The sequence below is a fragment of the Nelumbo lutea genome, chromosome 1 (genome assembly GCF_056320005.1).
Source record: "Nelumbo lutea isolate HS-2025 chromosome 1, American lotus-T2T, whole genome shotgun sequence".
NCBI lineage: Eukaryota > Viridiplantae > Streptophyta > Magnoliopsida > Proteales > Nelumbonaceae > Nelumbo > Nelumbo lutea.
This window is the reverse complement of record NC_142684.1, coordinates 167,247,664-167,303,817: the sequence shown is the minus strand read 5'-3', so window position 1 is coordinate 167,303,817 and position 56,154 is coordinate 167,247,664. Positions and strand designations below refer to the sequence as shown.

Sequence of the window (56,154 nt, the reverse complement as noted above, 5' to 3'; positions counted from 1 at the left end):
GAAAGTACTGTTTCTAATTGCAAATAAACAACAAAAAATTATGTTCTCTAAAAGTGACTTTCACAGAATATGAGGCATTTGGTATTGCTTGTATGTTGAAATGGCCTAAGAACGCTCAACCAAACAAGAAAATGTGTGTGAGAGGGAGTAAAATGACTACATGGTGTTGCTGACATGGCAGAAGCACATTGGCTAATTTTATTTTCATTATATGGCATTAACAATTGAGGAAATAATAAAGATGAAGGGTAGTTGAACTGTGCTAGGAAGCTTTTATGCATGCTTATGTCAAGACTCAGGAGAGGAGACGCCAAGTTGAGGCCAGCAAAACAAAGCTAGCCTAGCAAAGCTAAGGGGTTGTTTAGTTCCATTTTTTTTTTCCCAATAAATAGATTTTACACAACCTGAAAAAACATTTATTTAACAAACGGTTTAACTAAACAACATTTTTTAAATTCCACTGGGGAAACACCTATGTGGCACTGAGTTGGCGTTGTTTTTTAGAAAAACAAAATTGGAACCAAACACCACTTAAGACACAAACTCTTTTCTCTTTTGGTAATTATCTAGCTTGCCCCCTTCAGCTTGAGCTTGGCCCGCCACTGCCAAGTCTGCGATAAAGCTTAATATCCTTGTAGAAATTATATAGAAACTCTATTGACTTTAGTCAGCTGTTTGACAATGGCTGAAGTTGCTGAATTGAATATTTATTGCACTGTCTTTTATTAGAGTAAACAAAATATTTTTAAGGGTATAGTAATACACTCATGACTCAACTTCAGCTTCAGACATTAAGGAGCTAGGAATTTTCTTAAAACTTATTTATTAAAAGACAAAGAAATAAACTTTTTAGTTCAGTCACTTCAGCTTTTATCAAACAACCTAAACCTAACTAAAAAAGTGTTTCTTTATATAACAAAAGCCCATTACCAAATGCTGGTTTGAGGCTCCAGTTATATATCTAGAGTCTTGGGAGGGATAGAGTAGATGAGGTCCTTTGTAGGAATAGTAACGGGGTGGGGTGAGGCTGGTTTTTGCCTGCCCCGTATTTGATTCCGAATTCAAATTCTCTGCCCCATTCTCGCCCCAAACCCTAGTGGGGCTAAAAATCCTAACCCCACCCCGTTTCTACAGGAAATGGGGATCTCCAACTTTGCCCCAACCTACCTTAGTCATTCTTATTTGTATACTTATTATTATTATTATTATTATTTTTTTTTTGAAATCTACCTACAATTATTTTATATTATGTAATATAAATTATATAATATAGTATAATATAATATATATTAGCATATATTAATAATTATATATATTATGTTTTATAATATAATCAGAACGGGGCGGACAAATACTATCCCTGCCCTGTCTCCGATTCCAGAGTTTCACGTTTTCCCTGAACCACCAATCAGTAGTCACAAAACCGGCCTTGAACGGGGTGGGGTGGGGCAGGGCGGGGCCCACAGTGACTGGTGAAATTGCATGAAGTGGCCATTCTAAGATTCAAACATGCGTTCTCACCGTTCTCACACTTAGGTGCCACTTTAGATGATCAACCATAACAGATAAAATGTTACAGATTCACGACTCTGAAAATGGAGAAGATCTATGATATTATTTATAGAACCTTTTTTGTCATGTATCAGTCAGGGGTATTTCATCCCATTAAAAGTTAGATGATGCCACATCAAGTAGGTTAGGACCTTTTTCTTTTTTTTTTTTTTTTTCATTTACTAAATTACAAATGATTTATAATTGGTAATTCCATTTCTTTAGGCTGTGTTAATTTGGTTTGAAGGAAAAGGTAGCGGAAGGCCTTTTCCTTCAAACCAAACAGTCAATAGTAGAAGAAAACGTGACATCTTTACTATATAATGTGATACTTGCCTAGTGCTTCATAAAACCTTCTCCTAGGAGGTATCTAAGTCAACAAAGTATGAATAGGTCTTACCGTTTTTAGACATTTTCTCATCTTTGAAGAATCTATGTATTAAAAATGTATGGTAAGTAAGAAATTGGTAATCAACCAACCAATATCATCCTGTTGGTAATCAATCAACTGGTACTCATTCAAATTGATTGGTTAATGTTTTCAAGTGCCATACCTTCTAGAACCATATAACTATCCATAAATGAAGGTAAAATGTAAAACTAACAGTGAACTATGGGGTTACAATGAAGAGGCTGAGAATATGTGATTACTTTTGTATGACTCTGGGTCTCTGTTACCCACAAAACACAACAGCCGTACATCACGAATATCTCTTCATGAATGACATCATACAAATACAAGAGATGTTCCAGATGCAGTGTTTTTTATGTGTGGGTAACTTTTTTGTGGATGACAGATCCAAACACCATTTTTTGCCTCTTTTGCTTTCAACTGTACCACCAGGTAGACCATTTTCATAGGAATTGAATTCTACTTAATCACTTTTGTGTTGGTGACCCAATTGTTCAAGTGGTCACTTAACCACTTAGGGCATCCCTTGAAAAGAGGAGGTACGGGATCAAACTTGCACTCTCTATTGTAAGGTCAATGGACCCCAGGTGCTTGATTTTGAATTTTTTTTTTTTCAATAAAAGGATCCACTAAAAAACATTACGGATACATTTGAGTCCCCTTTTTAGAACCGTCCAAAAAGCATGCAAATAAGTACGTAGGAGAGTGAGTACTATTTACATAAGTGTTTTTAAGCCTAACTCACTTTGCAAGAGTTTGCTTAACTATTTTCCTGTTTACATTTTTGGGTACTGAATTTTGTTAAAATAACCAGAATTCCAACAATCCAAATCTGATGGGATTTTAAGGTTAGATTTTGGAACTGAGATTTTGAATTCCAACTATCCAAACAACTTTTTCATCTCCCATCTCATCCTCTTCTCAATTCTCATATTCTTATCTTCTCACGTCATCTTTTATCGTCAATGCTGTGGATTCTTCTCCTTTCATAATACTTCTCTCCTTGCATTCCTTCTTGCTTTTAGATGCTGAATTCATCGCGTCCAAAAACCTCTGCAAATACTGCACCTGCCATAGGAATTCTGTAGCAAAATCCCGAATGGTGGTTGTATCTAGAATCCATGTTGTTCTTACAATCACATACGATCCAAAATTTCTAACAATTTTGAAGAATTCAGTTAATTTGATGATGGATAATATAGAAGGGAATGGGAAAACAAGATTTATGTAGCTAACCCAATATAGTTGGGAACCTGGGATAAGGCTTAGATGATGATGATGGAGGACAACTTTAACTATATAATTGGTTTAGTAGGAATTAAAGGGCAACATAAAAGGTGTTAGGTCAATGTTCTTCCAGTATCATGCCTTTCCTAAAGCTTAAAATGTTTTCTAATAATTTCAAATTATTTAAGTGATTTATTGATATGGACACTTCTAAGTTTTCACTTACAATTAAAGAATGTTTGTTTTTTGCAAAAATTTGCCTTCCATGCATGCTCCTCTTTATAATCAACCTCTACTCATTTATTTCTAAGGCCCCGTTTGTTTTTCGGTAGGTTATTTATCCAAGTAAATGCAATTATCTGGGTAAGTTTTTCCTGATAAACACTCACCTGGGTAAATGCATTTACCCATGTTCTTTTATTTTCCAGGTAAATAAGGCAATGACCATTTTGTCCATAAAAATCCATTATTAAAAAGGGCATTTTTGTCCCATTAAAGTACTAGCAGCTTTCTCCATAGGTGGGAAAATTATTTATTCACCTAGGAAATGGGCATCACTTACCCGGATAAGTGATACACAGAACTGGTCCCCACATAAATATGAAAAAAGAACATGGGATTCTTGGTCAATGGCAACCAAAATCCCATTGACCAATTTCCCCCCTCTCAAATCCCAAAAAAGAATGCCCCCTAAAATGGCTCTCTAAACATCCGTTGGCCTTTCCATTTATTTGTATTATTATTTATGAGAACTTCACTAAATACAAAGCATTCCTTTGTTTTTGTACTTTTTACAAAACTAAAATATATTTCATTCTTCTTTTATTTTCATATTTTATCTTTTTTAATTTATTAATCATTTATCAATTTGGGTTTTGAAGAACATGACTCTACAAAGCTAAGTTTCATTTGTAATAACATGGAAAAAAGAATATAAGAATCTTCTTTTGTTTTTCGGTTTCTGTTCTTAATTGACGAAATATTGAAGCAAATCAAATGGGTTTTGTGCTAGATTTAGGACTAAATGGACATAACTTTAAAAAGAACAAAACTTAGTGAAATAATTCCTTGAACTATCCTTAATTGGCATAGGAAATTAAAACGAACACCCCTTTTAATGATTTTTCCCTAATCACCCATCTTTTATCACTTAAGAAAAAAAAAAAGAAAGAAAGAGAAAGAGAGAGATATTAATGACTAATGTGTTGGCAGTACTTTTTTGAAGCATTGAGAAAAGAAAAAAAAAAAGCTACATGTACTATGTCTCCTCTGGCATGCAATTGCCTTGAGAGTATATGCTAATCCCTAACCCAAACCATTGAATCCCAAAGACTGACTATCAAGATTTATTTATGTCAAGGATGTTCATGGAGAGGTGCATGAATGACATTCCTTGTTCTTCTATAGATTAATTGATCAGTTGTTGTTTTCTTTTCTTAGATTATTCTACTTCTGATTATTCATTTGATGCTTTTTTATTGTTTCTTTTTTACATCGGATCTACATTCCATGGATGGTATTGATATTTGATTTCATTTAATTAGATTAATCCACCCTCAATCTTATTGATCTGATTTTGTATTTTAATTGATTGGAATATTGCATCCAATACTTAATAGAACAAAATGGTGAAACAGGATTTATTATTCAGTTGTCTGAATTCAAATTCAAATCGGATCCCATTAAGGGTGATCCCAATTTGATCCATTTAAATAGAATCAAATATGGATCCACCCCTGTCGGATGCTTAAAATTTAAGATTTATATTGTATCTAGGAGTGAAATTGATTTGAATGTTGTGTTTTTATTAAATTGTGATAGGTTCAAGTTTCATACAAGTATTTATTAACCTTAATAAGAATAGGTTTGTTTTCTATCATCTATGATACTGAAAAAAAGCTTACATCCAAATAGGTGGTATTCATCACAATTTAAGGGGATGTTTTGATTGGTCAAATCTCTTCCGATATCATGTCTTTCTAGTGTTATAGATTTTTCCAGTAAACTAATATATAAAATATACATTCTAACGCTTAATTATATATAGAAAATTTCTTGAGAAAATTATTAGTTAATAGATATTAGGGAATATAAATCATAAATGAGGGAACCAATATAATTACTCAAAATTTTATTATTTATAAATCTCAATGACAAGGGAGGGTAGTAGATAACACCACCAACATGAACTTGTCTTACATTGTGAGTCCTAAGGTTAAACAGAGGAGGAGATTTGCATTAGGTAGGACAGTTAGCAATAATTTTTGCCACATTCTCATGGTATCCTGATTTGTCTTTTTTTGCTCATATTAGGACATCCCAAACCAAAAAAAAGGCAACGGCACATAATTTAATCACCAAATAGAATGGAATGACAAAATAGGATCCATGTAGTCAACCCCATATAATTGGGACAAGACTTGATGATGTAAGGGTACTGTATAATAAAAATACATTATTATCATTCTTAAGATCAAGGTCCTTTCTTAGCTATTTAGGCCCAATTGCCTCAAAACTTTTCAAAAGCCAAATTGAATCCGACAGCCAGATTGTCCAAACCTGGGATCCAAACCTTTATATTACTTCACTAATTGAATTGAAATGGTTTTAAACCGAAGGATTTGAATTTGAGCTGTGTGGCTCTTAAGGCTTGAATTTTGAACTGTATTTGCACTGTACATATTTGCATTTGTACTTTTCAAAATTGAGCCTAAAAGATTTATCAACTATTCCGATTTTAGCTGAACATCTTGGCGTGGTAAAAAATAAGATAAAATAATGGATTTTTGAGCTTTTATTGCTTTTGTTTATTCAAATGGAGCAACGAAAACGCCCCCCTTTTAGCTTTTGTTTTCCTCTTTCGTTTATTTGTGATTAAATAGAAAGGAAGCCACAAGTAGAGAAAAGGGAAGGTTCCACCCACCTAAATGGGGCAAAATGGGCTGTTTAGTGCATGCAATCCTGATCAGTTGCCGTCCACAATCCGACAGTCCGGTTCTGCCTTATTTCCTTTTCCTACTTTTTTCGAAACAACCATACCTTCATTCAATAAGGCTGGATCTCTTACAATCAAAATATCTGTTTATGGGCCGGGTGTCTCACTAGCTGCAAAGAATTCCATCACCCATTCAATCCATGACGGCTGTCTCACTAGCTGCACTTATTTTTTCTGCATTTCCATTCAATTTGTGATTGGTATTGCATCTAGACCTGTTCATGGGCCGGGCTGGCCCGGGCCGGGTGGCCTGACGGGCCAGCCCGGCCCCCAGACGGGCTTGAACATGCAAGTAAACTTGCAGACTTGACCTCAGGCCAAAAAGCCCGGCCTACAATAAATTCGAGCCGGGCTCGAGATTTGCCAAAATAGCCCAGCCCGACCTATAGACTAAACCCAAAAGCCCTAATATCATAAGTAACCATTCTCATTCATCTCTTTCCACTTTTCCAGTTAGCCAAATTGCCCAGTGCCAAACCTCTCATCTCTTCACATCCTCCTTACACTCTCATGCAACCGCAGAACCGACGAACATTCATCGGCGCAACAACTTCGGTAGACCGGTGGTGAGTCTTCTCTTCTCTCTCTCTCTCTCTCTCTCTCTCTCTCTCACACACACACACACACACACATGCAAATTGACTCCACTTTTCACTGTCAAAATCGCATCTCATCGCAAATTCAGCACCGACGGTGAATCCTCTCTCTCTTTCTCTCTCTCTCTCACAGATGCAAACTTAGAACCGGCGAACATAGTCACCGGCGGTGAGTTCTTTCTTCTGTTAGGTCGGGCTTCAGGCTTTTTATTAGGGCCGGGCTCGGGCCCATGTTGTAGGCCCGTTAGTCGGGCCAAGCTTAGGCTCGGACCTAACAAAATCATGTTTATGAAGAGTAAAAGCCCGGCCCAGCTAATTGCATCGCATGAGACCACACATATGATGGAATGGATATTTGTCACAAATTGAATGGAAGTACAAGAAAAGTGCAGCAAATGATCTCGTTTGGTTCATTTCTCATTCTTTCTCATTCTTACCCAAGATGAAATTCTAAAATGGACAAGAATGGATAAAAGTACGTAGAATGAGAAAATATTGCTATGAACCAAACACTTTTTTCCTAAAAATGATTTCTTTTCAGACCGACAAGTGTCTTATGTTGCTCATTTTCATTCTTCAAAAAAAACTGTGTTGGTATTCACAAACCGCCAACCTAGGTCTCCAATAACCAATGCTTACCAATTGACATAGATATTTTGTAAAAGTACTTTCGTAAAAGTGCTTTAATAAAAGTGCTTTCGCAAAAGTAAACATATATGCCAACAGTTTTGCAGGCAGAGTTTCCTCAATGAATAAAATGAGCAAGATGGGGCATGATTATTTTTCATGCTGCAGGGTAATCAATTTTTGTGCTATGGAGCTAATTTTTCATTTAAAAAGAATATAACCTTAAGAAGAATTTTGTAACCTAACACTCTAATGTTGTTCATTCTTGCCTAGAATGAGCAAGAATTAAGAGAATGAGACCCAGAACTATAAACCAAACATGACCTATGTTGACAAGCATGAAAATGCATTTTGAAGTCTAAGATTAGGCCCACATCTGGTCACCTCTCACAGCACCCAGTTAGGAGGGGGGTGGACCAGTGGACCAGGATTTAGTCGTGGCCTTTTACATATGCCAGGTTAAAGCTCATTAGATGTCTATTTCTCTCCATGCATATACATGGTCCCTAGGTCAAAAGGTCTTTACGTGCTCATTTCACTGTTCTCTTTTCATGGTAACTTTCAGAACACTACCCTACCATGTCGTCAAAGTGAGCTTTTTATTATAGCATTTTCAAATTGAAAGATGATTGAAGCTTTCACCAACTTAAATCAGTCCAAGACATGGTGGAATATAGAGCTGATATGGAGGGTGAGCTTAATTATGATTATCTGAAAATTTTCCCTCCTTTGATGTGGAGGGTGAGCTTCATTATGCATTCTCTCATGAAACAGGGTATATCATCTTTTCAGAACCTTCATAGTTAGTGGGGCAAAGTTTCAGGTCGATAATCCCTAATGATCTCTAAAAAATGAGGGCACTTGGACAGAGATGTGGGACTTGACATGGACGGTGTGACTCAATAAAGAGTCTTTACATCAGTTCAATTCATTGCAAACCAAGATAAGCCAACAAAAGCAAAAAAGATGGACTTTGGTTTCAATTCTTTCTTGTCTCTGTGAGAGAAAGAGAGAGAGGATGAATTAGATGTTTCATCTTCTTCTTCTTCTTGATAGAAACTAAAGATGGGACTACACAGATTGTTAATTTCCATGAAATGGCCAGTATTGGTTAGTCAGTCCACAGCTTGGTTAGCTTCTCTATACATATACCACTATTAAGGTGTTGCATTTGAACACTTTATATAGGGGATTTTGAGCATGAAACTTTTAGATTCTTTATATATTTTTTTTTCCTTTTTTGATAAGCTTAAGGGTTTTTAGAATTAGGGTGTAAAACCAGTACCCAATTTGAAAAAATTGCACTGCTACCCTCAGATTGGACCTGGGATCCCTTCAAATTTTAAGAATTGCTCAACTCGAGCCCACCCAAATTGCACCCCTATTTAAAATGGTTGACCTGAAACTGAGGCTCCGGTGTTTATACTGATGAGCTGATGAAAGGGTTAAATGGTGTAAACTGATGAATATTCTTCTTAATTAGTGATATCTATATTTTAAAGAAACTGTTTGGGCCCTTTGTTAATAAAATGGGCCTAAAACTTGTTGGCAATAAAAAGTCTGTCCGGACAAAGAGTTGGATGGGGAAAACAACAAACTTGACAACTATGTCAAACAGACTTGAAAACAAATGGATGCTAGAGAATAACTCACTACAGGTTTTGGAGTTATAGTATACTCAGATCATGAAAAGACCTAATGCATTATTTATTCAGATAGTTTGAACTTTGCACAAAATCCCTTGCTTTGTTCTTTCCTTTTCCTTCTATTGCACCTTTGCACACTCTTCTTTTAATCATACAAATACTTCAATGGAATACAGTCACTTAAACATGAAATCACCCAATTTGCTTTAGCATTTGGTGTGTTTTTGATATCCATTTCATGCTGGGAAGTGATTTGGGCAGACTCCTTTGTTATAAGATAACAAATGAAAAGAACCCAAATCTATATTTAATAACAAAAAGTACCATACAAGGATACTTTATCTTCTCAAGAGAAAATGTTTGTCAGGGGTGTGCTCATATCAATGTTCTTTGAGTTTACATAATCGGCTGAAGTGACTGAATTGAATGACTTGTTGATTTGTCTTTTAGTAGATAAAGTAGTTAAATTATAAAATAATTAAGTATGCATCAATTGCTTGATTAACTACCTCACTAAAATACAAATCAATAAGCCATTAATTCAGCCACTTCAGCTATTATCTACAGTGCTATTAGTTGTGCGTGTGTGTATGATTTGCTTGTGCACTCTCTTCTATAATAAAAGCCATTGTGGAACCTTTCACAAGAATTGTTCCTTCCATCTAGAATCCTTATCCATCTCATTAAATTAAAAATAGCTCTTTATCTAATAAAGTCATCTCTTTTAAGTACATTACAAGCAAAGAATCCAAATCTCTCTTCCTTCCTTGCATATTACCATATATGCTAAACGCAGTATATTATGTTGGCCTTTCATTTTTGTTTCTTGAAATGTTTTTCTAACTCGAGCTGATGATCCAACAATTGAGAACTTAGCCAACTGAGTAGTGGCTTGGTTGGTGCTTAATCTGGGTAGTCTTAGAAGGAATACGGTTTCGAGCCCCGCTATCGGCTCCCATCACCATACCTTTGAGAAGAGTTATCAGATTGTTGCTGAAAAAAGTGATGTACTATGCTAAGTAAAAATGAAATACAGTCCCTATACGGGCAAGAGGCGACAATTCAATACAAAAAAAAAAGAGAGATTTAAGATGGTCACTCAGCACCCCTCCAAATATGAATACCCAAGATTATACTTGCATAACTGCATGGTTTTTGTGGTAGCACCCATGGTTTTTCAAACTGGACCAGAAAAACTGAAAACTGGTTCCATTTTACCTCAAAATCGTTATTTTACCAAAAACTGTTGATTTGATCAATAAACCATTGACCCAGGAGGTTGAACCATCCGAACTGTCCAATGGTTTTGCCTTTTTTTACCCTTTTTTTTATTCTTTATCAGAATGAGCCATCCATTTGATTTAAACGACTAGACCATTCAACCTAGGAAACCAGGCCCTGACTGATTCATTATCCGGTTCAGTTTTAAAAAACCTTGGTAGCATCAGTGGGCCTCACGTGCAGTTCTGTAGCCAATCAGGCCAGTGATATAGCTCATTCTCTATTTCTAACCCGCTATATTATATTACAAAAAAAAAATGTTGATTTAATCAGCAACCCATTTTCTCGTATAGTTGAACTGTTGATTTATTTGATCCATTAAATGGGTTGCTAGGTTTTTGCATTATTTTAATTATTTTGGATTTGTATACGATGATGTCATGAGGCCGATCCATTGATCTGAATGGTTAAACCACACTGATCCATTTACCCGGAAGAAAAGTATTTTACCTGGGCGAGGTTCTAAAACATTGTTTTCTTACTTTTCACTTTCTTGTAATTTTGAAACTCTCGATGTGGGTTTTGTTGCAAAATGAAGTAGAAGGTGGGGAGAATTGCAAATACTTCAAATTGAAAAAAGGACAATCTAATGGGCCTCATACAAACAACATGGTTGTTAGTTGTAATAAATCCAACCTAACCCACAACTGCAAGAAGTAAGAACATCGTTTATTTGGAGAAATCAGTGGCATTTTAACATTTAGCCCTGATGTAACTCTCACCGTGTGATTGGAATCATCTAAAGGATCAGACGCTTGATTGGTACATCTCATGGACAGTACTGATTAACCAAAGCCACAAAAAGCGGGCCATCGTCAGTGCCTTCATGCTAATGCAAGCCCTGGACATCAAGTTTTAGATCCCTGTTGACACAAGAAATCCAATGTATCTGATGCCAATCTAGCGATTCTGAAGCATGGATTTAGTTGACACAAAGAAATCCAATGTCTGATCCCTGTGGGCTCCACCGATGCTGATTCCCTCCTGATCAAAGATAAGATCTACGATCACAACCGAACTGTGCACGCTAGCTTTTCATATTTACTCTACGTTTTGACTTTCCATTTCTAACATAAGCGCTTATGCGAAGTGATCGGAATAAGTACGCTCCTTGCTCGCTAATGTGCGCCGTGGACACGTTCGATTCCAATAGCTAGTCGACGTACCGTGCGCGCCGGAATCTCTGAAATCTTATACTTCGCCTCGATGAAATCCAGATAGGTAGATTGTCATAATTTGCTTAGAACCGTTGGATTAGAACATGCTGTTATCATAATTAATGGTTTGTTGAAATCGTTAGATTATTTTTTACCAAAATCCATTCTTAGTTAAAAGATTCTAATCTGACGGTGTTATGGAGAGGAGGACAACTAAGCGGTTCTTTTCAGGTGGACTTCATCACTGACCATGTTGTTGGCTTGTTGTCATCGGGCGGGACCGGAATTCAGAGTGAGAAAATGTGTAGTTTTACGAATCGGCGCATCGCGGCGTACTTTATCCATGAGCCTCTCCTAATAGTTCTCGAACTCGTTGTTTTTCATAAAAAACCTCTCTTGGTCCATGCTCTTTCGTCGAATCTGTTGATTCCGAGCCTCGAACAGATCATCCACCACCCCTTTGTCCAAATCCAACAAAAACCCACGTCGGTTCTTCACAAATAATCCAGACCCATTTGCGAATCACCGCCGAAAATCCGTTTTTTCGTTCACTTTGACGACGGATCGAGAGGTCTCATACATCTCATGAGAGCAAGAAATCAGTTCTTATTTTGCATTATTTTCGTGTCTTCCTCCCTCTTTCTTTCGTGATTTTCATTGTTTGTCGTGCTTAATGCAGTTATGCAGAGGAACATGAACGCAAATCTCATGCCTTGTTGTGTATTGCTACCATGCACCGTGTTGGTACGTCAATAGAGCTGCGCCGAGGGGTTGCGAGGCTTGGGGATGACGAGCCAGGTGGTGAAAGTTCGGAGGGAGACGCTCGCGGCGTGCATGACATGCCCCCTCTGTAATAAGCTGTTGAAGGAAGCTACGACCATATCCGAATGCCTTCATACGTGTAAGTCTTTCAGCTCTGTTTCATTACCTTCTAAATCTTTTTCCTTTCTGTTTATTTTGGCCTGGGCTCTTTGTATTCTGCATTTTCATGATCTCGGCTCATCATACTTTTCGTTTTTTTATGATATGGGTTTTTCATATTCTGCAATTTTGTGATCCGGGCGTTTCATATCTTGCGTTGCTATGATCTCATCTTCCTCTTCTACAAATTTGAGGCTTAACTAGAGAATGAGCATATATCATTAGAAACATTGTTGTTTTCATATTTTGGAATCTTATCTGTTCGGTCCGAGGACGATTATACCGTTAAATTTAAATGAAGTAATTAAGAAGTATTATGATTGCTATCTTTAATTATTGTGACAGATGTACCCGGTTAAAATAATGCGTTTTTAGTTCTCATTAGCTCTTGTCTTTCTAAATTTGCGAGTTGTAATGTAACAAGGAGATAAGACAATTGTGATAACATTTGACCAACCGACAATTGAGCATTAAGAGATTGATGGATTCTTATTTTTTCTTCGTCACTCTTTTCCTTTTCCCCCTTTCTTTCAATATTGTAGATCAACTACATACCTAGGTTCTGGATGGGATCATCACTTGTAAATTACCTGCATTTTTAAGTTCAGTCGTCTTCCCTCCAGTTGGTGTAGTCTAGTTTTCTCAGATAATATGGCTTAAGAACTAAAGAATTCCTCTGACTGGATTATTTCACTAGAGAGGCTTGGAATTGGATCTGATGGTAATGCTGGTGGTGGATAATCTAGTCTTTACTTTCGTATGGATGTATTGTGTGCCTAAGATGCAGCTACATGAGCAATCATGCATTCTTTTGGCTATTTGGATGGTCTTGACATGGCTACAGTTCACAGATATAACTAGAGAAAGGGAACGAGTTCCTCAACATGGTGACTGGTCTAAGTGAAATTTTCTCTTTTCTTTCTCACTAGAAGCTTATAATGGTTGCAGTTTTTCCAAGTTCCTTGTTAGGCTGCTATAGTTGTAGCTCTGTTTTTCCTTTTTATGATGGATTGATTCTAAAGAAAAGAGAGCTCTTATCATCATTTGGTACCAAGCTCTGATTGTTAAAAGGTGATAGTTCTTTTCAATTTCATATGCATTGTTATCCATGAAAAAACAAAAGAAAAACAAAAACAAAATCATATGCTTTTGTTTGTGAACTACTCATTGAAATGCAATTCATCTGAACTTCCATTAATGTCCCAAGTAATCTTATGAGATTTGTTGTGCTAAAGAATTAGTTTCAAGTTTGTTTATATTTCACCTATCTTGGGTTGCTAGTTTCCTTTTCCTTCTGGTCTTTCAGCCTTCAGTACAGGAATGAGGCACATTATGCAGTGTAGTCACTGACAAGAAAACATTAAGACATTAAGTGCTACACTTCTTATAGTGTTGATGTACATTGTACATAGAGTAAGCTTAACATTTAAGATCTACATTTTTGGTAACTCTTTTGTTTTTCATACTTAAAACTAGTTTGCAGAAAGTGCATATATGAGAAGCTTACAGATGAGGAGGTGGATTGCTGTCCAATATGCAACATCGATCTGGGTTGTGTTCCGGTGGAGAAACTCAGGTCAGATTCTTCTTTGGACTTATTCCTATAATTTGTTTCTCTCTTTTCTCACTCTCTTCATGGAATCTACATGCCAGTCAATTCTTCTATGCATATTATGAGTTTATATGCAATACATTGAAGAGGTCATTCTGCCTAAATTTAAAGTTGGAAAACGTGTATAAATTACTAGTTTCCTATGAATATGTGTGATTCTAAGTTTTCTCAAATTCCCTAATGATCATCATCTAAGCTTTATCCTAACTATATGGGGTTGGCCACATTAATCCTGTTTCACCATTTCGTTCAGTTTCATGCCATATCCATTCTTTTATCTTGAGCTCTTAAGTTGTTTCTTACTACTTCAAGTCTTTTTTTGGTAGATCTCACCACTTCAATTCATGTACTTTTTGGTCTGCCCCTAGCCCTTCTAGCCCCTTAAACTTACAGCAGACTGCTTCTTCTTATAGGTGCCATAGTTGGTTTTCTATGCATGTGAACAAACCATCTTAGCCTACTTCTCATTTTATCACCTATTGGAGCTACTCCTAGGTTCCTTTGGTTGACTTTCTCAAATTCCCTAATATGGCAAAATATTGTGTTGCTGATTTTGTTGGGCTTCCCTAATATTATTGGGACTCTCTCTCTCTCTCTCTCTCACTCTCTCTCTCTCTCTCTCTCTCTCTCTCTCTCTCTCTCTCACACACACACACACACACACACACATAAACATTTTCTCTTTTTGGAAAAAGCAACACATTTTCAAAGTCTATGGATCCATGTATTATAAAGACACTGGAACAATGGCCATGCTTCGGCAACCCAGACTCGGTGAAAAACAATCAGAAAATGGCTATCAGCTATCTGCTGATGAACAATAAAGAAAAACAAAAACAACTAGATTTCAGTTAGATCTTGATAAAAAAAAAAAACTTCCAAAATGCCAGTCAATATGCCTTGCTGCCAGCCTGTAAATACACTAGAGCAATGGCTTCCTGAAATGGTCAAGTACCCAGTGTCAGATGGCTGGAAACTTACTTTCTGCTGGTGAACTTATTTAAAAAACTCCCCTTTTCATTGTTATTTTCTTTATTACCAGTTTTTATCAATAACAGAATCAATTTCATTAATTATGAAGGGGAATAATGGGTACAAGAAAAAAAAATGGGAGAAAATAACTCTCTTAGCCCTTCCCAGAGGAAGAAACTATTACAACATAGCTCAAAACAAGCTATCCCTTCCCACCCCTTGTTTAGCAAGAGTGTCAGCAAATACATTGGCATCCCTTCTCACCCATTTGAAGTTCACCTCCATCCCCTGAAAAATCTCAATACTTTTCTCTTTTCAAAGATAATAGTACCACCATTCATCCTCCAACTCTGCTTGAAGCCACTCAATCACAAGCTTCAAGTCACCCTCAATGACAATCTTTCTAATATTCAACTTTTCTTTATTACTATCTTCTTACAAGAAACCATGTTTGCAGTCATATCAATATCCCTGACAAAAAGATTTATCAAAAAAAAATCCCTGACAAAAAGAACAATGTACAGACATCAACAGCAAGAAGATAATTAACAGATTTTAATTATAGTTATTATTTTGTTTATTTCACAATATTATATTTAAAAAACAAAATTACAGGAAAACTCAATTGATATTATAGATCAGACTATCATGATTAATAGATTTGAAACCATGCAAATCGCCTTCTGAACTCACAATTATGTTGCTAAGTTTGGAAACATTGTGGGAACCATAAAACATGTGTTGGTGTTTCATTGATGGGTATATATCAAGAGTCCACATGTTTCATTACATTGTCATCTGAGAAAACGATATGGGAAATTGTCATATTTTAATAGTATGTATAGAAAAAGATAACATACATAATAAAGCATCATGAATAGTTTTTGGATATGCAAATTTACAAATAACCTAGAATTATGATAAAAATAAGAAAGACTAATAAAAAAGAAAAAAAATGAAAGGTAGAAACTGATATGTTTGTGTCTGAGAGTGGCAAAACCTTGGCACCGACAATTGTAAGAATGATGTTTTGAGTCTGAGAATGGCCACTTTGTGCTAAAAGTGGAGGTTGGGTCCAAATTCAGTCCACCCTTCCCAAGACCTTGGATAGCCGGCAGTGACATTAGGTAATGGTTTCTTTAGAAACTGAAGGGAAAACTTGAAGAAAAATAAAATTAGGAACTGAATTATGAACAAGAAAAATAGACCAGGGACTAAAAGAGGAAAAGAGGTTGATGATCAATTATTCTCTTTTTTTTTTTTTTTTTTGTCTCAGGAGTCTTTCTGTGTCTTTTTGATTCTCTTGTTGTAGAGAGAAGTGAGCTTCATGGATCTGTTATGTTTTGGCTGCATTGTCCCATATCTCCTTGGATGTCTTCATCCACAAGAAACTTTGGCTGATATTTGGCTGCATAGGATGAATGAGCCAAGACACGACCATCATGTCTTCTTGAACCCACTTAGGATGCTTAGGGTCCTGAACATTTGGTTCCTTTTCTTTCAATGACCCCTAATGTATATCTTTAGATTCTTCACAGCCTGTGGCCACTGTAGATAATTATACCCATTCAATCTAACAATGGTGATTTGTGATGCAAAGGGGTCACTTGCCACCACCGGGTTTCCAAAAGTATCACCGTCCTGCTTCTGATCCTCTCTCTGTGTCTCCATTAATTACCATATGAATGTTCGACTATAGCCAATAGACAAAATCCCAAAAGAAACTTCTGATGCAGTTAGCAAGGCCTACAAGTTATTCTGAAACCCTTTTGGGTAAAGTAAAAAAAAAGGAAAAATATAATTGCAATCTCCTTAGAGGGACTGGAAATAGTCCTAAGCAGTAAGCACCTTTACCTTTAATCTCCAAAACAGATTCACAGGGACCATCCAAACATCAGAAAAACAAAACTGAGGTGGGCAGAAACGAATTTCCTGTCACGGGTTGATTCCCAGGTTTCACAGAAAACCTCACCTTTTCTCTGGTATTGCCAACTTCTGGAACCCTCTATAAGCTTCATTCTTGAGCAGCAACAACACTACAGTCGGCTGGACTAATACTGCATGAGGGAGAAAAAAATCTACTCTAAACTTGGCTCTAATACCAAGTTCTCAATCTGAGAATGTTTTAGTCTTGGTGACTTATGTGTTTGAAACAGAAAAGATGAGCTTTAATACAGAGAACATTTAAGTCTATAAATGTGTACATATATGTGTGTACTAGTTTAGTGGCAGTGCAAGAGAGAGTGTGATGAAAGATGGTGATAAAAAAATAAATGGAAAAATTTTGTGGTGGTCTATGCTTGTTTAGATGTGAATTTGTGTACATAAACACAAAATGCAACTATGGAAGGAAAAAGTCAGAATAAAAACATTTTGTTATCTTAGTATATAACATTAACTCATTAACATGGGATATACTTTCATTTTCTCTACCAATGAAATATATAGGTTATATGCCTTAATAGAAGTGTTTCATGGACTCTCCAAAATTGACAGAAGTGTCTGTGTTGGACATGTGTCCAGTTCCTGCACTCAAGGGAATCTAGAGGGACAGTTCTCCATATAAGTTTTCATTTTTTTCCTTTCTTCTTTGGTATGCATAAACATCTATTTTATGCTATGATTTCCATCTTTTCCTTAGGACATTCCTGTGTAGCAAAGATAAACATTGCCTTGTATTTATGCTCTTGAATTTTTGTAATCTGCAGGCCTGACCATAATCTGCAGGATGTGAGGGCCAAAATTTTCCCTTTCAAAAGAAGAAAGGTTAAGGCACCTGAAGCTGTGCCTTCTGTTTCATTGCCAGTTAGAAGAAAGGAGAGGTCGCTTTCATCTTTGGTGGTTAGCACCCCTCGAGTATCAACACAGACTGGCTTGACTGGAAGAAGAACAAAAGCTGTTGCAAGAAAGGCTGCTGCTTTACGAGGATCTAGCTTTTCCATTGATGAGCCCATCAAAAAGGAGGAAGACTCACTGGAAGATCGTCCAGGGAGCTCAAGCTCACCTGAGACTCTAAACAAGATAGCTCAAAATAAGAGACAGGTAAGAAGCCAAATAGAAAGTCGTACTTATATGCTCATACTCATCAACTTCTTTGTGTCTAACTACTATACTTTGTGTGTCTAACTACTATACTTCTGTAGAGTTTATCCACCAACGAAGCATCTAACCACAACTCAACTGGTAAAGATACGGAGAATGGTGCTGAGCCATGGGGTGGGAAAGCAGATCTTTGGAAGCCCTTAAATTGCCTTGTTGAAGCTGCAAATAGAACAAAGTCCTTCAAGTTCAATTCACAAAGCTCCGTTACCAAATCAGAGCCAGACTCTGTCACTGACAGTGACATAGCTGTGCCTAAGACAAAGATTAAACAACAGGGCCATAAGTCAAAAGTCCAGGATAACAAAAATGGCACTACCACTGCTCCTCCAGGATCTGGGAAGCCTAGAAAGTTGCATGGGATTGGCCGAAAAAGGGGATCTGCTTCCAGGGATCTAGGCATGTCAGCACAATCTGTGCTTGATGCTGCGAGCTTCAAACGTGATAGAAGAATTGGTCCAATTTGGTTCTCATTAGTGGCTTCTGAAGACCAGTAAGAAACCACCTCAAACTCTGAATTTGAAGGAACCTTTTTCTTTTGGTAATCATACCTTTTGCTTCTACGCTTGTCTTCTGATGACATGATAAATGATTTCAGGGAAGGAGATGCTCCCTTGCCACAGATATCCGCATCTTACTTGAGGATAAAGTGAGTTTCTTTTGTCCCACTATGTTTAATGCAATCACCGTCCGTTATAGCTTTTTAGCTTTCCCTATCTACATTTTGTTTGGCATGTTAAAAAGTTCTTTGCAAGATGCTATTACTTAAAAGTTGCCTTTACTTCAGTTGTTTGTTCAATATGCTCTTATGTGATTGTTAAGATAGTGTCCAATACATGATTCTATGATGCACATTTTCTGTTCTACCTACCTTTTCACTATTTAGTATGGATATAGTGAAATTTCTTCCCTCTTAATTTCTTATTTCTACTGATTTTTCTAATGCTGGTTGGTCTTGGAAATCAGGATTTCCTGACTGAAATTAAATTTAATTGGATTTAATTTAAGGTTTAGGGTTTGAAAGTCTGACATTTTGATATAGAGTAGGCAGTATAATGCAGAAACTGGGTAGATAGGTTTAGAGCTGGAAATAGGTCAAAGAACCTGAACAGAATGTAAGGTAAGGGCAAATACAAGAGGGGAAGACTGATGTGGAGATTTATTAGAGCGACGATACTATGGGCAATTTGGGAAGAAAGGAATTCAAGATTATTTTTGGACAAGGAAAAAAATAAGGAAGACTACTTGATTGAAGTAATAATGGTCAGGGTGGTTCACTGGCTCAGATCTCTTGAATCCTTTTCTTGTGTAACTACGGATGATATTCTGAGAAATTGGAAGGAAGTTGCAAAATCTGCTCCTTATACTCCTGCCACTACTCATTTTTGGTCTCCACCAGAAACAGGATTTATCAAACTTTGATGGTAGTAGCATGGGAAACCCAGGACCATCAGGAGTTGGAGGTGTGTTTAGATTGATAAAAAAAAAAAAAAATTGATGTGTTTAGGGATGACGAGGGGAGAATAATTGCCTTATTTTCAGGCCCGGTGGGAGAGGGAGATTCTCTTGGAGCAGAGGTTTTGGCAATGATGGAAGGAGTTCAAAGGGCAAGATCTTTGAATATGAGGAAATTAGTAGTGGAAGGGGACTCACAATTGGTTTGTAATTGGCTGCAGAGTGTTGAGATGAAGATGTGGGTTTACAACAATGAAAAGAAAAAATTCAGATGGCTAACAAGGAAGATGGAAGTTTCTTTCATCTTGTGCAAGCATAGTGCCAACTCCTTTGCTGATTCTCTAGCAAAACAAGGGGTGGGACAACAAGTTCTGATCTGGGCACAATTGTAAGGGAAGGGTGCATTTAAGGGGAGAGATAAGTTGTTTTATCTCTCACTGTCTTTTCTTTGGTTTTTACTCACTGTACTATATCATTTTTCTAATCTAATGAAATTTCACAGTTATTAATCAAAAAGAAAAAATGTAGGGTAAGGGCAAATAGAGGGGCAGCTGGGTTAGATGGAACTTATTATGAATTTCAAAAGGAATGTTTAAGTGGGTGATTAGGCCTTTATATGGTGGTTCATTTTGTCAAAATTATGGTACTGTTTCAATCATTACCTGCCATGTCATTTATGTCCCTTATTTATTTATTTATTTATTTTTTGATGAATGAAAGTAGTTTTATTAAATCAAATATCAATAATACAATCAGCCTAGGAGGAGGCATGAGATGTTACCCCCCCCCCCCCTAGGGCTGAACCGTATACACCAAAACTGCCCAGGCCTGAGACACAATTACAAAGTAGCCCAAAATAGATCTCCCCTTGACACCCCTTGCTTGGCCAAAGAATCAGCCATTGCATTTTCTGATCTTCTGACCCACTGAAACCTGACAGTCATATTCCTTGTCATCCATTTAACTTTCTTTAACAGATCCCTTATGAACAGGAAGATAATTGAAACAACTACCGGCGCCCACATGATATAGAATTGATGTGGTGTATCGTGGTTGGCCCATTATTATGAGTAGAACTATACATGATTTGGACTTAGCTTGGAAGTTCTATGGAACTGGCAATTCAAAGTGAGGACAAAAAATATGAAAGACAACACTTTCCTGTATGTAGTCATAAACAGTCCTTAAACCAAAACTTTCTTAATCAATAATATCTTTGATCAACACCAACAAATATGAAAGTCCACGCTTTCTGGGAATCAATTGGGGCTGGAGTTTGGCTCTTTGGCTATTTGCATATACTGTGCCTTAGAGATGAATCAATTTGGCTGGGCTTGCTCCAAATCTGGCAGAATTTACTTCAAAGGTTGAAACATATTATTCTTGACTTCATATATTCTGATAGAAAAGGCTTTCTGTGAATCAATCCTTAGGTTTGGAAAATCATCATCATCATCGCACATGCCTTATCCCAACTATATGGGGTTGGCTACAGGAATCCTGTTTTGCCAATCCATTCTATTTAAAGCCATATCCTCTGTTAAATCATTAGTGCTTAAATCATTTCTTATTACTACCCATGTCCTTTTTGGTCTACCCCTAGCCTTTCTAGCCCTTTCAACTTAACAAATCACTTATTCTAACTGATACTATTGACGGTCTTCCATGCACGTGACCAAACCATCTTAGTCTACTTTCTCTCATTTTATCACCTATTGGGGCTACTCCTAGGTTCCTATTAGATGACTTTGTTCATGATCCTATCCTTTCTAGTTTTTCCACTCATCCATCTTAGCTTTTGCATTTCTGCTACACAGATTTTCTGGACATATTTTTTCTTGATTGCCTAAACCTCTGCTCCATACTCTTGGGTTTGGAATCAAAAGCTTGTAGCAATTACCCCCCCCCCCCCAAAAAAAAAAAAAAAAAAAAAAAAAAAGCTATATGGATGTCCTCTCTTAAAATCATATACATGTCTTAGTTATAACATTAATTTGGGTGGTCAGGCCTGAATAAAGTGGAAAGGTTAAATTTTATTAGTAAAGACTCAGATAGAATGCAGAAAAAACGCCTTAAATCATGATAACTGGCACAAGACACTTAAATACTATATGGAAATATTCAATTGACTTGAACTCGCTACTGGAGCTCACATAAATATAAAATTATAAAAATTCCCATACTGCAAAAAAGTAAATAAAATATAGAAATTAACTCATAAGCCTTGTCCCAACTGTTTTTTGATGGCTATCCTATTTCATCATTCTACTCCATTGAAGTCCATTGCAGGAAAAGGTATAAAATTTATCTCAACTTTTGCACCTGCTCGTATTCCATATCACTATAATATTATCTGGACTTGCATAGGATCATTGTTTAGACCCTTTATGTGGTCTTCCTTAAAGTTCAAACCACCATGTATGCTAATTCCCAAGTTAAACACTTCAGCTCACTTGGTTGATCTGGACTTTGTAAAATGGAGGAAATTACTGTCATATGAAATCAAGGCCTTGGACATCTTCAGAGAGGAGAACCAAATGACTGGCCTTCTTGCAAATTTGTGTCAATTTTCTAATGTATATTGTTTGTCTATCCCTCATTCATACTGTACCCAGAAATAAGTTATGGATGTCCATTTTGTAAGGCTGGGGAAAGAGGTTATTGGAGGACCGAAAGAAACATATGGTTGACCATTTAAACTATTATGTAGACTTCAATTGTTTTACCTTTTCCCTATTACTTTTGTCTTCTTCTTTGTTAATATTTTTATATTCTTGCCTAGTCTTATCCTGCCCTGCTTGATTCATGGGGCAGGTAGATTCACGTTGGATTAAGTCATGTCAGGTTGGGTTCTGGTTAAAGCCCAGCCCATACCAAATGTAACCCATTGCCATCCCTAGACCCCAATACCACAAGGACCAAGAGCTAACTCTTCAGTCCACATTCTCCTCAATCGAATGCAATAAATTTGATTTTTACTCCTGTTTTTTTGATGAATGGCTGATAACTTCACTAGAGAAGAAAACTAGTTAATAACCACCACATACTGAGTACAGGGCAACCATACCTACATGTTTTGTTTAGAACCCACTATCCACATGGTAAATTTAGGTATTTTTTTATTTGATTTAGGAGACTTAGGTATGATTTGTAACTTGTAACCTGCTTCATCTGAAAGAATGTGGCACAGACTAATGTATTGAAATCCTCTTTAATATATTTATCTTAGATGAGGAGAAATACAAAGAAAGAAAGAAATAGCACAGCAACCAGTTACCCATCAAGAATAATGCTGCAGTATGGATATGACTTTACCGTCGCTTCTCTGGAGAATGAGTCAACCATATTGTTGATCATTCTTGGTAAACAAGACAATGAGATGTGCAAAAAAGTAGCCTAGGAATTTATTGAATTTCATAATTCTCTGGATGATTACAAATCACTTGGGCCTAACCTAACTAATACTATTCCATTTCTAGAGTCACTCCATCTATTTCCTGCCATTCATAGATCTCCTACAGCTAAACAACTTCCCTGTAATCCCATTTTCCCTCTTAAGATTGCTTGTTTGGCTTTCATCCATTTTACTCCTATTGGAGTATCTACCTTCTTGTTTTCGTCCATGGTTTCCCCACTACTGCCATCCACACCTGTTAGTATATGAAACATACTAATGTGATAGAAGGTAAATTAGGTGGATATATCATATAACTGAGTAAACATGGACTGTTTCACGAGCCACTTTCTTTCTTACAATAATTGAAGGAACTTTGTAAATGTAAAAACAAAGAATAAAAAAAATACCCCTACATTCCAAAGAGTTAGACCACAAGGTAGAAGTACTCCATTAGCTGACAACATGGTTCAAAGTATCGATACACCTGATATATACATTCATGCAGTGTTTTAAAGCAACAAAACTTTTTTTTTTTAGTTTTTTTCCTCAGATTTGGTCAGGGGGTCAGTCTTAGGCCTGCCTACCCCCCTGAAAATAGTCAAAACCCCAAAAGCCTAGTATGTCAGGGGGTCAGTCTTTCCTGCCTCTTCATAATCACATGTCAAAAGGTTCCTTAGGTTTGCTGTTGGAAAATGGTATGCAGAGGCAAGATCTCAGAAGCTATTTTGCAAGCATCCATCTAGCCACAGATTTCCCATTATTGTTTTCATTTTGTAATTTTCCCATGCTTTCTTTGGAGATAACACTTCCCATCATATACTTCTTTAATTTGGATCATCTATTTATTTTTTATTCTTTCCTTTTTTAGAAAGAGTAATTTTATTTTTTATTCATCTTCTTGATTTATATCAATCTGGAAATAGATCACGAGGTCCTCATCTTGTTCAGTTTGAGCCTTAGCTTTAATGTAACTACCAAATAGGGTGGGTAGAAAACAAAAGGAAGGTTCCTTAATAATGCTTATGGTGCGAAACTGCGAAAGAAGTGAGGATTCCCTAATTACCATTACAACATCTTTAATCACTGAGCTATTTCATTAAAACACAAGAATGGAAAATGCAGAGAAGTTTCCAAAGGATGTTCTTTCTTTTTGTCCTATAAGCTCTTTTTCTTCAAATCTCTGACTGAACATAAGGCTGTGTTTGGTAAGAGTTCAAATGCTGAACCAAACGAGCTTGCATTCCAGTTCAGTTTTGCAGGCATTTGGTAAGAATATGTTCTTGTACTGAAAATGACAGTAAAATTGCATTTTTTCCCTGACATGTTTGCATTCAAAATGAGAGCATAGTTTGCTTCCAAAAAATGGAAGCAAACTTTTGCACTCAAAGCTGGTCAATGTAAACAAGGTAGATTCTGGTCTTGAAATTTGTCTGTACCCATAAACTTTGTCTATCTAAAAGGTGAAGTAATGAATAAAGTTGCCATTGAATTGTGTTCTCTTTTTTTTTCTGAGTTTTTCGTGTTGATTTGTTTTCTTTGTCATAGGGATGGCAATGTGCCTGTTTCATTTATACAGAAGTACCTCATGAAGAAACTTGATCTTACTAGTGAAGATGAGGTGAGTTCATTATTATTCCTTCACAGAAAGCAGATCAATGTTCCTTTACAAAAAGCATCAAGAGGCAAGTAGTTGTCTGCTGATTTCCTCCAAAATGGAAATGTAGGAGACAAATCATCCAGCAACATGCTGGTTACATCCCTTTAGTTTGTTTTTAAAAGTCATTCTTTTACAACATTGCCTGATGTAGGACCAGTTCAATTCTAGTCCTTAGAGAATGTTGAATGGTCATCTTTGATCAGAAATTTATGGCTGCTGATGTCTGTAATGGCTTCTTGAAGGAACAAAAAAGAAAAGATGAACAGAAAGAAGAGAGAAAATACCAGGAATCACTCATGGGGTGCCTAGAATCACTCTAGGGTATGAGAACCACTCACCATAATTAGCATAAGCTGAAGAAAACTCCATAAACTTCATTGCTCTTTGTGTAAAATGTCCACACATATTTATAGACTCTAAACTCATAATAATCCTAGGAGTCAATCTCTTAGACTCAATAATCCTAGTAGGACTCAAACTAAGCTGTCATATCCTATTTCAATTCAAAGAAGACTCAATAACTCTGCTCCTACTTATGCAATGACTCTGAAATTTTTAACATAAACAAACTATAAATGGACAACCAAACCCTATTATTTGACCCTACAGAAAAATTGTAAAATGGCAAAGTTACCCCTGGTGTCCAAAAATACAGAAATATATAAAATTTCTCAAAATTCCAATTTTGACTATTCAGCTCCTTGCAAATAGGGCAACCAACTTAGTTTTGGTTGAGATGCCATCAGTTGCAGGCACTGAGAAACTAAGCAGAATGTTTCCTTTGTGGTCTCCAACAATTACTATTCTTGAAGCTCCTCAGTCCCGACAGCAACTATTGAAGTTTAATTTCTTTATCTCTGCCTCAGGCACTGCCCAAACAGTGGCAAACCACTGCTTATCTGGTGCATTGTCACATGATTTTTGTCCTTTTGGTATGTAACATTGGGATTGGTAAAGAAAATAGTTAAATGATAACACTTTCTGTTGAAATTCTAAACTCCAACTAACTTGTATGCATTGACTTGCAAGAGTAATTATTAATTTGGTCTGTTTGATTGTAAAATTTGGGAAACAGCTATTGACAAGTGGAACAGAGAATATTTCTTGGGTTTTTATGTTACCTCCTCAACAACCTGAGGCGGGAAGTTATCCTATGTAATTGAAATGGAAAGTTTGAGAGACTTAATTGTCAAGTGGAATGGAGAACTACATTTCTTGGATTTTATGTTAACCTCCCCAATACAAGGCAGGAAGCTCTCTGTGGTAGGATCAGAAAACGAAAAAAGAATTAAAAAAAAAAAACAAAATCCACACCGGACCTTTAAAACCTGGATTGTTTTTTTGCTGACCCATATGATTTTATATTAAATTTGACAGTTTATAGTAGACATGGTATTCTTCTAGAAAATTATTATTTAACTTTCTAGATTACTATTTATAGTAATTCCACTAATTACTATTTATAGTACAATCATGGTTTAGGGGTTAATTGCTCTAAAGAGTATTATGTTAGATCATTTCCCATGACTTTTGTCAAAGATGTCTGCTAGTGTTCCTTTATCTTTACAAAAGTTTGGCCATGGATTCATGCATACCAGAAGGGATTGTTTATCTTGGTCATTTTGTATATGCATGTGAGAGTTGTGATTGTTTTGGTTGGTTGTCTTACAGATTGAGATCAGTTGCCGGAGTCAGCCAGTGGACCCTACATTGCAACTGCATGAGTTGGTAGAGTTGTGGCGACGGACAGGAGGTACATCACAAAGAGTGACAGCAACCGTTGGCACTTCAGCCAAAGATTTCGTGATGGTGTTGGCCTATGCTCGGAGGGTGCAGCCCTCTTGACAGTTGACAGCCTCCCTTCCTTCCCTCCCTCCCGCATTATTCTTCAACCCCACATTCAATAATCTGTATGGCCTTTCTGGATACTGTGAGTTGCCTGAGTCCAGTTGGGTCTGATCAAGGACGTGTCTTAGCATATTAGCATGGGCTTGAATGGGTTTTACAGTTCATTCATGCGTTCATTACCCACATGCCATGCACAACGTGTCATCATCTGTTATATATATATATATATATATATGTTGTCATAACCTTCTATTCATGTTCTTAATTACTGTTTTCCAGTTCTTTCCTTATTCTATGAGTCTGTAGCAAAAAATGAATTATTGTTGACATAAATGGTAATTTACAGAGTTGTTCATGCATTTGAATATTTTATTGACCAAGTTTTTCTCTTCCTTTATCCTTTGGTCATGCTTTGTGCAACCGAATTATCCTATCCTATTGGGCTCCGTTAAGGTTAGCTAGGAAGAAGGATTTCTGCAGAATCACAATGGGCGGATAGCCGGATACTCTCCCCTGCTTGCTTTTCTTGTTGCTTGTTGGACTTGGAATGATCCTCCCGCCTTTTTAAAAGCCCTCAGATGGTTGGTGGTGCTTATTATGCATTTTCCACAACGTTTGTTTTTCTTTTACAAACTTGGGCTCCACAAAAAAGATGATTTGACATCCAAATTTCCGTAATTTTCTTTCGGCGTTTTTATCTATTTTTATATATTTATTACCTATTTATGATGTAACATGTTGACAACCCATCGGACTTTGATGGTTTAACTGTTCTGTTATGGAAGGGCGGGCAATTACAAATTTATAATCAAAGATTATGGATTAGCAATATGGACAAAAACTTTTCTTTTATGACCCTTGAATTTTCAAAATCCTTTGCGTGTTCCAATCAGTTTGCATGTGATGTATGGGATTTGTTAAATTAAAGATAAATAATAGAAATATGTAAGAGTATACAAATATGTTATATAATAATTAATAATTATTTTTATTTTATATATTTTTTAATAATTTTTTTATAATATAAAAATAGTAATAATTAATTTTAAAGAGAGTTGTTTACCAAATTTAGGGATGACAATTTTTCTCATTTTTGTGATTCCCGTGGGGGTTTGTTTCGAATGGGGTAAGGATGGGGATAATTTCCTCCTAAAGTGTTTTAAATCGAAAATAAATATGCATAAAAAGAGTCAAAATTGCAAAATGACAGGTTTGTCGGCCGTTTTTTCGCACCATCAATCGTCTTCGGTGGACCTGCAACTAAGTTTGCCATCCCATGCGTCTATTGTGTTCAAATAGGAGGGAAAAACCCTCATGTGGGGGTAAAACTGGCATTGAAAAATGTTTAGGGACTGAATCGTCCCATTCGATTTGAAAAAGCACTTCTCCAAGAAGTGTTGAAAAAAAAAGCTCATTTCACTTTTTTTTATAAGTAATTCTTTTTAAAAAAGTACTTGATTATTTTTTTACCAAATACACATAAGTACTTCTTTACCACTTAGTGTCTGGTCCCAACACTTAAAATAATTACTTGTTAAAACAAGTGCTTATTCTAAGTGAAATTAAACAGGGCTTGAGAATTGTGTGTGTGTGTGTGTGTGTGCGAGAGAGAGAGGTTACCATTGGATGTGGCTCCAGCCAAGGTTCAAAAAATCGTTACATACTGGCCCGTATCGACCGATGCGTATTGTATCAGGTCCTTCTCAATATGCCCTACAGGGGTTGTATCGGGTCAGGGCCTATTTCAAAGGGTAGCCAGGACTTAAACTGGCACATCTGAACCAAAATCGAAAAAAAAAAAAAGTAAAAATGCATCAACAGGTAAGTGTTTTCATTCATGTTTAACGATGGGTGTTTCTAGGAAGACGATGGACTCTCTTATGGTTTTTAAAATTTTTCATCAGTTGGGTTTTATTTTGAAGATTTGAGAAATAATGGAGGGCAAATTAGACATTTCATTTTTTTCATTAATATTTAATAGTGATGTCTATTGTTAGAGTTGTAAGTTGAGTCGTGCTGCCCGTGGCCTAACATGACCCAACATGATAGCACGCGGACCATGTTGGGCTTACGTTTCCAAGCCCATGGGCTGGCATGGCACGGCCCAACACAGTTCATGGGCCCATAGTAGGCCAAGCATGACCTGTTCATAAAAATTAGTCGTTGGGACCCCCAATGGCTAGTTTTTGCTTTTTATTGGGGGGAGGGGGGGCAGGTATTAAACAACTAGTTATGGGGTATTTATATATTTTGGCTTTGGGGAGATAAAATGACAATAATGTCCCTAACAGCTATATAATAACTAGTTTGAGGGCATTTTGGTAAAGTGGTAATTGGCTTTATAATGACCACAATACCCCTCCCAACAACTAAAAAATGACTAGTTTTTTAAGATATTTTGGGCAATTAAATTATTTCCAATTCTCATGCTCTCTCATACTCTCATATACCTACTCTTATACTCTCTCTGCTATCTAATTCTCAATTTTATTCAAGTTTCAACAAGAAGAAGGCTTGCTCAAGTATCTCAAGTTAGCAATTTGGGAAGCTTAAAGGCTTTAACCGTTGAAATCAAGTTGAGACTTTGAATCAACAGTCCAGGTAAATTGCAATTATATTAATTTTTATTTTTTATAATTAAAAAAATGTTCTATTCCTCTTGAAACCAATTTCCCAACATGTTCAATGTTGATGATATTCAGTCACAATATGATAGTGTTAACATCAATATGAATGCTACTGATATTGTCAGAATTCCCACTCCTAGTACTGCTACTAGGGGAAAGAAAAAGAAGGGCACTAAGTTGACTAGCCCGGTCTAGGAAATATTTACCATAGAAGAGGTTGAGGGTAAGGGAAAAAGAGTTATTTATCGTAAATGTAGGAGTGACTTTAGTTATATTAGCAAGGGTGGTACTAGCCGCTTAGGCAAACATATTCTTAGTCATTAAAAGAAGAATGAGGAAGAGGAGGAGGATGAGGAGGGAAACAATCATATAAACACAAATTGGGCATGAGTGGTTGGCTATGATTATATTCACTCGCTTTTTAGGACTATGGGTGGTTGGCTATGACTATATTCACTCCTCTAGTTAAAAACAAAATCATATGTGTGACTTTGACCCACTATTATTAAAAGTATGCTCACTGTGTGGGCTATTCCTTAATCACCGGGGGCTAGAATTATAGGGGTTCCCTCAATGGCAGGGCCTCACTACAACTACGACTACATGACAACAACCTGAAATATAGATATATACTAGTAGGGACCCGTGCAATACATGGGAAAATCTGAAAGATTTAATAATTTTATTTTTCAGTTAATGTTGATTTATAAAAAAATAATTATTGTTAATTGAATATGAACAAATATTTTTTTAATAAGTTTAGTTTTGTTAATAATTTTTATTCTTTTTTATTATTTTTAAAGGAAATTTTGATTCTTTAAATAAATAAAAATAATTATAAAAGCTAATATTTTTATTAATTCCACTAATAATTAACAATTATATAGGAATGACAACGGGGTGGGTTCAGGGCAGGGCACCCCATCCCTTTCCCTACCCCATAGTCAAGACACTCTACCCCATCCCCACCTCGTCCCCAGTGTCACACAGGTTCAGGGCAAGGTAACCACTTCTCAATGCCAAGCGAATTCAGGGGCAAGGCACCCCACTCCTCATCAAGGATGGAAAATCCTTGAATTTACTTGCCCTGTCCCCAGTATTGGGCAGGTTCAAGTAGAGGTGTAAATTGGGTCATGTTGGGTCGGAAAGACACGACCCGCATGTGGTCCGCACAAAGTATGAGTTGTGTTGTGCTGGCCCACAAGGCATCGCGGGTTGTGCCTCCCTTCTTTAGGATAATTTGGGGAGTCGGTTCAGCACGACCCACGGCCCGAGTCCGCACGGGCCTATGCTGTGCCGTGGGTAGGACTGGTCCATGAGTTGGGCCTTGGGCCAGGCCAGGCCATGCCGCACACCAAGCCAAGCTCAAGGCAAGGCACCCACTCCCCGTCCAAGGTTTTTAAAATTGCACTGGATAGGAAACCTTTTTGGGGTCAAACGAGCTAACTATTTGGTCCGAACAGATAACCCCGCTCTGATAAAAATAAAATAAAAATAAAAAATTAGACAAACAAAAATGGCCAAAAATTGTTGTCCAGGTTGATGGTTCAACCGCCAAGTCAACAGTTCGCTAACCAAAGAAACAATTTTTGGACAAAAAGCGTTTTTGAGGTGAAATGGTGCCCGGTTCTCAATTTTTTCGGTCTAATCGTCTAGTTTTGAAAACACTATCCCCATCAACCCAATATTCAATTTGATGGTAGAAATGATCAAAATGATATATTGAGTATGAACCACATGGTAAATTTCTAAAAGTACACTAAATTGTCTTTAATATTCAAAAATGTAATTTTATGAAAATTTTGGAAAATTTATTGTGCTTTTGTAATTTTAAAATTTTATTCAAATTTATTTAAATTTTTATTAAATAATTTATTTTCTTTTTAAATGGTTTACTTACAGAATTATACTAATTTATATTATAATTTCTATATAAACTAACCAATAATTTCCTTTTTCCAATATTATACTAATTTATCTTAATAATTTATGTAATTATTTGTTCAAATTATAGTTTTCCATTTCCCATAGTCATTTATCTTTAATAATTTACAATGAAAATTACATAATTTTTCAATGGTTTTCCAAAATCTATCAAATGTAATAAATTTTCCTAAAATTTCGAAAATATTCTAATAATTTTCAATAATTATTTAATGCATTTTAAATAAACTTTCAAATAATTTATATCTTTTAATTTCAAAAATGTTATTTTATAAAAATGTAGTTTTATGAAAATTTTTGAAAATTTTTTACATTTGTGTAACTATGGGGATTTATTGAAATTTTTTAAATTGTTATTAAATATATATTTTTATTTGGTATTTGCTAACAAAATTACACTAATTTATCTTTTATTTTTCAATATAAATTAATTAATAATTTCGTTTTCTAGCATTATTATAGTTTGTTCCCCCATTTGTATTTGGTTGTTAATTATAATAATAACAATAACTAAAATTTTATACTTTTTGATAATTGTTAAATATAATTCTCAATTTTATAGAAATTAGTTAAAGTGTTTTCAATTTCTATAAAATGTTGTTAATGAGTTAATTAATAACAATATTTATTAATTTTTACTAATTTACTAACCGTACTAATAAGAATATTTAATTTTTGGTAATTTACTAACCGTATTTATTAACTTTTGGTAATAAAACTATTTAATACTCATTGGATATAGGTGAGATTAAATGTTAACCGTATTTAACTATTTATTAACTAATATGAATGTTTTAAATGAGAGAGATTGGATATAGATTGGGGGGATGCATTTTAGGAATTAATTATGGAGTGGGGCAATGTGATACTTTCCTATTGGTTTAAATGAGATACCTTAGGAGAGGGATTATAGGATATTTTTAGGTAGTTGGGTGTAGGGATGGCAATTTTTCCCATTTCCCCGATCCCCGTGGGGACCTACCCCGAATGGCGCGGGGATGGGGATGATTTCCCCCCGTGGGGACCTGCCTCGAATGGGGCGGGGATGGGGATGATTTCCCCCCGTGGGGACCTGCCTCGAATGGGGCGGGGATGGGGATGATTTCCCCCCGTGGGGATGGGGATGGGGAAATTTTCATCCCCGTTAGTGGGGATGGGGAGAGCACGCCTCGCGAGGAGCCCGATCCCCGCCCATGGGATGCCCACTAATATATATGTATATATGTATGTATATGTTATATATGTACACATACGTCTATATATTAATGTTTTAAAAATATGGTTGAATATGTTTGAATCTTTTTTAGTAGATTGTAAATTTTAATTATTTTATTTTTATTTTTTAAATAAAATAAAAAAAAACAAAATTATTAATATTATAAAAAATTACGGGGATGGGGATAACCTTGTTCCTGTTAGCAGGGATGGGGAGAGGCTCCCCATCCCCGCCCCGCCTCGTTGCTATTCCTAATTGGGTGGCATGGTTTAATGGGAGTGGTGGGAAGGAGAGAGGAGAGAAAGTCAAAGAGAATGCAGGGTGGGGATAATGGAGGAAGGAGAAGCATGGTCACGGGGACCCATGCTTTATTAAGTGAAAGTTAAATAATAAAAATACATAAGAGTATATAATTGTTTTATATTTTAACTTTTAATAAACAATCCAATCAAACTCAACCCGACTTGGTCGGTTTTCTAGTATTTCAAATCAGCTTTGGTTTAATAAATATATTAATATTTTATATTTTAAATTTAAATTTTTAATAGAAAAAGTAGGAAAATTCTCATATTTGTTAGTCTAAAATATTTTATATCATAAATTTAATTTTTGTAATTTATTTTTTAATAATATCATTGTAATTTATGAATTTTAAAGTTTAAATCTTTTGAACAAACAAACTAAACCGAAAATAGACCCAAATCAATAGCCCGAATTGGTGAATTTTCGCTAATGGTCAATCGATTTCGAGTGACAAATTGCGGACTTGACTAGATCAATTTGGTTGGCGAAACAACCTGCAATTGAATTGAATCAATCATTGAACACTCCTAATTTCAACTAAATTTATAGTATAATCTCTAATAAATAACGATATTTTAATTTACAATAATAATTGAAATTTTATAGCAAGCATACATAATCATTGAAAATAAGCTTATGATGAAAATATAATAGATATATAATAAAATACAATAATTACAAAAATATAATAGATACTGAAAATATACTAAGTTAGTCAATAAATAGTGTAATCTTAAATAATAGTTTAATCTCTAATAAGTATTAATCTATAAATTATAAAAAATATATAATTACTAAAAATAAATCTATAACAAAAATACAATAAATACGTGAAATTAAATTTCAAAAGTTAAATAATAGTTGTTTAATCTCCAATAATTATTGATAATTTTATATTAAATAACAAAAATAAAAACACACTTATAAATAATTGTTGAAAGCATATTTATAAAAACAATAAATAATTACTGAAAATAAAATAAATAATAATTATAGTATATATAAATATATAATGAATATACACTACTATTGTAAAATTACTACTAATAAATATAATTTTATTGATAGTTATTTTCTATAATTATTAATTGATATAAGTGAATTAGTTATTTACAATATTATTTAGTTATTGAAATAATATTGCTATTTAAATTCTTAAAATATTAATTATTGATTGAATTTAATAATCCATAAAATAATAACTGTTCTATTATTACATAATTTGTTATTAATTTTGTAAAATATTAAATTATTATTAATATGACTATTATGAATTATATTATAATTATTTTTCTACTTTTATTATTTTTTTAATTTATTGCATAATTTTGTTATTTTAACTATTTAAAATTTTGTCATGCTAGATATTTAAATAATATGTAAAATATTTAAAATTTTTCATTGTTTGAATTTTATTTATTTTAATGTTATTATGTAATATTAAATATTTTGTTATATTATTTAGCTATTTTTAATGTTTTTATTTAAGATTTTAGTTATTGAAATATTTAAATAATGTTTTCTTTTTTTTTTTAATTTTAAATGTTTATTATTTGATTAACATTTAAATTGAACAATTCGTAAAATTAGAATTCATATTGTTACTACATAATTTCATGATGACTTTTGTAAAAATATTGATTTATTAATAATATGAATATTATTAAATCTATTAATTTTTTTGTGTTTGGAATAAATATTTTAAATTAGTATATAATTTGGTTATAACATTTAAATAGTTTTGAATATTTTTAATTGAAACTTTCTTTAGATAGATATAGATAAAAAGTGGGGGAGAGGATAAATAGGAATGATAATTTAGGAGAGAATCTCTCTATTAAATTAGAGATAATTTAAGAGATAAATAGGAGTGAGAGATAATTTAGGAGATAAATAGGAAGTAGAGACAATTTAGGAGGAAGTGGAGGAAAGTGGTGCCACCTGGCTAAACATTAGAAAAGCAAATCCCTCTTTATTTATGATTGTTAGAAATAGTTAAGCATATATTATTTCCTTATTGGTTTAATGCGTAATTATGTGAAATTAAAAAACAAATAAAAAATTCAAAAAAAAAAAACAAAAAATTAGGAAAGGGGATTTGAAGCAAGGAGAGGGCTGCTGACATGGCAAGACATATATATATATATATATATATATATTAATGCGTAATTATGTGAAATTAAAAAACAAATAAAAAATTCAAAAAAAAAAACAAAAAATTAGGAAAGGGGATTTGAAGCAAGGAGAGGGCTGCTGACATGGCAAGACATATATATATATATTAATGCGTAATTATGTGAAATTAAAAAACAAATAAAAATTTCAAAAAAAAAAAACAAAAAATTAGGAAAGGGGATTTGAAGCAAGGAGAGGGCTGCTGACATGGCAAGACATATATATATATATATATATATATATATATATATATATATATATATATATAGGAGTGATCCAAATTCAATCCAATTTCTAATTGAATCCGATTATCTGATTTGATCCGAATATCCAAATCCAACATAATAGGATCGGACTTCGGATTGTATCAGATCATATGATCCGATCCATTTGCACCCCTACTATTGGCCTTCCAATAGTAGATTTTATTGGAATCTCCCTGATGGTGGAAGATAAACAACCATGGTGGCGTGTGCGATTCATCTTTACTAATTACAAGAAACTATCAAGAGAATTTACCTTCATATTGACCACTTCGGATCAGCTAACAATGGTGCCAACAATGTCCCAATCGGCCATTGCAGTTGTACATCGAGAACATCTCCACATGAATGACAAGTGAGATGTGTTTGATGTGAGGTTGCAGTGGACTGTTGGGATAGAGTTGGTAGCTTCTTATTGATAGTAGATCCCTGCCCCATATTGACTATTCATGTCTATCAAGAAGGAAACAAGATGGCCCACTAGGGCTGTTCATAAGAAGACCCAACCCGACCAAACCGATCAACCCGGACTGGCCCAACCCAAGTCGGCTAGGTTTTCTTCAGCACTGGTCGGGTTATAAAAAATCATAAACCGATGGTTCGGTTCGATTTCGATTTTCACACAACTGACTTAGTAGTTAGTTTCTAGTTAGTAGTTACAACCTACTTAGTTCTTACTTAACTAAATTATCTCTATCCTAGTTACAATCTACTTAACTAAGTTGTCTCTCAAAGTCTTCTCCCTCCACAACTGAATCTATGGATGAGCCACAAAACATTAAGGAAATGCTGGTTTCCTTTGGAAATGTCGAGCTAGAAATGAGCACTTGAAAAGCAACTAAGTCACCACTAAGTAGAGCCGAAACCGACCCAAACCGATTCAAACCGATCAGGTCGATTTTGCTTAACATAGGGTCAGTTTCGGTTTCAATTTCAGGTAACCCAATCAAGTCGGGTCGGTTGGAAAAAATCAGTAAACTGACCCAACCCGATCTGTGAACAGCCCTATGGCCCACTTTCTATTTAAATAGACCATTCTCTTTCTCACTCATCTTGGTCCTCATGTCCTTTATCTCTTCTTTCTCATGTGAACACTGAAGGTTTTTGGATAAGCTAATATCAAGATAGCGTTTCTCATGTGAACATTGAAGGTCCTTCATCTCTTCTTATAAATTGAAGGAAACAAGGTAGCGTTTTATCTGCTGCTTTTGAAAATTCAATATCAATATCGGTTTGGATAAGCTAATAAAAACATTGAAGGTTTTTTGAGTTGTTTTCTTTGGCCTCCTACTGTGAATTTGACTTTATTTCTGAAGTCAAACCGTTTTGGCTTCTTATTTGTTAATTTGAAGTTCAGGAGAGGATTTTGGTTATAGCGCATTCCTTAATACTTCCTCTATTCAGGTGAAGCAACAAAAATTTTTGAGAGATTTTTGTTTTTTTTTTTTTTTTTATTTCCTTTGGTATTTAGTGATACACACCACTAATAATTGCCCGTTTAAATTTGATGATTGCTTAAATAGAATTCACATCTATGCTGAGTAAACCAGTTTTTTTATTTATTATTTTTTTTTTCTGGCATAGTACATCATTTTTTTGCAGCAATTATTTAATAATTTATCTCCAAATAATGATGAGAACCGATAACAAGGCTTGAGACCGCATTTATTCTGGAACTACCCAATTTATGTGCCAACCGAGAGCCACCACTCAGTTGGTGAGTGTGAGCCAATTAATATACCAATTGAGCCACCCGTCAGCTGGTGATTTTTGTTTTATGTTAATATAGTTGGTTGACCTTGTAATTTGAGGGGGATTGGCAAGGGGGTTGTCTGTGTTCAGTAAAGATGGCTCTAATTTAGAAGAGAGATGCAGAAAAAGTTTTAGCTAGAAAAAAACCACAAGAATTAATGGCATTCCAAGTGGAAGTCATGACTACACTATTGCAATCTTTCTAATGCTTGTGTGACGAAGATGCCATTATCTTTATAGATCATTACTCAGATGCACATTTAAAATATTAGAAGAATAATCTTCAATTCTTGTTGCATCTAGTGGTAAGCAAAAAAACCCGAAAAATTGAACCGATCGAAATTGAACCAAAAAATTGGTTAATTGAATCAGTCAGTTTGGTTTCAGTTTGGTGTTTTTAAAAAACTGAAGCTATCAGTTTAGTTTCAGTTAATCAATATAGAAAACCAGCAGTTAAACAATATATATATTTCTATATATTTTATATATATTTATGTATATTATATATTATAAATTAATAAATATGTATTATATATATATTTATAATATATGATATATTATTTATTATTTAAAATATAATAATTTGTATATATTTATAATTTTTTATTATATATTTTTATAATATATATTGTACAAATAAAAAACCGATAAACCAAACTGGTTAATTGACTAACTTCAATTCAGTTTCGATAACCAGTTTTTCAAAAACCGGTACTATCAATTTGGTTCCAAAAAATGTCCTATGGTTCAATTAACCAAACCGTGAACACCCCTAGTTGCATCGTTTTGTTGATAATGGCAAAAGAACCATATAAAGATGGTCTTTGGAGAAGCTAAGGCTATGTTTGATTTAAAGGAAAAGGTAGAAAAAAGAAGGAAAAGTAAGAAAATTCATACAAGGTTTTCTTCCCTACCTTTCCCTTTCTTTCGGTAAAAATGGAATTCTGCAATTTTACCCTAATGGTAGTAAGGGCATTTTTGTAATGAAAGAGAGGCTTTTGTACTTTTTTTTTTCAAAACCGTAAGGCAGGTTCTTTTTTATTAACATCAAAACACAGTGGAGATTTTTGTGATTGATAGAAAATGAAGGGAGGTTGGGTCTCTGCACAGTAGATCATCGTTAGGGTCCAGAAGAGAACGAGTAAACGTGAACGACTTCCTTTATATTTTTAAGTGACCAATATGCCCTTTATTTTTTCTGCCGAGGCCGAGGGAGATTCTAGCCTGAGCCGGAAGGATCGAAGTTTCGAAGTTGTAACAGCCTAACAGGTCCAGCTCAAGCCCAAGAGTTGGCAAGCTAGTGATTGCTAAAGCTTGCTCTCGCACTCTTAGAATCAAGGATGCAACAGGCAAAACCCTAAAGCCCTCGTTCTGGCATTCTTTTTCACTTATTATTTTTTTTTTTATTTTAACATTTTCGGGAAGGTTTGAACTCTGACATTATCTGAGTTTTGAAGGGTGGAGGATCAGATACGGAAGTTACATGGGAGGATCAACAAAATATCAACAAATTTGGAAGATTAAACAACAGATTTCACGAGCTTGAGGACGAGATCAAGATTGCTAAGGTACTTTCAGCAAGGAGCTTTCCCCCTCTTCTTTTCTGTTTCCTTTAATTTTTTGTATTGTTCTTCGTGTATATTGAAGCTTGGGTCTTGGTTTTGTTGGATATTCTGATGTGGCCTTCATTATCAGTGAGACCCATATTTTATTTCTCTCTATTTGATGGCTTTCCTCAGCATCCTTTTCTTACTGTATTTGTATATAAATGGGGACCAAAATATGAACTCAGACGTGCTTTAGATGCTTCTAGATGGTAGGTCGACTTGGCCAATGTTTCTGTATCTGCTTGATTTTGGTGTCTACAGAGGAGAGGTCTTGTATATTTCATCATTTTCTCTTCTGAGAGTTTGTCAAGAGTAAATGGGCTACTAGGTTCTGCACCTCGAAAGTTGGAGAAGGCAAACTTGGGAATCATATTGCGTCCTTTCTTCCCTGAAACTTTATCTCATTACCTACAAAGTTAGCATGATAGTTGCTAACATTCGGGTGTTCTCGAATGGTTTTAATTGGCATCGTGCACATGCTGTATGTTTCCACGTGTTTACTTAGTGGTTGTTGGACCCAAGTTTTGGTTTTTCTGACTCTGTGACCCCATAGTTTTGAGGATCATTCGAATACTTGGTCTCATAAGTTCCATATCCTAAGATGTTAGGAAATTATTTGATTTTGGTTTACCCTAGCATTTGACCCAAGGACTTAAAATTTCATTGGCATTTATGGAATTTCGATGTTTAGTTCCAAACATCTAGAAAAAAAATATGACAGAAAATATAGGAAAAGTAAGATCTCCATTCAAATTATTGATTTCTCTTCTTGAGGCTTCTCACTGACTTTGGAGTTCTTCAAATATTTGAGGGAAAACTTTGGTTTCAAGCCAGATTGAAGCCCAGTTCAAAACCAAGATTTAAATCCTTTACTTTGTTTCTGTGGAAAAAAGTTAAAGGGAAGAAGTTAGTTCTTTTCTGAATGCAACAGTAAATCCAGAGTTTGGAGAACTGAGATATTTTGTGTGTTGTCTCATCTATGTAATTCTTTTTTTTTTGTATACCACATTATACAGCAATGGGAACATGTTCTGTTAATTTATGACCCATCGTGTATATAATTTTATAATTAATAAATACTTTACTTTTACCAAAAAATACACTACTGTTTTTTTTTTATAAGTAAAAAAATATCATTTAGAAGTAGTGTATATAAAAAATACACTACTTCTTTGAGACCTTTTCAGAGTCAGATGAACTTATGGTCCAAATGAAATGATAAGCCAAAAAATAATATCATTTCAAACCAGTCAGATATTGTAGAATCCCGTTAGTTTTCCTTTTGTGGTACTTCTTTTGCCCCAACCCTTTATTTGTGGGTCACTTAGTGCTTCAAGTATTTCTTAATTTAGTTTTTGCTCTTTTTTTCTTCAGTTTATTACTCTTTCTTTTATTCTCTATTTTTCTTTTCAAAAATTTGCACCTTGCTTTGAAATGGCATGTGCCTTGCCTTGTGCCTTCCCCCTTGGGTGCTAAAAGGCCTTTGTGCTTTTTTTTTTGTGCCTTGTGCTTTTAAAACACTGCTATAGAGGAGAGGACATATCCCACTTCACGAGCCAACTGATCCAATCCAGCCTCACCTTCAAGGACTCTAATAGGGCTCAAGTAAGGAACCACCATTGCCAAGAGAAATGAACCATTGACCTACAGAGAAGTAGCCTCATAAACAGAATGCACTTGGAAGCTCATTCCACACTTTGACTTCCAGTTATAACGAAGTGCAGGGATCATCCCCAGCTGCACTGTATCTTGAATTATGTTCTCAAGTCATAGAAGCAGGGGATTGTAATCCCATTGTATGCTCACTCACTGTACATGGGTTATTGTTACTCTTTTTTTTTTCTTTGTTTTTTGTTAAAAAAAAGCCTCTTGGAAAAAATGGAGACATTAAGTATAAAACCAGGTAGGATGTTAATCCAGAGGATGTCACTTGGGGCTACAAAAATGAGTTAAAGAAATTCAAATGGCTGACAAGAAATATGTCTATAACAGTACAGTGGGTTGGAAGATCAGCTAATGCATTTGCCGATGTCTTGGCAAAACAAGGGACAAATAGGGAAACATTGTTCTGGGCGCAACTGTAACTCTTGTTTAACATCAACATTCATGTAATCTCTGTGTTGGTTTAAATTCTGATCTGTATAAGGTTAGAATTATTTTCCAGTGAAATAACAAAGTATTTGAATTTATTAATATCTTATATAATTTACTACAGTTTGGGATGTTTCAACAAGAATAAGGTTTATTATTTTTTTCAGCTTTCAACAAGAATAAAGTTAGGAAAAGATGTTGGAGGTGTGAAAGGGTTTAGATCATAATTATTAATAACAAGGATTTCATATTTTAACTTTATCAGTGGATATGTATATTTATGTATTTATATATCTGTGCATCTCTGTAAAAACACATAAAATATTGTCTTATTTTAAAGCAAGGGATATCCCCAAGTGACCATGCACTCCACAAACTTGGAAAGGCTCTATTACTTATGCTAGGTGCTGAAGGAAAAATTGAAATTCTATATATGCCTAGAAAAGCGATATGGAAATTTATATCTATAAACATTAGTTTGGTTCTGCTACTCTAGTTACCTAGCAAAGTGATCTAGGTGCCCTAGGAATATTCTTCAAGGTTTCATGTATTGCAAAGTGATGATCTAGGTGCCCTATGCAAACAAAAGTTATTCTTAGGAATTTTTCTAAATTAAAATTTTCAAAATTCTACGTGACTTGGAAAAGAAGTCCAATCTGTTACATGGACAAAGCCAGGCCACGGCTTGGGCAATGTTGTCCAACACCGAACTTACACTAAATATAGAAGTGTCCAACAAGGACATGGCGTCCATTTAGAAATGTCCATGCAACGTATAATCCAGAAAGTGTCATCCATATGTCATGGGGCACTAAAGAGTGACCTATTCAGAAATTTTCTTATCTGATCAATGTCTTGATCATTATTACTAAAATTAGGTATGGGAAAAATATGTTATTGGATATATTATGTTTTTATTATTAAAAACTCGCTTAAAAGTTTAGCCACATAGCAACATGACATCAAGACAAATATGGTTAATTTGGGTGTAATGCAATTTTAAGTTAAAAATTTGCTATGAAAATTTTTGTCATATATTACATATATATGCATTGCCAAAAACATATGTGCATATCCGTGTCTACCAAGCATATGAATATGCATTTTCCTACCTGTGGCACTGAAAAGCTCAGATAATGGAAGCTTGGAATGGATGGAAATCAAGTTTAAACACACTTTAAAGGAAGGCAATTAATTAGCAGTCTCTCTTACCAATTTAGCCTGTAACAGAGGAAATGCTATCATCTATTGGTTGCATAATGAGCTTCCTGCAGCATAGAGTGAATAGATCCTTGCAGGAGATCCAAGTGGACTACCTCAAAATCAAGTAATATGAAGACCATGATGCCTGCATTTGGATTCATGAACATGGATTCAGGAAACGAGAGTACCACACTCCAATTCCTAAAATCTTGGACATGGATATTGGTATGGGTATCCCGTGTAAATGCTTATATCATACTCATTTTTTCTAGTTTTTGAAGTCAAGTCTTATATTTTGCTATATTTAATTAAGTTTATAATGCATACTGCTGTTGAGAAATCTCTAAGCCAGAATGCAGCATCTGGCATCAACATTGGGTATGTATGCGTCTGATACTGGTATGCTAGGCTTGTATGGGTATCTAGGTATACGAGGTTTATGCTCACAGAGGCCTCACAGTAGTGTTTTCCTTTAGATCACAGTAGTGTTGGTTCAGCTGTCTTAATTTGTATGTTTATCTTTGTTGGGTCTTAAGTCATTAGTTATTGGGCCTTAGTTACTGGGCCTAATCTTATTTAGTGTTTATTTTGACTAGGTGTCCCATCACTAATTAGGGGCATTCTTGTCTATTTATGTAACATTATGTAATGTCCTTATATATAACAGATTAGGGCTGGCTGAGCATTATTCTGCCGCCCATCTCATTTTTTCTTCTTCTTCTTCCTCTTCTTCTCTCATTCGACAATCCTATTTCAGCAAACATGGTATCAAAGCACTGATCTTTCTACTGGTTACAACAGCCGCTTCTTCTTCTACTCGTAGGTAACTCTCCCATCTTTCTTTTCGGTTGCTACAAAGAAACCCTAGGGTTGGTCATAGAACACAGCTAGACCTACATCTAGGGTTTCCCTTGGTTGTAGGGCCCAAGGGGAGTTAGACCCAGAGGCTGATGCCCTAATAGACGCAGTACAGCAGACTGTAGCCATTTGGTAAGATAGATCTGTGTAGAACAAATCTAGGCAGAAGGACTAATCCCAGCAGTCCTAGAACTGTTCGTGGGTGAGGTTATAACCTGCGATAGCAGTGCTTAGCACACAGTAAAAGCCAACACAGCAAGTTGCAGGCTGCGGCAGCAGTAATTAGAACACAGCAGAAGGTAGCACAACAGAGTATAATTTGTGACAGCAGTAATTAGGGCACAGTGTGTAGTGTAGTACTCGGTGTTTCAGCTCTGTGTCGGGTTCTCAGGACTGAGTTTACAGTGCAGCAAGTTCCGTAAGTGTGAAACAGTTCTCTATATATTGCGTTTACAGTCTTGACATTTACGAGTAAGTGAAGATGTCTTCTATATCCGGGGAAGTGTCTTCTAGAGATGTTAGGGCTTGTGGGAGGTCTCCTAATCTAGAGAATCCAAATCTGCACAGCCTACAGATCACAAGTGTGTTGTTGGATGAGTACAACTTCAGAGAATGGTCTGTCTCAGCCATGCTTTTCATCACATCCCGTGAACTCACTAGTTACTTGGACGGGCAGAAGAAGGAACCAAAAGTGGGGAGTGCTGAATATGCAGCTTGGCACAAAGAGAATGCTACAGTTATGTCCTGGCTACTTGCCTCAATGACTCCAAGAGTAGCTAGAACTGTTCAACATTTCTCTACGGCTGCCAAGATATGGGAAAAAGTTTTTAAAACCTATGGGCAAAAAAAGAATAATGCTAGAATTTACAAACTTAATCAAGACATTGCTGCTTTGAGGCAAGGAGATATGAGTGTTGCAACATATTTTGCTACACTATAAAGACTATGAGAAGAGTTAGATCACCACCTTATTATTGATTGAGAGAGTGCCGGAGACAAAGAAAAGCATGAAAAACAAATTGAAGAGGGTAGAGCATTTAAGTTTCTGGTCGGCCTAGATCCTATATATGAGAGCATAAGGTCCCAAATTCTGGGAAGGGATGAAATGCCAAACTTACATCATGTTTACTACCTTGTGAGGAATGAAGAGGTGAGAAGAAAAGAGATGCAGGTTGATACTCAAACAAAGCTAACTGAACAGTCTGTGGAGCATTCGGCCCTAATCTCTACAAATCAAAGGGGAAGCAGGCACTCTAACAAGAGACATCTGAAGTGCACCCACTGTGGAGGGGAAAGGCATGTGAAAGAGACCTGTTGGGTTCTCCATCCGCATTTGAAGCCAGCTGCATTGAGGAAAGATAAGAAGCATCTGAAGGGTCAATCTGCAAGTGTGAATTTGGCTACGGGTCAAAGTGATGATGGTTCAAAACACTCATCTACAGTTACTTCCTCTTCCATGGGACAGACTACTAATTCCCCTCGAACCGGGTCCTTGGGTTTTACTGCCGATGAGGTAGAGGTACTTAGCCGGGCCCTAGCCCGTCTAAGGACCAATTCTCTTCCAATTTGGTACAGAATACTTTGAAAGGTCCTTGAATCTGTTTATGGAGGATGCTGGAATGATTCATCAATCATCTTGTGCTAGTACCCCCCAACAGAATGGGGTTGCTATAGAATACTTTGAAAGGTCCTTGAATCTGTTTATGGAGGATGCTGGAATGATTCATCAATCATCTTGTGCTATTACCCCCCAACAAAATGGGGTTGCTGAGCGCAAGAATAGGCACCTATTGGAGACTGCTCGAACCTTACTATTTTAGCACAAAGTTCCAAAAAGCTATTGGTCTCAAGCAATCCTTACTGCATCATATTTGATAAATCGAATGCCATCCAAGGTATTGGGGATGAAAACTCCTTTCTCTGTTCTTTGCCCTCATCTTCCTGACTTTTCTCTTCCACCGAGAGTCTTTGGTTGTGTATGCTTTATACATGTCAAGGATCCGAAGAAGACCAAATTGGATCCTAGGGCTACAAAGGGAATCTTTTTGGGGTACTCCCCTACTCAGAAGGGATTCAAGTGTTATGATCCAGTCACCAAGAAAAAATGTCACAAAGGATGTAGTCTTTAGGGGGAGACTAGTGGGATGGAAGAGGATTCTTCTGTTCCCCCATTCTTTGTACCTCTCTCGACCTCAGGCCTTCTATCATCTCCTCCTAATCCACCTAGTTGTGGTATCCCGGGTGAATCTAATGAGGCTCCCATTGTACCAGCTACTACTAGTGATGTTGCAAATATTATTGAAGACTCCAGCAGGCTGCAAAGAGATATCAGAGTCACCTACAACAGAAGGAAGAAGGGTCCTCTAACTCATGACAGTGACCAATTGGACTCGGATCAACCTGTCTCAGAAACTCAAGGTAATCCTATCAGTTCCTTTGACTTGGATCTTCCTATTGCCCTTCGTAAGTCTACTCGTTCTTGTACTATCAGATACCCCATTGCTGATTTTGTGTCTTACTCACATTTGTCTCCTCGTTATTGTTCTTTTGTGTCTGCTTTATCTTCTGTGCATGTTCCTACTAAGTATTCTGAGGCAGTATCTGACCCAAAATGGAAAGAGGCTATGGACGAAGAAATGAAAGCCTTAATGAAAGCAAGGACTTGGGAATTAGTGGATCTACCAGAAGGGAAAGGCACTGTTGGATGCAAGTGGGTGTTCACTGTGAAGCATAGGGAGGACGGGTCCATTGAGAGGTACAAGGCTAGACTGGTAGCAAAAGGGTTTACTCAAAAAGAAGGGATTGACTACAAAGAAACCTTTGCTCCGGTGGCAAAACTCAACACAATCCGAGTTCTATTATCATTAGTTGCAAATTTCTCATGGGAACTACATCAGTTGGACGTGAAGAATGCTTTCGTGAATGGCGACTTGCATGAAGAGGTGTTCATGGATCCTCCACCAGGTTATGGTTTTGGCAAGAAGGTATGTAGACTGAGAAAAGCCCTATACGGCCTTAAGCAGTCCCCTCGAGCTTGGTTTGAGAATCTATGTGGGGTCATGAAGAAAGGGGGTTACACTCAAAGTAGGGCAGATCATACCCTATTCATAAGGAAGAGAAATGGCAAACTTACGGCACTTATTGTTTATGTGGATGATATGGTAATTACAGGGGATGATCAGGAAGAGATTAAAAGACTAAAGGAGGTTTTGGTTGCTGAATTTGAGATCAAAGATCTAGGCCAATTGAGATACTTTCTTGGGATTGAAGTTGCAAGATCCAAAGAGGGCATCTATATATGTCAGCAGAAATACATCATTGATCTTCTTCAAGAGACAGGCATGGTGGGGTGTAAGCCAGCCGATACTCCAATAGAACAGATTCATGGTCTACAGGTGTCAATAGGAGAGGACTACCTTGATAAGGAAAGATACCAAAAGCTGGTGGGGAAGTTGATTTACTTGTCCCTCACTCGCCCTGACATTGCTTATGCTGTACATGTTGTCAGTCAGTTCATGCACTCCTAAAATCCCTCACATGAAAGCTGTGGAAAGGATTCTCAAATATTTGAAGTCTTGCCCGGTTTAAGGGATTCTATTCAGGAAAAACAGTAAAATTGAAGTTGAAGGATATGCTGATGTAGATTGGGCTGGCTCTGTTGGGGACAGGAAGTCTACTTCTGGGTACTGTACCTTTGTTGGAAGAAATTTAGTTACATGGAGGAGTAAAAAACAGAATGTGGTTGCTAGATCTAGTGCAGAGGCCGAGTACCGAGCTATGGCTCATGGTGTTGCTGAACTCTTATGGCTTAAGATCCTGCTTGGTGAACTTGGAATAAAGATTGAGTGCCCTCTCAGGTTGTACTGTGGCAACAAGGCTGCCATCAACATTGCAAATAACCCAATGCAACATGATAGAACGAACATATTGAAATAAACCGTCACTTTGTTAGAGAAAGAATTGTCTCAGGAGAACTCTGCATTCCTTATACTCCCTCCGAGATGCAGATTGCAAATGTTCTGACTAAAGGGCTAGCTACAATGAAATTCATGGACTTACTTGGCAAGCTAAACATGATTGACATCCATGCTTAGCTTGAGGGGGAGTGTTGGTTCGGCTGTCTTAATTTGTATGTTTATCTTTGTTGGGTCTTAAGTCATTAGTTATTGGGCCTTAGTTACTAGGCCTAATCTTATTTAGTATTTATTTTGATTAGGTGTCCCATCACTAATCAGGGGCATTTTTGTCTATTTATGTAACATTATGTAATGTCCTTATATATAATAGATTAGGGCTGGCTGAGCATTATTCTGCCACCCATCTCATTTTTTCTTCTTCTTCTTCTTCCTCTTCTCTCATTCGACAGTCCTATTTCAGCAAACAGTTAGGACCGTAGCTAGTCCATCCCTCTCAAGACCCCATATAGCTGTGGACCAACTTTTTTTTTTGCAATAAAATGTGTCAGGTGGGAATGGTGGTGGTAACCCTGTGAAACACTGAAACTGCAACAAGCCATCCTTGATTCTGGAGAAAGCATATGTTAGTGGGGTCATTTGTCTTGAGGAACCAAGCATAACCTTTCCCAGGAGGACAGATGGTTTTCACAAGGCATTTTCTCTCTAGCCCTACATAAGTAGGAACTGTCTCACTGCCATCTCTCAATTCCCAACATAAGTAAGGACTGTCCTGTACAGTGCAGCACTGCCATTTCTACATGTTCTTTTAGAAAATTGGGAAAATTTTGTGTTGGATTGAAATATTTATCTTTTTAAGATTTTAGGTGCTATTTGGGATTTAGATTATGGATCCATTTCTAAGTCTGATTTCTTAGGTGTTAAGAAATGTTTGTTGTATATAATCCATGGATATTTCTATCTTTTTGGTAGTTTACATATGCTGGGGGGGGGGGTCTAAAAGGGCTAGGAGTAGACCAAAAAGGATATGGGTTGAAGTAGCCAGAAATGATTTAAGTGCCCATAATTTAACAATGGATATGTCAGAACAGAATGGTGAAACAGGATTCATGCTGCCAACCGAATGTGGTTGGGAACTTGGGATAAGGCTTGGATGATGATGATGGTGCTAGTGCTGGTGCTGGTGTTGATGAAGGGGCTAGAAAGGGCTAGGAGTAGACCAAAAAGGATATGGGTTGAAGTAGTCAGAAATGATTTAAGTGCCCATAATTTTAACAATTGATATGGCACTAAACAGAACATAATGGTGAAACAGGATTCTTGTTTAAGGCTTGGGTGATGATGATGATGATGATGATTCTTAGTAGTTTACACAGTTACTGATAGTGAAGATTTTCCTTGTTTTCTTTTCTTTGCTTGAATATGATGTTTAGAGCTGGGTACCCCCACCTGAAGGTTTCATGAAGTTAAATTTTCATGGTAGTAGTCTGGGCAATCCAGGTCTTTCTGGTATGGGAGTGGTTATAAGGAATGTAAGTGGTTCTGTAACTTTTCTGTTTTCAGGTCCTTTAGGTGAGGGGGACTCCACGAGGGCAGAATTATTAGCTGCACTACAAGGGGTACAGTTTTCTGTACAGTTAGGAGTGGAGCAGCTACTAATAGAAGGTGATTCTCAGGTGGTTGTGGAGTGGCTACAAAAACCAGAGACTACAGTTGGGTGCTTCAAAAATGAACTTAAAAGATTCAAATACTTGACGAGGATTTTGGATGTTACAATACAATGGGTAGAGAGATCTGCCAATGCTATGGCTGATTGTTTAGCCAAGCAAGGGGCAAATAAGGCATCTGTATTGGGCTCAATTGTAATCTTTTTTATTCTTGATGGATTGGAGAGGTTGCAGCTCGTACCTCTCCCAGTGTATTCTGTAATAGTTCCTCTTGGTTTATTCCATTAATAAATTCTTCATTTATCAAAAAAAAAAGTGATGTTTAACAATTTCTTTCTTTTACTAAGACTATTGAAGGTCTTAATTGAGTTTGGTGTGGCAGTATATTTGACTCGGGGAGGTTGACTGCTCTAACTACAATCTTTTTGTTGTTATCTACCATTGACATATTTTTTTGTTATTCTAACTCGATTATTTTTGAGAAATTTGATCATCCAAAACAAAACAAAGAAAGATTCATAAAAAAAAAAACAAAACAAAGAAAGAAAGAAGAAAAAAATGTCTGTTTTACATCATCCATGGTTTCTCAAACTTGTGGAAATTTTCTGCTTCATTATTTGTCTTTCAGCTTGTTCAATTTCCAACTCTAGTGTGTTTTCCCAATGCTCCCAATAAGATTTTGATAAATTGGTACTTTATCAAATAATAACAATAATAATTTGTTAGATATAAAAAAACAATAAGAGTTTGTTCATTTCTGTTGGTTATTTATGATTCTCTTCAGGTACTTGTCTAATTACTTTCTGGCTAGTACTCCTTCGCAGGAAATGAATGAGAATCTAGAAGATGCAAGCAACGAGTTAATCCTAACAGATGATGAGGTGGTAAGGTTCCAGATAGGGGAGGTTTTTGCTCATATGCCAAGGGAAGAAGTAGAGAGCAGGATAGAACAGATGAAAGAGGTGACTAGTAAGAACTTGGAGAAGTTGGAAGAAGAGAAGGATTCAGTTCTTGCACAGATGGCTGAGCTAAAGAGGATTTTGTATGGAAAGTTCAAGGATTCTATCAATTTGGAGGAGGATTGATTTTTTTATGATTTACCAATTTCCTGTCGTGAGGGATAATGTGAACTCCAGAATGACTGTTTCACAGTCAATGTTTTCCCAGAATTTCCTTTAACTGTTGGTTTTATAAGCTATTGACCAACTCAAAGCCTACAAAGATTTTGATACAACCAAGGGAGTATTGCTAATTTTGGTAGTGAATGGTTTCGAACTTCCGTTGCATTTTGAAACAGAGAAGAATATTGGATCTGGCCAACGGGCCAAGCCTACAAGATAGCAAGTGTGACAATTGATAGGTCCATTCATTGGCCATGTCATAGAGAGCCTGCAGTTTTGTGGGTTTGATACTGTGCCAGTTTGCCTCCTTTTTGGGAGGGATGCTGACCATCACAGTATAGAACATTATCACAACCAGGGGTGTGATGGTGTGGTGAGTTTCAAAATGCACAATGTAATCTAATCTGAAACATATCATTGTGGCCTAATAATCTAAATACACAACACATTTTTTCTTTCTTTTTTTTCTTGTTTTGGAAGAAAGCCCTTGAGCAAACTATTTCATTAAACTTGCTTGGAGGTACAATCTGTTACAATGAGAAAGTGCTGTCTTGGGTACCCTATGAGTAGCCATTATTAACATTTAACATTTCTAGAAGTGAAGCACACTGATGACTGAAGAGGGGGAAAGGCTTAAAGCCTTAAACGAAGACTTTGCAATCGGCTACAATCGATCTCAGCCGCCTGGTGCCATGGATGTAACGCAGAGTCCACCAACAGAAGATCAGCAGTAACTTTGGAGTCGCCAAATTTCAAGGATAGAGTTAGACAACTGAAGTTCCTAAGCAAACTTTACCCCTTCAAAGAAAGCTAAATGCCTAAGGCATGAGGCTTGAGCAGCATCACAAAATGGATCCGTTGCGATGCCTGGAAACTAGACCTAGCCCACAAGACAAGAGAACCTGTCCACTGCATCATCCACATTTATCAACTCTAGTAGGAGGTTTCGGTTTCCCCCATTGCACCCGATCATTACTTAAATACAACTTTGGAGAGGTAAACGATATACTATTCTCACCTTGAGACAGAGTGCAGGTCTTCCTTCCAAGGGAAATGAATGACTTCAGCACCCATACATTGGAACTACATCAAACATTTTTAAATGCCAAGATTGCCTGAAGTTGGGGTTTTATACTGACTGAAGTACCCCCGAATGAACTCGTCTGTCATCTCTATCCTGATTGGAACCAAAGACTAAAAACGCATACACCGCTTGCCACCTATTATTCGGTCTTATAGATGGCATTATTTTTTCTTTTCTTTTTTAATAAGCTATAAATAGCTTATGTCACCAAGAAATTAAAACACTAATAGTAGCAGCAGCTGTAACTGTATTTCAGGCCATACGTTTCAGCCTTAGGATCCATTCTTGGATGCCCCAGTGAGAAAAGTAAAAATTAAATATGAAAGAAATTACTATTTATTATTAATACAAAAATATTCATGGACTACAAATACCAAAAAAAAAAAAAAAAACAAATCTATACTCTATAGTTTCAGAATTGGAATATTGGATGACTCTAAAGCATAGCTGTTGAATACTTGAATTCCATAAACAGTTAATAAATGTTAGAGCCTCCTTTCTTATTGGAAGCAATGTTAGAGCCTTTCATGTCATTAACCTCTCATGAGTCATCCTGGCTGAATGCAATAACAGTTAAGGGAATTAATGATAGGGAAATTCTCGATTAGTACCCTGTATTTTAGGTCTACTGTCATTTTGGTCCCTGAACTTTAAAATGTGACAAGTCAAAAATATGATAATCTATTACCTTCTGTTAATTAATCGTTAACCAGCCATTAAGTAGCATTTGAAAAAGACAGAAATGCCCTTCGAGTGCCATCTAATTTTCTTTATCAACCATCCAAACATTGACAAAAAATTAAGTCTCAAATCCTTGCGTCTTTATCAAATTAGGGTCATTAGAATGTCCACTCAAACATAACCCCAACTTTTTTGAATGGAAAGGCAAAGATTTGGGACTGCTAATTTTTTGTCAACATTTAGATGGTTGATAAAGAAAATTAAATAACACTTGAAGCGCATTTTTGTATTTTTCAAATGTCACTTACCGGCTGGTTAACAACAAGTACTGCATTGTCACATTTTAAAAATTCGAGTACTGAATTATCGCATTTTAAAATTCGGGGACCAAAGTGGCACTAGGCCCAAAGTACAGGGTACTAATCGGGAATTTTCCCTTAATGATAACATGCCAGTAATAAAATGCATGGCCTTACAACCATTTAATTTCTCAATGTATTTTATCACTGACATGGTGCATTATTATTGGTCTCATAGCCTGTTGAACAGCTATCGTGTTCAGCTAATCCATATTCATGGTAGCCTATTGGCCCTATCCCCATCCGCCATTGCAGAGCCAAAAAAAAAAACCATTAAAATGTTAAGAAGTGTTCTATAACTCTCTAATGCCCCTCCACTTATCTTTTTCATTTTCTTATTTTTGCCAAGAAAACAGATCATAGGAAAAATAAGTCAATTACATTTAGAATTAAGTAGTACTGGATTTGCGAGTTGCCATAAAGCTTATAACCAACAGATATGGAAGTCCTCTCACCCTTAATATCGGCAATGTAATTGACTTAACATAATGTATATATATATATATATATATATATATATATATATATATATATATATATATATTCTTTTGGTTTATGGTAACGGAGAAATTATATATATATATACTTTACCCCCCTCCTACCAACTCAATTGGTTGGATCTTTGACTTGTAGAGACTTGGGATCAAATTACACTATTTTTTTATAAATTACATTAATTTTTTATAATTTTACACTAATTTATGATAATATTCAACAATTAATTATTAAAAATCATAAAATAACAGTAAAGTACAATAAAAAACTAAATATTAAATAACAATACATTACACTAATTTTTGACAATTTTACACTATTTGTAATAAATTTTAATAATTAATGATTAAAAATAAAAAATTACAGTAAATTAAAATAGAAAAGTTAAATATTAAATAAAATAAATTACAGTAATTTTTTGATAATTTTACACTAATTTCTGATAATTTTAAATAATTAATGATTAAAAAATAGAAATATACAGTAAATCAAAATAAAAAAAAATTAAATATTAAATAAAAAAATTACACTAACTTCTGATAATTTTCAATAATTAATTATTAAAAAAACAGAAAATTACAGTAAATTACAATAAAAAATAAATATTAAATGACAATAAACTACACTAGTTTCTGATAATTTTTAATTATTAATGATTAAAAATCAGAAAATAATGGTTAATTATAATAAAAATTCAATATTAAATAACAAAAATTGCACTAATTTCTTATAATTTTCAATAATTAATGATTAAAAATCAGAAAATAACAATAGATGGCAATAGAAAAATTGTGAGTCCCCTTTGTTTTTATGTTAAACTCGAATGCCCCCTCTTTTTTCACATAAAAACTTGAATGATCAAACTATCCGCTTTGAATCTCTAAATGTCTCCTATGCCCAAGAAGTTTTCATGTTAAACGGGATGAGGGAAATACATGGTGTAAGCACATGTAGCTCGTCATTATTGGAATTACAATCAAGACCTTAAACAAAGACTAAGAGAGATCCCAATTGGAAATGATAGAGTGATTAGATTAAACAAGGCGATGAGCAGTGTCTAAGGTACCAGAGTAACTAAGACACCTCTATAATAGCTCGACACTTTGTCGAAGTAATGTAAGGCTACACACTTGTGATGAGCATGAAGTACCTTCACCTATGAGGTGCAAAGAGTGCTACCTGAGACCTGCAATGGACATAAAACGATACCGCAAGTCTGTGATGGACCTAAAATACTACCAAAACTCTGATGAGCATAGAATAGCAGCTCATACTGTAATGAATAGATAAAGCCCAAGACCGATGATACTTGTTTACATGTGACTTACACTTCTTCCGATCACAACAAGCTATGACAAGGCGCCTCCATGTGATGATCAAACACGTCAGCTGAACCAAGATCCTATCCTGACACATGGCCATGAGAAAACCCATAAAATTGACGTAACCAATACATGCCATGTGAGAATCCTCAAGAGAAAAGAAACTTTATTCCTAGAGCATCTCATTGGACATGTGGCAAAACCTAGTGGTGTCTGTCTAATGGCTGACACGAGGACAAAGGTCTCCTTCCTCAATAGGAAAAGTCTCATTTTGGACTCTTCTCCTTATGGCCTCGGAATCACCTATATAAAAAGGAGATGAGGCAAACCGTGGGACATACGAGAATTCACTAGCCGAAATCCCCGTAACCTATCTTTTCCGAAAAGATTAAGCCTACCTACGCAACATAACCCAAATCCAATCTCATCTTCATCCTTCAATGAGACCATCGCATATTGCCTTACCACCACACCACCACATACACATAGAAAAGATAACAGAGAGCACAAGATTCTTGTTTTGAAGTAATTTCTGACCATAATATGGATACGTGATTGGTTCAACGTGACCAATAATGTGGATTTAAAAAATTAAGAATATTAAAAAAAAGAAATTTAGAATAAGAATTTTGGAATAAATTTTAAAGGGGAGGAAGATGACATATATAGTATAGATTTAGGATAATTGAAATCAATAAAACATTAATAATGTATTAGTGAGTTCAGAAATCGATAATGCATCTATGGATCAAGTTTCGAAACTATAAACATTGACTGAGTCTAAGTGTGCAGGTTTTTTTTTTTTAAGAAAATTATGCAGGTCATGGAGGGTGGATTCATAAATTCTTTTATTTCCTACATAAATAATGTAATGACCATTTTAGCCATAAAAAATTATTATTAAAATGGGCATTTTTGTCATACTCAAGTGTTAGCAACTTTCCCCTAGATGAAAAAGTTATTTACCCACTTAGGAGATGGGTATCACTTATTCACTTAGCCGAATAAGTGATACCCAGGAAATTAAACCTTCCTGCTCCCCACAAAAATCTGAAAAATGAACATGGGATTCTTGGTCAATGGTAACCAAAATACCATTGACCAACTTCCCCCTCTCAAAATCCAAAAAAAGAACACCCCATGAAAAGCAAATGGGCATAAATAGGCATTCCTTTTTTTTTGGATATTGAGAGGGGGGAAAGTTGGTCAATGGGATTTTGGTTCCATTGGCCATGAAACCCATGTTCTTTTTTCATATTTATGTGGGACTAGGAAAACTTATTTTCCTAGGTATCACTTAGGTGGATAAATAACTTTTCCTTGGGGAAAGTTGCAAACACGTAAATAGGACAAAAATGTCATTTTTAATAATAGATTTTTGTGGCTAAAATGGTCATTGCATAATTTACTTGGGAAATAAAAGAACATGGGTAAATACACTTACCCCGGTAAATGTTTACCATAAAACACTTACACAGGTATGTCCATTTACGTGGGTAAGTAACTTACTGAAAAGAAAGTGGGCCTAAGGGGGCTATCTTTCTTTGGATTTTGAGAGGGGGAAAAGTTGGCCAATGGAATTTTGGTTCCCATTGACTAAGAAACCAATGTTCTTTTTCTAGATTTATGTGGGGACCAAGGAAACTTTATTTTCCTAGGTATCACTTAGATGGGTAAATAACTTTTCTTGGGGGGAAAGTTGGCAACACTTGAATGGGATAAAAATATTCATTTTAATAATGGATTTTTGTGGTTAAAATGGTCATTGCATTATTTACTTGAGAAATAAAAAGAACATGGGTAAATGCACTTACCTGGGTAAATGTTTCCCATAAAACACTTACCCAGGTATGTGCATTTACCAAGATAAGTAACTTACCGAAAAGCAAATGGGCCTAAGGGGGCATTCCCTTTTTGAATTTTGAGAGGGGGAAAAATTGGCCAATGGGATTTTGGTTCCCATTGACCAAGAAGCCCATGTTCTTTTTCCATATTTATGTGGGGACCGAGGAAACTTTATTTTCCTAGGTATCACTTAGTTAGGTAAATAACTTTTCCTAGGGGGAAAGTTGCCAACACTTGAATGACCAAAATACCGTTTTTAATAATGGATTTTTGTGGCTAAATTGGTCATTGCATTATTTACCTGGGAAATAAAAGAACATAGGTAAATGCACTTACCTAGGTAAATGTTTCCCATAAAACACTTACCCAGTTATGTCCATTTGCCTAGGTAAGTCACTTACCAAAAAGCTAAGGAGCCTATGGGTGTTCTTTCTTTTGATTTTGAGAGGGGGGAAAGTTGGTCAATGGGATTTTGGTTCGGAAACTTTATTTTATTAGGTATCACTTAGGTGGGTAAATAACTTTTCCTATGGGAAAGTTGCCAACACTTGAATGGGACAAAAATGTCTGCTTTAATACTAGATTTTTGTGGCTAAAATGGTCATTGCATTATTTACTTGGGAAATAAAAGAAAATGGGTAATTGCATTTACCCGAGTAAATGTTTCCCATAAAATACTTACCCAAGTATGTGCATTTACCCGAGTAAGTAACTTACCAAAAGGCTAACGGGCTTATGGGAGTGTTATTTTTTTGGATTTTTAGAGGGGGAAAGTTGGTCAATGGGATTTTGGTTCCCATTGACCAAGAATCCCATATTCTTTTTTCATATTTATGTGGGGACCGAGGAAAGTTTGTTTTCCTAAGTATCACTTACCCATCTCATAGGTGGGTAAATAACTTTCCCACCTGGGGAAAAATTGCTAACACTTGAATAGGACAAAAGTGTCCCTTTTAATAGTAGATTTTTATGGATAAAATGGTTATTACCTTATTGACTTGCGAAATAAAAGAACATGGATAAATGCATGGTAAGTGTTTCATAGTAAAAACTTACCCAAGTAATTGCATTTACCCATATAAGTAACTTACCTAAAAGCGAATGGGGCTTAAGTGGTAAATGCTTCCTATCCACTCCATATATTTATGACCCAATTCAAGTTTTAGATGTCAAA

At 35.7% G+C, this 56,154-nt stretch overlaps 2 protein-coding genes across 5 annotated transcripts; both read left to right on the top strand.

The window, feature by feature from the left end:
• Window positions 1–11,789: 11,789 nt before the first annotated feature.
• Window positions 11,790–26,827, top strand: DRIP2 (DREB2A-interacting protein 2). 4 transcript variants are annotated; one of them, XM_088960363.1, is made up of 9 exons: window positions 11,790–12,063; window positions 12,172–12,393; window positions 13,890–13,989; window positions 17,706–18,039; window positions 18,141–18,589; window positions 18,695–18,745; window positions 24,494–24,566; window positions 24,848–24,926; window positions 26,277–26,414. In XM_088960363.1, exons 2-8 carry the CDS (start codon window positions 12,279–12,281, stop codon window positions 24,923–24,925), a joined length of 1,200 nt encoding a protein of 399 aa, XP_088816489.1. In that variant the 5' UTR covers window positions 11,790–12,063; window positions 12,172–12,278; the 3' UTR covers window position 24,926; window positions 26,277–26,414. The 4 variants fall into 4 exon arrangements, with proteins under 4 accessions (XP_088816489.1, XP_088816491.1, XP_088816488.1 ...); XM_088960362.1 differs by lacking the exon at window positions 24,848–24,926 and having other exon boundaries at window positions 11,794–12,063; window positions 26,277–26,827; XM_088960365.1 differs by lacking the exons at window positions 24,494–24,566; window positions 24,848–24,926 and having other exon boundaries at window positions 26,277–26,827.
• A 10,934-nt stretch (window positions 26,828–37,761) lies between these two features.
• Window positions 37,762–49,307, top strand: LOC148879004 (putative prefoldin subunit 4). Its single transcript, XM_088960361.1, has 3 exons — window positions 37,762–38,082; window positions 38,191–38,301; window positions 48,898–49,307. Exons 1-3 carry the CDS (start codon window positions 38,074–38,076, stop codon window positions 49,156–49,158), a joined length of 381 nt encoding a protein of 126 aa, XP_088816487.1. The 5' UTR covers window positions 37,762–38,073; the 3' UTR covers window positions 49,159–49,307.
• The last annotated feature ends 6,847 nt before the right edge of the window (window positions 49,308–56,154 follow it).

Bases quoted from the DNA above. Each gene is read 5' to 3' on its own strand.
- LOC148879004 (XM_088960361.1), top strand. The intron at 38,302-48,897 runs GTACTTTCAGCA...ACTCCTTCGCAG, and splicing joins ACGAGATCAAGATTGCTAAG to GAAATGAATGAGAATCTAGA.
- DRIP2 (XM_088960362.1), top strand. From the start codon at position 12,279: ATGACGAGCCAGGTGGTGAAAGTTCGGAGGGAGACGCTCGCGGCGTGC. The intron at 13,990-17,705 runs GTCAGATTCTTC...TGTAATCTGCAG, and splicing joins GTTCCGGTGGAGAAACTCAG to GCCTGACCATAATCTGCAGG. The intron at 24,567-26,276 runs GTGAGTTCATTA...GTTGTCTTACAG, and splicing joins ATCTTACTAGTGAAGATGAG to ATTGAGATCAGTTGCCGGAG.